Source organism: Sceloporus occidentalis, unplaced genomic scaffold, assembly GCF_023333645.1.
Source record: "Sceloporus occidentalis isolate IW3139 unplaced genomic scaffold, rSceOcc1.0.p SCAF_3, whole genome shotgun sequence".
Classification (NCBI taxonomy): domain Eukaryota; kingdom Metazoa; phylum Chordata; class Lepidosauria; order Squamata; family Phrynosomatidae; genus Sceloporus; species Sceloporus occidentalis.
This window is the reverse complement of record NW_028316983.1, coordinates 137,239,918-137,312,006: the sequence shown is the minus strand read 5'-3', so window position 1 is coordinate 137,312,006 and position 72,089 is coordinate 137,239,918. Positions and strand designations below refer to the sequence as shown.

The following is a 72,089-nucleotide window of genomic DNA, read 5'->3' as shown; positions in this document are numbered from 1 at the left end:
CCTGACCTGCTCCCCTCTGTCACATATTCCTCTGTAATTGCTTTGGATGATGTTTACAACTCAGAAACCTGCTTACAACTGAGCCTTCCACCCTGTTTAGCCCTTGGGTGGAGTAATGAGTCCATCCCATCACTCAACACAATTGTATTCCAGCTGCTGCAAAGACTAATGCTACAGTTCCATACTTGCCTGGCTAGGGTCACCAGAGCTCTGTCTGGTAGCCTGACGCTCATTTGGTTCTCTAGTAGAAGGATTTTAATATTTCAGGTTGGGGACAACAACCAAAAGGAGGCTACATATTTCCCATTAGGTCCACTCCCACATTAAGCAAATCCCGGCTGAGCCAGTTTATTGCTTTTCTTGGCTGCTCCCATGTGTTGCTATGCAATCCTATTCCAGTAGGCCAACCCATGGTGACTGGAGTGGCCCCACCCCTTGTCTCTGACTCCTTTTGCATCACATAACGTAAATTTTGTCAACCTTGCATCTGTCACTCAGTGCTGACAGCCAAACGCTGCCAATGTTATTGAAACACGGTAGAATACTTACAACTGAAGATCAAATAGTTTTCTTTATAGCAAAGATGGAGCAAGCCTTAGTCAACCCATTGAGGGAAGTGAACTGATGATAACAACTATTTTTATCCACATCTCTCATTTGTATTCTTTTTTGTTTCTTGTGCGTAAGCCTCAGTAATGACTTTCTTATTACCTGCAGATAGGCAAACATTCCTCTTTGTCTGGGTTGCAGGTCTTTTGGTTTGTCAGTAGCAGGCCTCTTAGCTTGCTGATCCCCACTCATTAACGTGGTAGCTTATCCTTCTTCAAATGTCTCTGCACTCTGTCACCGACACTTATTTGTTCTCCAGCCATCAAAGTGTATTAAAATTAACCGCAGTCATCACATGCGAAGACAATCACCATACTTAGACACAGAGATAGTTATACACCCTCAGCAGGAAACTTGCAATCAAATTCAAACGAAAGGTCACATTTGCAATAAGTAAAGGAGAATGTGGGTAATTGGTTATGGAATTGGCTAATACCTTGAAAGGCAATCTGATGGGCTTGAAACCTTTGAGATCAGGTAATTAAAATGAAATTCTGTTATAGCCTTCAAAAGTAAAGGAAGAGCACTGTATGCATATATAAAACACTACTCTTAAAGGCAGAGCTATTATTTTAACTCTCCAGATGACACAACTAAACAACAAAGGCACAGGTTTTTACAAGTAAGGAAGAATTTGGAAGCAGAAAGCACTTTGCTTCAGTTAATTAAGGGCTACTTTTAAAGTGGGATTTTAAAAAATTAAATCCATTTTGCTTGCAAAGGTCAGAACTGAGATCTCTGAGATAAGACGATGGGTCAGTTACAAGGATCTTTCAATTTTACACACACACACACACACACACACACACACACACACACGTAGACACTTGAGGAATCAAATATGCAAACTTGACCAGGAACCTTGAGTAACCAATGGCTAGACATTTCAACTTCAATGACACCATAGTCATCACAGGCTTTCTGATTTGTCTGTGTTTGAAACTGAAGTGCCATTTTCTTTCAAGTAGTTTGGTGTAAAGGAGCATTTCTGAATCCACAGACTTCAGATTTTGGCACTGCATGTTCTCTGCCTTGAGTATAATATAAAACACCAGTGTTGGCATGGAGTGTTTTAAAATCTTGGATACAGCTTACTTTTGTTTTCAGCCAAATCAAAGAAGGCAGAGTCCAAAATAGTTTGCTAATTCATTTAAGTTCTGTTTCACTCTAATAACACATAAACACTCATGGTGTTAGTCAGGGCTGGCTCGTCCATATAGGTGAGCTAGGCAGCTGCCTAGGGTGGCAAAATTTAGGGGTGGCAGAGAGAGAGGGGGGGGGCTATAAATAGGCTTCTGGCACAGCCTCTGTCGTTTGGGAGGGAAGGGGCCAGGAGGGCCTCGCGCTGCCTGTCCATTGTCCAGCCACATGACTCAGAGAAAAAGAGGAGACCCAGTGCCCTGCCAGGTCTTATGGGAGCCTACAGTTGGAAGGGGCCTCGGGGTGGGTGGGGGGACCCTGGTGATGAAGGCAGGATTTGAGAGAGGAGGTACCCTCTTAAGGTTCCTCTGAGTTTCTAGTTGCCTTCCCCTTCCACTTCCTTTTATTTCATTCCTTCCCATCCCATCCTTCCCTTCCCTTTCATTCATTTCCCTTTCATTCCCTCCTCCTTCCCTTTCCCTTTCCCTTTCTCCTTCCCTTTACTGGGCTGCCCAGAAGGTGCTTCTTTGTCCTGTGTTGCCTGTAGGGCACAACCCTGTGTATGAAGAGCAATAGAAACTCTGCTAGGTTTATATGTTCCTAATAATAATTACATTAAATGGCACAACACATACTGCTGTTACTTCACACAGTTCCTGAACTGTGAGTTCTTCATTACCTGTTGCAGGACACTCATGTTTTTAACCAAACACGTTAGCTTTTGAATTAGCATGGAGCAGGCTATTTCACTAGATAGTAAGTATGCCATGCTGCAGCCCTGAGCCTCGCCAAGTGGCTGTTAGTGTGTGAAAGGAGATGAGGCAAGGACAGTCCTGTTTCCATCCCTTCATGGTTAGAAAGTGTGGGAGCGGGTAGCATCTGCCTTTGGGTCTCACCTGCACCCTCCAGTTGAGCTTTTCTCAACCTTTTTTTTTTTAATCCTGCAGGAACCCTTAAAATAATTTCCAGGTCTCAGGTAACCCTTGCATAAAAATATATATCTAGTGGTTTAAAATGTGTGTGTTTGTATTTCACCAGTCAACATCTCTCATGGAACCCCCAGTGGCCTCTTTCAAAACCTTGAGGTTCTAAGGAACCCTGGTTGAGAAACACTGCTCTAGGCACGAAAGCAAGAAAAGCACCATTAGGGTTTTAAGCCTTATTGCTCAATTTCTGGTAAATTTTTTTAGGGGTAATAACCACCTGTTGATATATTGGGTTTTTTTTTTATGATTTTGCATTAAAAACACTATTTTCCTGCGTTTCTGTGTTTTTTTTATTGAAATTCCATTCCAAATGTCACAGCAAAAAAGGTCTTTAACATGTAAAAACCTAATTAGCTTTTTGAATAATTCTCAATACTATGAAGAGAGATTGGAACCTAAGTTTGATGTCACGTTTAGCTTTAACAAACGAAACAGTGGAAATCAAGGGGTGAAAATAATTATGAGGGGCGACAGAGGTGCCAAAATATTTCTCGCCTAGGGTGGCCAAATACCTAGAGCTGGCCCTGGTGTTAGTGATTAACTCCATCCTTCTAGGATCCAGAACAAACTTGTCAGAAGTGCATTTTGATTTTTTTAAAGCCCCCCCCCCACACACACCTATCAATTATCAATCTATTGATTGATCTAGTGCAGAGGTCCCCAAACTGTGCTCTTTAAGGGATTTTGGACTCCAGCTCCCAGAAACCCAGATTATGGGCCAACATGGCTGAGGCTTCTGGGAGCTGAAGTCCAAAATATCTTAAAGGGCACAGTTTGCGGACCACTGATCTAGTGTAGGTTTCAAACAAAAAGAACCATGAATGGCTATTCACTTCTCATTGGGAAGTGCTTGTGTGCAAGTTGCTTTGTATAGCTCCCAACTGTTTTAATGGAACTAGCATATGATAACTTCTTCACAGACCATGACCATTACTGGTAACAATGAATTGCTGCAGCATTGTTAACAATTTTTTTTTTAAAAAAAGCAAACAAGCACACAACTTCTTATCTCTTTCCAAACTATTTTGACAGTCCATTAGTGGCAATTCATCAGCAAAAGAATCTATGAAAACAGTTGATTTTCTGTGACTCTGAAAGCCAGTGTAGTGTAGTAGTTTGAGCGTTGGATTATGACTTCGGAGACCAGGTTTTGAATCCCTGCTCAGTCATGTAAACCACTGGGTGGCCTTGGGCAAGTCACACTCTCTTGGTCCCAGAGGAAAGCAAAGGCAACATCTCTTCCTTAATCTGAGGATCTCAAGGTGGCTTACATTAATATCAACCTAAAGCAATAAAGAATTACAAAAGTTTAAAAGAGTAAAAGTGTACTACATAGTTTTTCAATAGAAAAGCCAAAAGTTTAAAAACGGTTAACACAATCTCCAAGGATACATCTATAAGACATCCAGCTTGGATAAAATCAATTTGGCCAGAAGGCTTTATTAAAAAGCCAGGTTTTAATTTGGTGCCAAAACGATTCTAACATTAGCAGCAATAGGGCTCCAGGACAAGGAAATTCCACAACTGGGGTGCCACCACAGAAAAGGTCCTCACATGGGGCCCAAGAGGTCTTAGGGCTGGAGTGTGGTTTTGGCACAGCTTCCGGCCTCTTAGGATGCATGCAGCATTTAAACAGCATACCTCCAAAGTGACCCGAAGCAGCTTTATTTTGGCCTGTCTGTTTGGGTCCTCAGAAGCAAAGAGACTTAAAGTATATAGGATGGGATGTAGGGTCCAAAGAATTGAACTACTAGGTCCAATAACTTCCTCTTGTTTTATGGCAAACTGCTTTTGAAATGGAGGGCTTCCAAAATACTTTGTAGTCTGGCAAGGGGATCTGTTCTACCAAGTGGGGGGTGGAGGGAGTTACAAAAGCAGAAGCTGCTTTTCCACTCTTGATGCAAGTATGATAGGTTTCTTCTGAAGCAGTTCTGATATGCAAGCAGTCACATGGTGCAAGTGGCCATGGTTCTGCTGTTCTCCTCCTTCTCCTTGATATTCCCAAGCAGTCTGTTTTTCTTTCTTTTGGTTCAGTTTCTTCTTTTTTCTTTTAAACTTAATGGATTGTCATGATCACACAATTGCATTAAATACAATAAATAAATAAAAATAAATAAAGATTGAAAGTCTTGCTGGGAAGAGCATAGGGCAGGGGCACGGGGCTACAGAGTATGGTGTGCAGAAGATGAAGGCTGGGACAGAAGCAGCACTATAGTGATTTGGAAGATCTGTACAATAATGACTGCCCCCAACCTGGTATGTTTGTGTTTCCTAGACTAACATGATTATGGTGCTTTATGAGCCTGGTGTGATAAATTCCCAATATGCTAGATGTATCCTGAATCTTCTCTTTGGATCTCAGCCTTCATTTGGAAAGTTTGCTCTTTTCAGGTAGTCCACCCTCTGTTTGATGGTCTTTTTGTCTTGTGGATTAATGAGTCTTGTGGGTTAATGAGATGAAAATCTGAAATGAGTTAGCATCTTGAATATCACCGGTTATTTGGTTTCCTTAATCATAACATAAAGCCTGTTTTGGTTTCATTACTGCTTCTCTATGCCCTTAATTTCACATTTTTGTTGCGTGTTCTGTAAGAAGGTATTTTCAATCTAAAATCTTGCCTTTGCAGAATTATATCATATGCCCTGAGGCAGCTGTGGAAGGAATTGCTGGAAATGTAAGAGTCGACAACACCAAGTAAAATGCATAACACTTTCCTTCCATATTAAAAAGTACATTTTATCATAATACCTAATTATTCTTATTTCTTTACTGCATACTATTACTTGCACTGGACCATAAAACGTCCTCTAATAACACTAATTTGTCTTCCATTATAGATTGCTCTATTAACTTTAACAAATCGGTTCTCCACAGGCACTGATTGATAGGTACATTGTTCCCAGCCTCGTTTTCTTCCTTATAAACAATTATCCACATACAACATTGTGTGTCTCTTTTTTTGTCTTACATTGGTGAAGCAGAGTTCTTTGCGTAATTCCTAAAAATTTACACTGACATAGATGCTTAGAAATGCTTCAGGGACATCATGTTCTTTGACAATGTGCTGCTGCAGCTGTTAGAATGCCCTTAAGCACTCCTGTGATAGACCAGAGTGATTTTGGGTGAAGCTGAGAGTCTCAGCAGAATCCAATGGTTTGCCTGGACTGTACCACTTTAGGCTGCAGAGGAGTGCTACTGGGGACTTATTTCTTTGATCCACCACGAAATATGAACACCACCTGTGCAAAGAAAGCTAGCAGTCAGGAAGAAGGGCTCTTCCCTTCATGAGCTGTTTTCTAAGTTTGCATCTAATGATAGGCAGAAAGTGGCAGATTCTAGATAGTATGAAGTGGCAAAAGGGCAGTCACCCATTGTTCCCCTCTAGGAACAAAATAGAGAGAAAAAAGGATATATGAGAGCAAGTGGGGTTATACATATTAGGGTTTTAGTTCACTTTAGCACAGATATTAAGGGTCAAGATGGCCCACAGAAGACATTTTACTACCTGAGCAAGCCATACCCCAACTGACCCAGTTTAAAGTACTATAAGCCTGTAATTTAATACCTCAAAATCCCACAAGGACCTTTCCTCACCTTGAGTACAATGAATACAACCATGGCAAATTGTCAATTTGATGCCTGCAGTGGCTGCCTCCCCTTGCCTCATGGTAGGGCTAGTCCTCTTAAGATTTTAATGGCAAGTGTTGCTCTTAGACAGAGGACTGTCACTGTCACAGATGAAAGGGTATTTTTCACCTATTCTGTTTTCTGCTTCTTAACATTTTCTGTAAAGAAAAAAAAAAGGTGATGCAGTGACAAAACATGGGAAGATTATAATGGAAATGACATAGGCCTTGTCTGCATGGGCCAAAAGGCCTGTATAAATAGAGAAGTATAAATGTGAGTGTTTCATGTTGACTTGTTGCTCAGCTTCCTTTGTGAATGTATTATCTTGTTGACCCCTGCTGCACAACTGAAATAAACTTGTGGTATTCTCTACCTCAGTGTGGTAACTGGCTCTCTTGAACCGGGCAAGTGGACCACCAGTTTGGGCTGTAACATCTACCCCTCCACACTCTGTTTTGGTGTCATTCTATTCGGATGACACACAACCCAAACCCCAGTTCTGCTTCAGGCAATCTGGACTATATCTTACATGTCTTGCACCAGAGCTGGAGCAGAACAAAATTACAATCGAGTTTTTTAAAAAACCCTTACCTGTTACCTCAGGAAGATCCAGAGTCCTCTGTCCCTGCCTTGCAGTAAGTGTTTGCATGGCTTTAGGCTGACCAATGCCTCTATGGCCACCATTCTGAGGTCAGAAAGGCACCAGCATGTGACCATCACTGGGCACCTTATTCCGATCTCAAAAGTGAGTGACCTGCAGCAGAGGTGGATGCAATGGGTGTCCTTGCAGACAAACACCATGACATGGGAATGTAAGAGAGGAAAATGTGGCAGCTGTGTGTCAGGATACTCTGGGCTGGCCCCTAAGTATCTTGGCCAGTGCAGACATGGTTTGGATCCTTGGTAAAATTCTGAGACCAAGGCAGGGTAATTACAGGATAAAAGCCATGTCTGAAAGTATCCAGAATCATCCAAAAAGAGATAGTAGAGTTGGAGGATGAAATAGTGACACTCTTCCTGAGAAGAGAGTCCCTGGGAGGGAGCTAGATCTACAAGGAGGAGACGGTGGCTGCTGGTGACTTCTGTGTCAACAACAGTGCGAATCTGCTCTGGTTTTTAACTTTAAAGGAGCTATCCAAGGTACTGCACCTATTTTAGGGTTAGGACTTCAGTACCTTGGAAAGCTGCTTTAAAATGCAGAATAAAATCCAGGGTGGATCCATTGCCTGACTGACATGGGAGCATTCAGCTGCCACTGGAGAACTGATGGAATTTCAGCATTTGGGAGATCATAATCTGAAATGCACCTTTGTTAGACGTGAAGCGGCTGAATAAAAGCAATCAAGGTTCACAGAAAGGAAAAGGAGCAACTGGGAGAAACTGACCACCCATGTGTTATGAATGGACCTGAACCCATTTGCTGAGAAAAAGATTTCTTTTTGTATTCATTTTCTAGGCTCAGGTCTGAGCGGTTAAATTACTCACTTAAATGCCAAAACCCAGAGATTACTGAACGTTTTTTGTTTGTTTTTTTACACTCCACAAGCAATTTGTGATTCTAAGCAGAAGCCTCTTTGAACGAAAGAGGCTTTCACATCTATAATTAAAAGAGAAGCGGGTTTGTCAAAAAGACCTATTTTCCGTGGATATAAACATCTTACATTATTTTCTGGACACACGCATTCTCCCTGTTAGAAAAACTGTGTGGCTTATGAAGTTGTTGTTTTTGCTGTGATTTTGAACACAATGGAAGGGTGAGGAAAAGGTCAGCAATAACTCTGCTGTTGCATTTACACTGGGAAGGGGGGGGGGGAACCCCAGCATCTTATTGATCAATAATAAAATGGAAAAAGCACAACTATTAGCTTTTAACTTGATCTTCTCTGACCTTTCCCCTGCCATGTTGGTTTTCTTCTTAAATGTTATGTCTGTTGTTTCAAAGGTTTGTTCCATTTAGTCTTTTATTTCATTAACACATGATCTTCTCTACCAGATCTAATGTTCAAACAAGAAATTCACTTTTATCCCCTTGTTGAACCATTGTCTGGCTCACACCCTACACACTATAAGCTTGATAACAACTGTTACAAATCATAAATGTTATGAATGAATCACTGTGCTTAAGATGACATGGAGAAGGAGGGAGTGCTTGCTGCATGGTGTTTAGGGACAAAAGAGTGTACATGTGAAGTACAAACCTCTGGGTTTCAAGCTCCTGTTTGTTAGAAAGCATAAGCAGTTTTCACAATAAATGCTCACAAACACAATACATATGTTATCTTTCCCCCTTTCAATCTGAAACTTGCTTGCTCCCCCCTCTTGAAATTTTATTTGCTCTTGACATTGACATGGTACTTCTGTAGAATAAGGCAGAATTGGGATTGCTCTTAACTGCCATCAAGTCAGGTTTGATGTACAGAGACTGTGGGTGCCTCTGCACTACAGAAATCATGCAATTTGACCCTACTTTAACCACCATGGATCCATCCTACAGAATCTCGAGATTTGTAGCATTGTGAGGCACCAGCACTCTTTGGGAAGACTTTATAAATCTACAAAGCCCAGGATTCTATAGGATGGAGTTACAGCACTTAAAGTGGTGTCCCATTGCATTACATCTACAGCCTAGATGCACCTCAAATGATCAAGAGACCTCCAAGACACCCTGGCTGGAATCCAGTATTACATTTCCAGATTCATACCCTGGAGATAATGACCCTGTAATGGAGTCACATTCACAAAGACTATGTATTCATGATTGTGGTACTGTTGCCACAATAGTAAATGTCCCCCAAACCTACTTTAACAGCCACAAGGTGCTGCAAGTCATGGAGCTCTGTTCTCCTGTCACTGGGGTAATGCAGACTGAAGTTTCCATCCCTCCTACCAGCCATCCTCAGCCCAAGGAGGAACTGCCACAGGGATCCTGCTTCAGATTGTTGCATTGGAGATTGATCACAGGAGAGGGATGGAAATATCAGTCTTCTGCACTCCATTCAATAGAGAACAGACCTCTGTTGCTCAGAGTGGCTGGTGGCCATTAAGGTAGGATTGAGCAGGGTGGGCCAGGAGACATTCTGACATGGGATCTCAGCTCCTGTTATTAACATCCTGACTCACATCCTGCAAAGTCAGGGCCATGGCTTTCTTGATTTTAGTCTATCCACCTAGAATATAGGGCCCGAACAGACAGGCCAAAATGAAGCGGCTTCGAGTCAGTTTGGAAGTATGCTGTTTAAATGATGCATGCGTCCTAAGAGGCCAGAAGCCATGCCAAAGCCATGCTCCAGTCCTAAGGACTGGAGCACAGCTTTGGTGCAGCTTTTAGCCTCTTAAGATGTGTGTGTCATTTAAATAGCATACTTCTAAAGTGACCTGAAGCAGCTATATTTTGGCCAGTCTGTTCGGGCCCATAGTCTTCCTCTTTTCCTATTGCCTTCTACCTTACCAAACATTATTGTCTTTTCTAAGGATTCATGCCTTCTCATGATATGTTCCAAATACAATATGCTCAGTTTAGTCATCTTGCCTCCTGGGGAGAGTTCAGGCTTCATTTGCTCTGGAACCCATTTATTTCTCTTTTTAGCAGTTCTATCCATCGAAAGAACCCTTCTCCAGCATATTTCAAATGAGTTGATTTTTTTGCTATCAGTTTTCTTCACTGTCTAGCTTACACAACAATACAAAGAAATGAGAAATACAATGACAAGGACAATCCTAGCTTTAGTATTCAATGAAATATTTTTATACTTCAAGGTTTTGTTTAGTTCCTTCATAGCTGCCCTTCCAAGTCCTAGACTTTTTCTCATTTCTTGACTGCAGTATCCCTTCTAATTAATGAATGAACCATGGTATGGAAAATTTTGATTATTTCAATATCTTCATTACACACTTTAAAATGATGTAAATCATTTGTACTCATTTTTTTCTTCATGTTAAACATGCACTTTCTTTTTTGACTTTATTCAGTAATCATTCCAAATCTTTACTATTTTCTGGTAGTAGTTTGGTGCTATCTGCATAACTATGATTGTTGATATTTCTTCCACCAATTTTCTTACCTCCTTCCTCCAGGTCTAATCCTGTTTTATATATGATATATTCTGCAGTTAAACAGATAGGGTAATAAAATACAGCTTTGTCTGACCCTGTTGTCAATTGGAAAGTTTTCTGTTTCTCCATTTCTGTCTAATAGTAGCCTATTTTCCGGAGTACAGGTTACACATCAGAATGATCAAATGTTATGTCACACTCATTTTTAAAAGAGTGATGCACAGTTTTTGTGATCTATACAGTCAAATGCTTTGCTATAGTCTACAAATTCTTTGGTGTGTTACATATGTTTGCCATATGATCCCTAGTACTTCTTCCTTTCCTGAATCCAGTTTAGACATCTCACATTTTCCATTCCATATATGATAAGTCTTTGTTGTAGAATTTTGAGCATCACTTTCCTTGCATGGGAAATAAATCCAAAAATATTGGGATCATTGCAATTCCTGGTGTCCTCTTTCTCAGGGACTGGAATGTATGCTGATAGTTTCCAGTCTGTGATCCATTGCTTTATTTTCCAAATGTGTTGACAGATTTTAGTTAGAATTAGGGTAGATTCTGTCTTAGTAGCATAGTGCAGCTCTATTGGTATGCAGTTTTTGTTGTCACTATCTATTTCTCTGCGTTGATTATTTTATTAGATCTCCTTGTATCTGTGCACAAATTGTTGAACATTTGCATTCAGGGTTCTGATTATTTATGTCAACTTTCATATTTTGCTTCTTTTCTGTCTTTAACTGCTTGAAGAGTTTCATCTACTATTCACAGAGGTTTATCTTTCTTTTTGTTACAGATATTGTTTTTCTGCTTTCTTCTTCAACAATGCCCTTGGCTTTAGTGACTCCTGGTCAATTAGGCTTAATAGTGTGAATCTGTTTTTCACTTTGTCTTTAAATTATTCAGTGATGTTCTTCAGGTTGTATTTTGGCATGATGGTTGGTTTTGTGTTCTTCGTTACCTTTACTGTAACTTTTTCTATTAGTAGTTCATGATCTGTTTCTTTACTGCCCACCAAACAACAGATAGGATTGGAGCCAGACATACCTCTGTCAATATGCCATTCCCAACAAGAGATGCTACAGTTGAAATAATTGTATCTCAGGTATTCACCTGGCCTATCAGTTGGACCTGAAAGAGGACCACTGAAGTAGAACAAATTTTCTGGAGGCTCATCAATATTTCTCCAGCTCATAAAGCTTAGATGTACTCTTAAGGGAGCTTCCTTAGTCTTACATTCTTACTAGGTGTGTAAATAAAACCCATGCAATCTTCATTTACCAGGGGTGGTGTTCAAAACCACCATTGGTACCTTCTTTAACCCTTTGCTCTTAATGGAATTAGAACTTTTACAAAAGCCCTTGGTTTTTGAACAATCAATTGGCCTGGAAATTTCTGAGTTTGAAAAAGTCAGGGACACCCCAAGGGCCTGCAGTGTGCAAATATGACCTTTAGAGCAATTCATGACCTGTGTGTTAAAAATGGGCAAATCGCCACTGAATTTGTATCAGTGGAGAACTGGATGGTGGGTGGGGAATGCTGAAACATTTCTCTGCTTGCCTATTTCCACTCACAACCCTCTCTTGCTCTATCTAGCTCTTTTTCCTTAGGTGTAGCTCCAAAGAAGGTAGGAGGTTACCCTGAGAGAAATGCTGCTAACAGGAGGCCTTTTGTGAGAGAAATGTGGATTTGAGAAGTATTTCTTGCCATTCCCTTCTCTTTCACACAATCCCCTTCTCATTTCACATGAATGGAAGGACTTCATAAAGAAATAATTAATTCTATACCTTTACATATGAACAAAAACTGTTATGAGACCAAATTTTGAAGAGATAGGCATCCTTATGAAAACGAGCCACCTCTGTGAGTTTACAACTAAGTAACCCAGCCAGACCTAAGCATTTTTATGACTAGATGAGTTGTGAATGCTTGTAATTTGTTCCCATTTAAATTAGTGGCCCTGAGCTTTGGCAAGATTCTGACCAGAATTTATTTGGGGACTAACAGATTTATATCTGCAGGAAACAGAATGGATCAGTTCCATAATGTCTGTATTCAGCAAGGAGCTCCCATGACATTACTATATAGGAGAGCAAGCCAAGTGACTATTGTGCATCGGAGAACAATGCACAATAGGAGCCACTGTGCTTTGGCATTTTTGTTGCACATTGGGACACTCTTACTGGTGTCCTATTATGCATCTTACAATATGCTAGCATGGTTTTTTAGCACCTCTGCTACATAGGCAAGTATATGTAAAGTTAGGTAACATAGGTTGTGGCAGAGAATTCTGGCCTCTATTTTTACAGGGTGAATCTATCTTATCTAAAATGCATGGGTCTGGAAGTGTTTTGGATATCAGATTTTTCAGATTTTGGAATATTTGCACATCCATAATGAGATAGCTTGGAGATGGAACCCAAACCTAAACATGAAATTCATTTATGTTTCATATACACCTTGTACACACAGCCTGAAGATAAATTTATAAACAATATTTTTAATAATTTTGTGCATGAAACATATTTTGTGTACACTGAACCATCAGAAAGCAAAGTTATCACTATCTCAGTCACCCTGTGGACAATTTTGGATTTTGAAGTATTTCAGATTTTGGAATTCCTGATAAGGGAGTGAACTCAACCTGTATTTATTTGTTTATGTATCTATTGCATAAATGTTTAAGTGGCTAGCTGGGCATCATTGTATCTGGAAGTATAATATTCAGTAATGGATGTGTGCTATCAATATTTTAAAAACCTGACATTAATAACTTTGCATTCTTTTATGTATTAAAATACATGTCTGTCTATAATTAAATTATCCTTTATAAATGCACACTCTGGGCCACTAATATATTTGTAGAGCATTACCAATTGACTACTGGTTTTGCTGAATGGTTCCAGTTTTTCTTTGTTTGTATTTTCAGACTGGGAGACGTGGCCAAGGTTTCATGATGTCTTGAATATCAAGCCATAAAAAATCTCTTTACCAATCGTAAATGCATAAATGCAATCATGCATACCTTTCTGAGTTATGAGGCGGCTGCACAGTTGGCAGGCTGGCTTGATGCTTTCTTGACAGGTTAGGTTAAAGGATTAAGTCTAGCCTGTCTTCACTTTGCCCTGGTTCTGACACACTCTAAAAAAAGTTCCTGGCTGGCCGCATGCTTAGCGTGACCTCTACATCTCCTCAGAGTGACAACACTTTCCTTGTTGCTCTCCAAAGGTCAAAGCAGATAACTTGTTGAGCCTCCAAGATACTTCCTTATCAGTGCCTTTTTCTTCCTGGAATTACACATTGAAATAAATGCATAAAGCCCTGGAAGCAAGGAAAGGGGAAGCATAGTCTAGCCAAAGTTAAGCACTTTTAAGCACTACCAATTGCAGTGAAGGAAAAGGAAGCAGGTGCTGCTGCTGAACTCTCCCAAGGATGCATGATAGCTACTGATTCCCTGATAAAAGGTTGAGATGTTTTCTGCCAAAGCCACCACTGCTCTTTGCTCTACGGCAGAAAATGATTGATTGATACCCTACCTTTCTCCCAATATGGGAAACAAAATGGCTTACAATAGAAGTCAGTGGTCTCCAAACGTTTTTCGGCTAATGTCCCCTTTTGTCTTGGGTTACAACCTTAGTGCCTCCCCAATGCATATTTCTTGATATTAAGTCTACAGTTCTACTGCAAATTCAAAACAACCAGTGATCTCAATTGCTCCTCCTTTTGCACCCAGTTACCCTGAGAGCAGCAACTGAGCAGCTGGCTGAAGCTGAACAGCAACTGAAAAACCTTTCATCCTCTGTAGGATGGATGGGGAACGGAATGGGGACTTCTGGTGGCATCGTCAGCATTCTGGCGTGTGGTAAAATGAGTCCTTTCCCTGTTCCGTTCCCTTACCACCCCCTTTCATTCCACGCCAGGCCCATTCCCCAGGGCCCATACGATGAAGTCCACAGTGTGAGTGAGCTCGCACAGACCAGTGAAGAGCAGGAGATGTCACCACACAAAATTATTGTTGAGGACCCTGACAAGAGGTTTCGTGCAATCTCTTATCCCCATAATGGCCCCAAAGGCTGCTGGTTTCCCTTGTCTTTCTTGTGCACCAATACTTTGACTGAGGGCCCCCCTACTGCCTCCTTTCCCTCTCGCTGCCCCCCTGGAGCTTTCCACCATCCTCTGGGGGCGCTGTGCAACCTCCTTTGGGAATCACTAATATAAGCTGAAACAAAATAACTATAACAACGTTTTATTTATTTATTTTTATGTATACCTTTACGCATGAATCAAAAGTAATTCACACTATACAGTGGGCCCTTTGTATCCGTGGGAGTTTGGTTCCAGGACCCCTCCATGGATATCAAAATCCATGAAAGCTCAGGTCCCATTTAAATACAATGGCACAGTAAAATGGTATCCCTTATATAAAATGACAAAATCAAGGTTTGCTTTTTGAAATTTATATATTTTTTGGATATTTTCAAGCCATGGATGCTTGAATCCATGGATAAAGAATCTGTGGAAGGCTGACGGTAAGTGAAAACAAAATAGCTAAAACATTTATTTATTTATTTATTTATTTATTTATTTATTTATTATGTTCAATATGTATGCCACCTTTCCCCTGCCAAGGGAACCAAGGCAGTTTATAAAAGTTAAAATAGACGTTTAGCAAAATGAATACTGTTAAAAAATTTTTTTAAAAAATTAAACATCAGTTCTATTAAAAATACATACAATAGACCCTTGAAATTCATGGGTTTTGGTTCCATGACTCCCCTAGATACCAAAATCTGTGGATTCTAAAGTCCCGCTCTATACAATGGTGTACACCTACAGAATCCTGGGATCTGTAATTTGGTTGAGGTATTCAGCCTGGTTTGTCAGAGAGCTCAGGCACCTCACCCACTATAAATCCCAGGATTCTGTAGGACAGAGTCATGACATTTAACCTAGCATCAAACTGCTTTAATTCTACATCCTCTGTGGTCATTTCCCACTTAGATTTATAATCTTGCCTAGCAGAGTGCTGGTTGGATTGGGGGGTGGGGAGACTCTCACTTGGCTTCATCCACTTGGTTAACATTGAGCCCTTTTGTGTGGCCAGTGTATCAGAAAGAATCCTCTTCCATGTGACTCTAGATGGTGTGTGGGTGAAGGGAACCAGCCCAACACAGACCATTTAATTTTATGCAGTGTGGTCTTAACTCTGAAGCACAGAAGAGACATGTCTGAGAGTGAGCCTAGCAACAACCGCCCACTTCTTTTTCTCCCTCATGTGATCAGTTTTTGCCTTTCCCATTGCCTGGGTATTGTTATGAAGCAATTTCTAGGCAGGGATACCATACATGAAAGTTCTTCTCTGCAAGAAATGTAGGTTCCTTGGCAGCTGTTGAAAGTCTGGGTGGAGATGAAGCCTGGAGGCGGTGACAGAGTGAAGTTCCACCTTCCAACTCTTAAGATGGGAAATTCTGATCAGTATGACTAAACATAGTTCTTACTCATCACACATTAGTCAAGAGAGGTCATGTGCAATGTTTTCAAAATGAAGAATTCTTCATAACAATGTGAAGACCGAATTAGATGTGACTCAAGCTGGAAAATTTTTTGCTTTACACGAAGGTTGTTTTTGTACCCAGTTTGAGAACCAGAACTGGCAAACCCATCTCGGAATATTCCTTGTCCAAGAAAACCCTATGAAATTCATGAGGATGCCATAAGTTGAAATGTGGCTTGAAGGCACGTCCACATACATAAACACACCCATTTTTAGGCTGCAAGTTATTGCTCCCTCCATTAACAGGAGGAACCATGATCTTTTAAAAATTATGTGCATGTAAATGTGCATGATTAAAAATGCATGTAGTTGAAAAAGATGGGCACAAGCATGGTTTTGTCAATAGGAAAATGAATTTAGAATGAATACGTTCAGGCAAAATGAGAAAAGGCGTACATCAGGAAGACTGCACACCAAAATACAGTTGAGTTTCTGTGCAGGAAGAAAAGAAGTCTTACAACCTGAGATGGATGTGATGAGGATGCTGATGGGAATCTGCAAAAGGGAATGAAAATGAAACTGACAAATATTCATATCCCAAAAGTGACAAGAATTTCATGGATACAATTAATATGCACAGGGAAAGATACTGGATTACATATGCATCTATGACAAGTCAATACATATATATTTGTGCCCCCCACACACCTATTTGTACCCTAATAAAGACCCTCAAGAAGACTGTTCAAATACCAAAATTGCAGACAACAACAGAACTGAAACAGTAGCCCTTCCAAGAAAGCACAGTCAAAACATTATATGTCCATTTAAAACAACATAGACAGATTACAAATGGATATATATATATATTTGGCAGCCCTCTTCTTATATTATTCTACCCATGTACTGAGTGAGATCTTTAGAACAGACACTTCTCCAATAACCATGCTGGCTGGGGATCATGGGGTCTAACACAACCGGAAGCAGCTAAATTGGAAAAGAAGTAAGATGATGCTGTCCATAAGTGGCCCATGTACTCTTGGACAGTGCTTGGAATAGCAACCATGCCAGCTGAGGTAATTCTGGGAGTGGAAATTCAAAAGAGCTTTCCCATCATTACTGGAGCAGAAAGGCTGGTGGATTTGGGTATAGCATAGAGCTGCCTTTGAGCTGCAGCGGCTGCTTGCTTCTGAAATCAGTAGACTGAGACAAAAGTATTCTAGGGACCAGGATTCTTCCTGTTGTCCTAAGTGTGAGCTGCCCCAGATTCAGTCTTTGCTCTTGCTCTGAAAGACAGTGGTCAAAACGTTTGGCTGCCACTGCCTTAACTAATTCCTCCATAAAAGGCAGCAGTGGCTGGTGACTTTATTGTTTGTGTGATGAATTCACTCTGGGTTTTAGATTAAATTTTAAAGCAACTAACCAAGGTGATTAACATATTTGGAGGATCTAGTTCAGCATTTTGTCTTGCCCCTTTAAATTTGGATCCAAACCCAAGCCAAATTCTCTGTCCCACTGGCATAGAACCCACCACTGTGTAGTGGCAGCTAGTTCCAGCATTGAACCAGGGCTCACATGAAGGCACTTGGGCTATTGGTTAGGAGAGACAATGATGCCACTTTTATTCAAGCTTCTCCATTTTAAACTCAGCTGCATTTTCACATTATCTTTTTGATGGGGTGGCAACAGAGATAGATTTTCTGAGCAACATGATATTTTTACAAGCTTTCACAGTTGTTATGCAAGGCTTCTGGGGGTAACTTGCTCCTGGATGGACAATCAAGATCCATTTGCTTTACACAAGTTCTACTCCTAGTGGAGATGGAAGCTGCTAGAACAGGTTTCTTGCCAGTATTTTTGGACTCTCCATGGGAATGTTGTCATAATGAATCTCTGCACTTCAGCCAGTACAACCCTCATAAGCTTCTCCTGCAACTACACTCTCAAAATGGACACGCCAACTAGACCATGTTATACAGTTTCCAAGGGAGAATTAATCTAATCGGGGAAATGAAAAATGCTCCTGAAAAGTATTCATGAATGGTCAAAAAGACAGTTTTGGGGAAAGGAAAACTCTCATTTTACCTTTTTAATTCAGGGGGGATTGTCTAGGGAGAAGAGTGAAAGCTAATCAAAAGATCACTGTGACAAATTGGGAAACAGCTAAGAAGACTAGAAACCAGCTATCACTGTGCCAATGCAAATGGAAAAGTTAGATAGTTTTTATAATTACACACTGATGTGATTCTGATCTCATCTCTTTCCTCTCCAATGGAAAATCTTACCCAAAGTTTGATTAATTACTTTTTAAAGAATGGAAAATTAATTAATGTTACCAATCATTTTATGAGTATAAATGTGGGGCCTGGTCAAACAGGTCTGATTTTGTTGTTGGATTAAATGCAACGCCAATACAACGTGTTGCTTATGTAAAGCTTTTGATTCTGTGCCACAAATTGCTAATCTTTAAAATTAGCACTTGAGAATATTAGTATATTGGAATTTGTTTCATCCATTGTCTGTAACAATTGGAAAATATAAAATAAGATAGGAATAATCCCCTATGAAACATCATGTTTTAATATGCAGCCCAGTCCAGCAGGCAGTTAACTCATGTAATCCACATTGAAATAAATAGGATTACCCATGTCCATATGATTTTTCCATTAATTTCAATGTGACAAGCAGCAGATAGACACAAGGTTTCTTTTTAGCTCACTACCAACATGTTTTAATAACATGTTTTGTGTTTCCTGTATTTGAATCTGGTCCGAATGACCCCTTTTTTAGATAAGAAAAGTAGGGTAGAAATGCCTTAATTAATTAATATATTTAGCATTAGGACAGCAGAGGCAAATTCTGTTATAATTCTTGTAGGGAAGATGGTACTCTGATCTATGTTCCTTTAATGTAAAAATACTTCATGCTCAGTTCTTTTTTTTTTTAAAAAAAATCATAGTTGGCAAACATTTAGAAGGGATTGCATATGTATGCGCAGGCTCAGAAATGTAGAAGCAGTTGCAATGTATGGGATGGTTGGGAGTTGTGTGGTTCATCTGCTAAGCTTAATAAGGAAGGCACTTATAAGATCACTAATGAGTGGGTCTAAAATAACATACTTGCAACAGTGGCAAATGGAAACATACTGTTAAAACGGGGATGAGAATATTGATATTATTGGACTGCAGCTCCTAGCATTCCTCACCATTGCTGTGCTGTCTAGGAGTGCTGGAAATTACACTCCAGCAACATCTCAAGGACTTCATAATTCCCATCTTTCATTAAAATAAGACAAAAAATGGTACTGTATATACTCATGTCCAAAAATTTAAGGCCAAAAATTTAAGTCAAAAAATTGACCCCAAAGAATGGACTCGGCTTATACATGGGTCAGTATAAGTACTGTACTTTAACTCTTATTTTTTTCAAAAAGGAACCAACTTATTTTTTAAAGGAACATTTTTTTTAAAGGCGCTCTGGAGCTCTCTGGTTGTGAATTCTAAATTTCCCTCCCTACACTTCAGATCCCAGGATATTACAGGACAGAACCATGACTGTCATTGCGCCTACTGGTAAACCTCACCTTGACACTCTGAGGTGGGCTTTCTCACTGTGGAGAAATGTGATAGTTTACAGTCTCCTCCTAAGTAGCAGGAATAATTTTATGACACTGGATGGTCACCTTGCGGCCCTCTAGAGAGTTTTGCTGGACTGAAACGTCCTAGCCAGCACAGCCCATTCTGAGAAATGACAGGAGGTGTAATCCAACATCTAAAAGTCCACACGTTGTTGCCTTTAATGCATCAGGTGATGATGTGGTGCATAGGAAGTATCAGGAAACTTCTTTCTAGCATGTTGCTATTTTTCTGGTAAGTAATGATATCATTCAATTCAGTGACACAGAACTGATACTGTCATGTCACCTAGTTCCCCAGGAGCTCTGCAAGCAGCTCTGTGATGGTCCAAGCTAGAAATTGTCTCTTTATGAATACTTGACATTGGTGCTCATTTATTCTTCTGAAGCTTCCACTAATGGCTCAGTGGTTCAGTGCCACTACTGCATCCAGTTCTGCAGCCACAAGGTTGTAAGTTTGAGTCCAGGGCTGCAGGGTTGACTCGACCTTGTATCATTCTGTAGGTTACTAAAATGAGTACCCAGCTTGTTGGGTCATTTAGCTTACACATTGTAAACTGCCTAGAGACTACTGAGTTCTGTATGAAGAGGTATAGAAATGTAAATGCTATTGCTATTGCTTCCCACTGTCTACCTTTCATTCAAACTATTTCAAAATGTTTCCATGAGCAAACAATACGGCAATATTGCGTGGCCTTGAAGTAGCACATTTTGGATCAGACTAAATTCAGGAGAATGCATGCATTTTAATGGATTTAAATGTGACATGAAATCAGAGTATGGCTGCATCCTTTAATATATATAGACAGGCACATACATTTACAAAGCTAGCTTAAATCTTCTGCTCATCATCATCTAGAGCACTCTAATATGACATGTGGCAAAGGATCTTTTAAGGTGATCATAAGGAGGCAAACCAAACTGTAAGAAATCCATTAATTTTTGACCATGAGGTCTACATTCATCAGAGACAGAACTAAATAGTGTACTGAATAAGATTCCAACTAATATAGCAAAACCTGGAAATGTTGCTTTTTGGAATGCAGCTTTCAGAAGTCAGTAGCCTACTGAATGGAGATTCTAGTTATAGTGAAAATGTAACTTTTCCAAGATCTGTGAAAAAGGATTGGGCTCTAGGTAAGTGTTCCAAGACAAATTACACTCTTGACTTTCACCAGCAGATGGTTCTTCTTCAATAAGAGCTAAAGTACAGCACTTACATTGACTAATGGATAAGTCAAGTCATTTTTTTGGGTCTATTCTTAACTAAAATTTCTAGACTTATACATGAGTATATACAGTATATGTTGTTTCATTTTTAAAGCATATTGTGATATAAAAGTACTTTTATTAGTGAACAGTTATTTATTGTGGTAGGCTGGAAAACAAAGCCCTGGAGAGGAGTCTTGGGTTAGCGTTCTGATTGAAATGGGTAAGGAAGGGACATGGAGATAGACTGTGTGAATGAGAACTGTCCACTGGATCTTAAGCAAGGACAAATGTGCACACAATTGTTATTCAGAAAACGACTATTAGAATCTTCCAGTAATCATGATCAATAATATGTAAATATCAGAGAAGAATAAAAAAAACAGAGAGAGAGGCTAAACACAAATCATCTGGATCTCTGCTGGTCTTCCATCTTTGTGTGGCAACTTTCTTTTTAAGAAAAGCCATTGGTTGTTAGTGACTTTTAGTTATGTGGAGTATGATGTACATATTGTATACATGTGTGTGTGTAGACACACACACACACACACACACACACTTTAATTTTTCCCCAGACATTACTGAAAAAGAGGTCCCAAAAGATATGGAGCAAGATAGTGTTCTTCCCTGTTCTGGCAATTGGGTTTTACTTCAACAGAGGAGATAGGACATCTTCTTTCAGGACACCTGAGGGCTGCAGGCTATCATAGTGAATGCAAGACAGGCCACATAACAACTACACACAGTTCTGTCTTCTCCCTGACTTTCAGTATTTGCTTTCCCAGGCAGCTGCCTCCCTTTAACCAAAGGTGGCCTATGCCCAAGTGCTGGGCACTCTGTGTGCCTCATAACCGTTAGTGAAGACTTGAAAACACTGTTCAGCAACATGGGACTCCTGAACCTGGACTGGGATATCCAAAAATACACAACATTATATCCATTTGAGTCATATTTCTCCAAATAGTTTTTTTTTTAAATATAAAGCTGTTAGTTTGAAAGTTTAAGTTATTTGTTACATTTTTCCTGAATATATTAATGCACATTTTACACACTGTGTTTAGTGGGTTGTATTACTGTATTTCCCTCCACTCACAGAAATTATACAAATTGGCTCAGTTTGCCTAATTTATACAGGTTATAAAATCTCACTTTTCTTGACGCATCATTTGGATGGCTTGGATGAAGAACCATAATTTTCTGTTAGGTCAGAGTACACATAGCTCTGGGCATAGCTTCTCAAAAGGCGTGTTCCCCATGGACCTGTCATTAAACATTCTTGATGCTTCATTTCTGCCTCTTTCTGTTTTCTGTCATCAAGCTCCCCCCCCCCCCCCCGAATGTTGATACTAGTGGGAAACGTGATATACTTTGCATAGCCTTCAACATTTCACAGATGAAAACAGGAATACATGAGGTCAGGCAACATCAGAGTATGGTTGAGGGGCAAAACAGACTCGCACTAAGAGCCAGCTTCCTAGCGGTGTAGAGGTGTGGCCGCATGTGTAGTGTGCAGCATTTACACACACTGCACTGCAGAAATGCTGAAAAGTTGCTGCCACTGCTGCCACAGCAAAGCCAGCCTTTCCCTGGCTGAAAAAGGAGCGGCTTTCTTCTGCTTCTTTCTGAGCCGGTAAAATGCCAGATCGGGGTTGCAGCATGTGGCATGGCCCCAACCTGGCATGGCCCCAACCTGCACAAGCACTCCTTTGGGGCCATCTGTTTTGCCCCTGCAGCTGCATCTGCACTGAAGAAATAATGCAGTTTGACATTGCTTTTACAGCCATGGCTTAATGCTATGGGATTCTAAGATTTGTAGTTTGTTTTGGCACCAGAGTGATCTGACAGAGGCGGCTTTATAACTCATAAAACTACAAATCCCAGAATTTCATAGCATTGATCCATGGCAGTTAAAGAGGTGTCAGGCTGCCTTATTTCTGAATTGCACATGCAGCCAAAGCTGCTCTGCAAGCTTCTGAGCAGTTTGGGAGTGGGCAGGGCAGGTTTATCTCCAAATGAGGATGCCTTATCCCTGCCATCCCCTGCCCATGTTGTTGTAGCTGCCATGACTCCTTTTCCTCTGCTGCCTACAATTAACAGTGCAGCAAGTAAGATCTTGGCTGACATGACTCTCTGGCTTCAGCACAATGAACAAGCAAACAATATCTTGTGAGTCGAACTCATTGTTTTATTGCTTCAGAGCTAATAAAGTGCTTAGTGGATGTTTATCATGCATTATCTGCCTTAGTTATTGCCAGCGTGTTGGTGCTAACTGTTTATGACCAGTGTTAATAATACAACTGTCATTCTTTTCCATTCAGTTTAGTTCTAATCCCAGCCACACAACGCTGTGCACATGTACCTGAGCCAAATATCATACATCAGCAATTGAGGAAGAAAATTGCAATCCACAAAGACCTGGGCTAAAATAAAACTGTTAACCTTAAGGGTGCCACAACAGTCTGCTTTTATACTATCAAATCTTTAATACGCCACTTAAAACTAGTTAGAGATTGCATCACTCACTCATGAGAATTGTTATGATTCATTCATACATTTTTTCCCTTCCGTTCAATGATTCTTTTATAAACTTGTATGATTATCACAATTGTATTGTCTCATATGTTTACAAAAAGTGTTGCTTTATTGTCTTAAGCAGAGCTTGGGAAAGATTCTTTTTGGACTACAGCTCACAGGATCCATGGGAATCATGCTGGTGAAAGGATTCTGGGAGTCGTTGTACATTCTCAAAGTCTCATCACAAGTTCCACCAATAACATTTCCCCCTCTTTTTCCTTTTTCTTTTTGGCTTTCCTTGTCCATATTTGATCCTCCTCTTCTTTCCTGGCAGCCAGTGTGGGAAGTTCAAGGCCCTTTCACACTTCACAGTTATAGCACTATGATTCCACCTTAACTATCGTGGCTGCATCCTAAGGAATCCCAGGGTTTGCCATGTGGTGAGCCATGACAGGAGATCTCTGGTGTAGTGGTGTGAGTGTTGGTCTACAACTCTGGAGACCAGGGTTCAAATCCCTGCTTGACCTACTAGGTCGGCTTGGGCAAGTCACACTATCTCAGCCTCACAACAAAGGCAAAAGCAAACTCCCTCTGAACAAATTTTTGTCAAGGAACCCCTGTGACAGGCTTGGCTTAGGGTCCCCATAAACTGAAAATGACTTAAAGGCGCACAAATTTGAAGAGTCATAGGACTGAACAATGGCATTTAAAGTGGAATTGTAGTGTTATAACTGAGCAGTGAGAAAGGGCCCTAGGATTAAAGTCTTGCAATGTAATAATAATAATAATAATAATAATAATAATAATAGCTTTCAAATTTCCCTGAAAGAGATTAATAAATGAGAAATATACTTATAAATTCTGCTTTGAGATAGATTTTATGGACTAAGCAAGTATTGGATGCCCTAAAATGTGCTAGTTCTTTATTTAAATATGAAAGGTTTCAGTAGCCAAAGAAGAAAAGGAAAAGCACATTACTGTATTACTGAGGGTTTTTACAGCAAGATGATTTTATTACTTTTGAAATCTCTACCATTAATGTCAGTATTTCAAAAAGGAAACATATTGTAGAGACACAGCCCCTGGTTCTGCTTCAGAGAAATTAATTGGCAAAACTCCAATTGATTTCCGCTGGAGACCTTACTGACCCCTGAAGGGAAATCAATAATTATTTGGCAATTTAAGGAAATTAAATAAAGTGGTATATCACTGAGAGAAAGGAAACATTCCAAGCAACCGAGACTCTCTGCTACTAATCCATGTGCAGCAGATTTACTGGCTGAATCAAATTTCTATGGATTGTTAATATTTCCTGGGTATTGCCTAGTTGAAGGCTACACTCTTGTTAATTACCTGGAAGTAAATCCTGTAGCACTAAGTGGGACTAACACCTGAGTAGATACTCAAGCCTACACACTAAGTAGAACAGGTATCAGGAAGGAGCTAGTTTACTTTTGGGGTTGTTTTGGGTAATGGTACGATGGCATGTTAAAATTAGTTTGACCTTACAGATCAAAAACATAGTTCTAAGAATAAGGTGCTTCTTGAGGTCAAAGTAAGTGTCAGAAGCATGTTTAAATGCTCATGTGCGTAGCAATGTCTAAGGCAGGGTGCACCGTTTCAGCATCATCTCAGTGAAGATGATGCTGAAACGGTTCCTGTGCTGAGTGACACTGTTCGAACCTTCTTTCATTTGCATTTAGAAAACTAAGAAGAAAAGGAATCTGGAAGTGTTTGTTTTCTTGTATTGGGCACTTTTCTTACAGGGGAGAGAAGTGAACCCTCTGGACACAGCTACTTGCATTCTGAAATGGTAGAATCCATGTACAGTCTTTTCACCATTTTAGCTGCTTTGTGCAGGCCTAAACTACACACTTTTGTAGCAGACTTCTTATTCCCCACTTAATAGTAGTAGCAGTAGCAGCAGTACATATACTATGGATGGGTAGATTGTTCTGGAAGCAGTTCCAAACTGACATCATGGTCGAAATAAAATCACCATAGATAGTATCATAACAGCACAATTACAGAAAACAACACTATGTGGAACAAATTATGCAGTGGTACCTCAATGATTCCTTGATTTTTTGGACAGAATCTGAAACACTAGTGGTCGAAACCTCCTGGTAGGCTGTGAACTGAGATAATGCATATGTGGTACTATGGATAGATAGATTATAGGTGGGTGGATTATAGATTAATCTATGTGATCTATAATCTAATTAACTAGCTACATGCTGAAATGATGCTGCTGTGAATGAAGGAATGAAGCACTTGGAAATATGTATCAGAGAGAGGAAGAGAGGAGATTCAATTGACTTTGCCTTTTACAGACCAGAGCATTTTATATAAAAAAAAGTTGTAATTCTCTATAGAATTTTCTCCTAGAAACACTGTTATAAAAACAAAAAGTGACTAATTATACATCACACTACACTCCAATAGTTACACAATTTGCACAGTCTTAATCATGCTACTTATAGCCTGCCTAAATCCTTTGGCTTTCTTCTAAATTTTTGGAATGTTCTGTTGGAATTGTATTAATTGGATGTGCTCATTCTGACATGTATTTATGCGATAGCGAAAATGATGTATGTGTAAGAGAGAGGGAGAAAGGGGGGCAGATACACAGACAGACACACAGACAGACAGAAATTTCTGTTCTGCCATTGAACGCAGCAATCATCAGATAACAATTCCAAGTAAAAAATAGGATTAAAAACCTAAAATGCATCGGCGAAAACAAAAAACCAAGTTAAAAAAAAGACAACCATTGAATTCTTACTGTTATTCATGAGGAATCACTGCAGCCTCCAGTCCTATGCCCATCACAAATGTGGTTCAGCAGGTTGCCTACATCTCTTAGTGTAGGGTCACATACTGAGTGAGTCAGTGTAGGATGGATATAGCTCTGGACATTTGAGCAGTTTATATACCTGTTATTGCTCAATTTCAGGTGGCAAAACATTGTTAAAAAAAACAAAGCAGCAGCAGCAGCAGCAGCCTTATAGAATGGAAAAGTTTTCAAATCCTTCCAGCTTGGTGAATTTTTGCTAGGAAGAGAATTGTATATTTATTGTGGCCCCAGCGAGAAGGTTGTGTCATTGGTACCTACTCTCATGGCCCTTGCTAACAATGGGCTGAAACACATGGCCTCCGATGCTGATTTTAAATTCATACATAGTCGGGCTGGAATTGTGCAGATACTCATATGGTTTTGGACTGCAGCTGTCATGAATCCTGGCTAGCACAGCCAAAGAAGGGATGCTTGAAACCACAGTCTAACAATATCTGGAATCCTCCATGATTCCCATTCCTGGTACAGGGCTAGCGAAAATTAATATGAAAATATAATTACGTGAATATGAAAGTTCTAGGAAATGGGAATGTTAAAGATATGTTCTGGTTGCAGTCCAAAGTTTCTTGTATGACAGCCAACCAGGAATGATAGCAGTGAACCAGGATTACTCATATCTAACAGGCCAAGTAGAGAAATGTTGAAGCGGCCAGTTAGGATTGGGGCTGGTGTTCCCCTGTGCCCCCTATGAGCTCCAGTCTAGGATGCAGTGCTCAACACTGCGATATAACCCATCATATTAGATCAAGTTGCTTGAGGCAAGACAAGGGAGCAGAATATTTACGGCACCTGACAGAAAAAGGATTGCTACTCATCTTTTCTCCAGGGCATGAAAACACTTATAAATAAGCCTTAGTCCATACGAACTGATTTGGTGTAGTAGTTTGAACGTTGGACTGTCATCAAAGTTCAGTTTGTTGCTCGGTTATGGAAACCCATTGCGTGAGTCCCACATTCTCAGCCCCAGAAAACCCCATCATAGATTTACCTTAGGGTCACCATACTTTGGAAATGACTTGAAGACACACAATAACAACACTTTTTGATGGGCAAGTCAATTTGAGAATGTATTCGCTAGTATGGTGGTTTACTAGTGGGTAGACTGGGAAGAGACCTGGTTTGGCTCAAATCCTTGATCTGCCCTGAAATTCACTGGGTAGCTTTGGACCATTTACTGGTCTACTTGAAGCCTGCTTCCCAGAGTTGTTGTGAAAGTAAGGGAGGGTATCCCTGTATTTGTTGCCTTGTTGCATTTAGCAGAATGCAAACAGACAAATGAATAAATTAAATATGTATGCAGATGTTTTATTGAAATCAATAGGATTTCAGACAGTTCTTTTTAGAATCTAGATATAAATATAAAACGAAATGGCTGACATCACGCTTGGATTTGTCTGAGGAATTATTTTGAAGAGCCCCAGAAGGGCTATGCATGTGTGTGTATACTTTTTGACTTCACTGCTTTGCTTCTAAATATATCTCTTGGAATGAAAGATTGCTTCTAACACATGCTTGACATGTCAACACTTTCTCCTATCTACATGGAGAAGGCAATGGCTTTCCAGTCCTGCCAGAGGATTACAAACCTACAGAGTTGCCTTGTACCAAGTCAGATCAATGGTCCATGCAGCCCTGGGGTAGGGAAAGTTTTTCCAACTTGAAGGCCACATTGCCTAAAGGGAAATCTGTCAGGGCTGCAGGGTGGCAGCGGGCAGAGCCAGAAGCCAAAGTGGGCATGGCCAACCCAACCCCAGACAGTGTTGTAGTGGACACTGTGGGCAGACAAGAGGAAGACAACGATGAAAAGTAACTATTTGTCAGTGCACAGAAAGAAAACAATGAAACTATTTTCTTCTGCTGTTGTTCCTCTGACCTCTCCTCCTCCAGCAATCCATGCAACCTAAAGAGATACTCCTGAGCTGGCTTTCATTGCCCCTTTTCCTGAGAAGCAGGCCATCAGGGGCATGGCCTCCACATGATGTCTGAGAAGGTCTGACTGCAGCCCATGAGTCATATTTCCTTGTAAACCTTGCACAATATTGTTGCCAGAATTCCATCATTTCCTTTCTACTTACAGCCACTTTGTAAACTCTTGTGAAGCAAACACATGTATACGTGTAAATGTACATGTACATATACACACAGAATTTTGGAGGAAGGAATTATGTGAAGTTGAGCTGTGAGTAAAGCTGATTCAAGACAGTGCTTTGGCCTGTTGTTGTTGTTATTATGTGCTGTCAAGTAGTTTTTGACTTACGGTGATCCTAAGTCAACCCTATTATGGGGTTTTCTTGGCAACTTTCTCCAGAGGGGGTTTGCCATTGTCATCCTCTGAGGCTGAGAAAGTGTGACTTATGCAAGGTCACCCAGTGGGTTTACATGGCCAAGCTGGGATTCAGAGCATGGTCTCCAGAGTCATCGTTCAACACTGAAACCACTACACCACATTGGCTCTCATGCTGCTTTGACCTACCAATTGGTTAACGCAGATCAGACATTCAGGTGACATCAGTGTCTACTTCTTTAAGGAGTAGAGCAGAGGGAAACCAAAGAATTTCCCTGAATATAGTCCAAAAACTGGAAATTGACATTTGTGGAGTACTAATATGGCCCCTGCAAAGTCATGGAAGGAGGTATCCTGTTATGGTTTTTTTCATGGGCATCATCACTGGAACATCTTTGGACCTGGTGTACTGTATAGACTATGCCCCAATGTTCATTACTGTAAAAAAATGAGAGAGAGGATTAAAGCTTATCAAGTAGGAAATTGTAGGGAATGTTAACTGGTTTGTTTGGTACTCTGTGGTGTATTTAGTTTTCTCCCCCTGTCACTGTCTCATAATTTAGGGAACAGGATGTCACCTAAATGAAAGTGAGTGACAGCTGATTCATATCCAGTTAATGGAAGTACTGTTCTGCGTACTTTTGAGACTCATAGCCCTATATTGAGAGAAAGGTGGAATATAAGAAAATAAAATTTAAATAAATAAACAAACAAACAAACAAATAAATAAATAAAGGGGTTTTTGTGGGTTTTTCGGGCTATGTATCCATGGTCTAGAAGAGTTTAGAACATGGCCACATAGCCCAAAAAACCCACAAAAAACCCCTATGGATGCCGGCTATGAAAGCCTTTGACTTCACAATAATATTAGCCACAAGTGTTTCTTTTTCTTAAAGGAAAGATTTTTTAGCCTTACTGCAACTCAGTTCTCCCCACAACATTAACCACCCCACCCCATCAGGCAGCCCAAGTGTGGATGATGGAACTTGTAGTGTAACAAATTTAGAGAATGAGAGAGGCTGGATTGGACCATGAATTCCTTGGGGAGGTGGTTGAATCTATCATCTGCTGTTGACTGTTACATGACCTTCCATGCATAAATGGACTGTACTACTTAGCAGCAGATGCTGGGATCAAACCACCTATCTCTTGCTTGTGATCGTCCAGAATTACACAGTTATATTACTGATGTTTTAAAAGAAATCAACAGGAGGGTTCAACAGTCCTTGGTTTGACACAGGAAGGCAGTTCTTTTGTTCCTGTTTGGAGCAACAAACTATAGCAAACCAAGACTCGATCATTTAGCCCTCTTGCAATTCTTCATGAGTATGTCAGCCTTCAAGTCACCTGTCGACTTATGGCACTCCCTTGAATTGTGTAGGGTTTTCTTAGTCAAGGAACACTCTGAGGTGGTTCCTCATGGCCTTCCTTTTAAATGTAACCAGTTGTTGTTGTTTGCATTCAAGTTGTTTTCAGCGGCAGACTTATCAGCAAGTTTGTTCAGAGGTTTGCCATGACCTCCCTCTGAGGCTGAGAAAGTGTGACTTGCTCAAAGTCATTCAGTACATTTCCATCGCACAGCCGGGATTCAGTCTCTGGTCTCCAGAGTCATAGACCAAGACTCAAACCACTATGTCATGCTGGTTCTCAAATATTCTTTGGTAGTCTCCCATCAAAGAACTAACCAGGGCTAACCTTTATTAGGTCTCAAGATCAGATGGGATTATCTGAGGCCTAACAAGCCAAATGAGTAACAATAGAAACTGTAATTTTTGGATTATCTGGGTTATCCACCACATGATAGCCACAGTCTAGTGCACAGTTATGTATATACTTCCCATTACTTTAATAAGATTTAAGCATATAACCTCATGTGGGATTGGGATTGTTTACTTGGAGGACATCTAATTTAATCTTTCTCAGGCTGATATCCTCCAGATGGGCTGGGTTTCCACTGCTATCATCCTCAGCCAACACAGCCATTGGAAGTCACAGGGTTTTGTGGTTTGCTGCTCTTGAGTGGACCTCAACCCACAGCGACCCTGTTGATGGGACATCTCTAAGCCCCCTGCCCTATGCTGCTCTGCTTAGGTCCTATAAATTCAGGCCCTTGACCTCCATAGTTGAGTCCATCCATCTAGTGAGCCAACTTCCACTTTCTACTTCCCTCCACCTTGCCTTGCATTATTGTCTTTTCTAAGTTATAGAAACATAGAAGCATAGAATCGTAGAGTTGGCGGAGACCACAAGGGCCATCCAGTCCAACCCCATTCTGCCATGCAGGAACTCTCAGTCAAAGCATTCCTGAACAGCTCTTACTGTCGAACAGCTCTTACTGTCAGGATGCTCCTTCTAATGTTGATCTGGAATCTCTTTTCCTATAGCTTGCATCCATTGTTTTGGGTATTGTTCTTTGGAGCAGCAGTAAACAAGCTAGCTCCCTCCTCAATATGACATCCCTTCAAATATTTAAACAGGGCTATCATATCATGTCTTAACCTTCTCTTCTCCAGGCTAAACATCCCCAGATCCTTAAGTCGTTCCTCATAGGACATGGTTTCCAGACCCTTCACCATTTTAGTCACCCTCCTTTGGACACGCTCCAGTTTCTCAATGTCCTTTTTAAATTGTGGTTCCTAGAACTGGACACAATATTCCAGGTGGGGAATACTGACCAAAGCAGAGTACAGTGGTACTATTACTTCCCTTGATTTAGACACTATACTTCTATTGATGCGGCCTAAAATTGCATTGGCCTTTTAGCTGCCTCATCACACTGTTGACTCATGTTCAACTTGTCATTCCTTCTCACGAAGTGGCCAAAGTACAACAGCCTCAGTTTCGTCTTAGCTTCCCGGGAGAGTTCAGGCCTGATCTGTGCAAGGACCCATTTGTTTGTCTTTTTGGCTGTCCCTGGTACACTTAGGTCCTCTGGGAAGAATCTACTGCAGCTTCCCAGAAAGGCTGCAGCTTCCCAGAGGACCTTTTCATTGGCCGCTCCGAAACTGTGGAATGACCTGCCAGAGGAGATCCCTCAGATTACCAGCCTTGATGCCTTCCAGTAGGCAGTCAAGACGGCTCTCTTCCCTGACTGACCTCCCATAAAAATAGACACCCGTCTGCCTATAGCTATCTCCGTCATCTGCCTCTTTTTTTAACTGTTTCAATAATCAGTTTTAACTTCGTCCTGTAACTGAGTGTGCTTTTGAATTTGTGGTTAAACGTGGTTATTCTTATGTTGGGGGAGGGTTGGGGGACTATGAGACTTATGATTTATTGTATTGTATTTTATGGGTTGCTTTTCTTTCTATCTATCCAACTTCCTATTGATCTTAGGATATAGTTCCCTATTTATCTGACTCTCAAACAAGCATTTGACTTTCCCTGTGTAGCTTTTGATCATTTAGTTCCTCCTCTTTCCACGATGAGCTAGCTAGGTAGTGATTATTATTATTATTATTATTATTATTATTATTATTATATTATATTATATTCCGCTTTTTCACAGAGGAATCCAAGCGGATTACAACAGTCGAAGAATAAAACATTGCACAGTTAAAAATTACATTGGGGTCAATTAATAAAAGGAGCGAATGATGGCAGACAGGGATCAGGAAGGAAGAGAAATGCTCCATGTTTTCTTTAAACTAGAGTTCATTAAAAACTTCTCAATATGCAAGAGAGCCTTTTCTCCATCCTCCTTCAGGCTTTGTTTTAGTTAGCTTCTGGCTAGTTATATGAGCCAGTTAGAATCGTTACTACTATTCCTTTCCTCCCCTGTGATGATACAGATAGGAACAGATCTGCTTGTATAAAGAGGCTTGTAACACACTTTTCCTCTTTGTGTGTGTGTGTGTGTATATATATATATATATATATATATATGGGGGGGGGGGTTGTTGTTTAGAATAGAAGAGTGCAGCCCCAGCCTTGCAATTTTGCATGCATGCTTGGAAAGGAAGCAGGTGACACAAATTGCGCCCACAATCCCAGGAGACCATCATTTGAAATCTTAATTGGCTGCCTTTTAAATATCATTTAAGGTCTCGTTTCCCCTGTCTCTCTGCTTAAGAAGGCGTTGTGTCAAAGTCTATTGCTTTGCTGGACGGCTTCTTAAGTTGCTGGGTGTGTGTGTGTTAAAGGAAAAACCTCAGACGAGGAGGAAGGAGGGAGGGAGGGAGGGAGAGGGGGAAGAAAAGAGAAAGAAATAGACCCATCAGCCCAGGTTTGCGAGGTCGATAAAGCTTTTAGATTCGAGGATGTTTTTTAGGGAGCCCATTTCCTGCGGCTAAGAGCTGTTAATGGAGCTTAAGGAATTATCTTATGACTCCTACCGGGAGAGACCTCTCTCTCTTTCTGTGTGTGTGTGTTTTCTTTCTTTCTCTCCCTCCCCCTTTCTCCTCTGCTCCTGTCGAGGCTGAAGCAGCAGCAGCCGCCGCGGCTGTCAAGCTCCTCTTAATGAAAAGTAACGCGCCGCTGATTACAGTTTTATTTGGGCCCGATGTAAAAAGGCCGCGGTTAATTTTCCCCTCGCCTCCCTCCTCCCTGGGCTGGGATTTGCCACGGCCCAATGGCTCCCACAGGCTCCCCTGCCTTGGCCAGAGAGAGAGAGAGAGAGAGAGAGATCAGATGGATTGATAGATTAGATTATCTATCTATCTATCTATCTATCTATCTATCTATCTATCTATCTATCTATTTATCTATCCACCCATGCATCAATCTATCCATCCATCTATCTGATATATGGATATCTAGATAGATAGATGGATAGGTGGATGGATAGATGGATGAACAGATGGATGGATAAATGGATGGATGGATGGATGGATGGATTGATAGAAGGATGGATGGATGGATGGATGGATGGATGGATAGATGTATACATGGACAGATAGTCTAGCTATTTATTTATCCATATATCTATCCATCTTTCCATCCATCTACCCATCCATCCATCTGTTTAGCCATCCATCCATCCATCCATCTCTCTCTCTCTCCATCTACTCATCCATCTATCTGATCTATGTATATCTAGATGCATAGATAGATAATCTATCTATCTATCTATCTATCTATCTATCTATCTATCTATCTATCTATCTATCCATCCACCCACCCTTCCATCCATCTATCTGATATATAGAAATCTAGATAGATGGATGGATGGATGGATAAATAGATGCATAGATAGATAGATAGATAGATAGATAGATAGTCAAGGCAGTCTGCCCCCCCCCCCGCCTCCGATGCTCCTTCCACATTGCCACTCAAGGCGCCCCCAGGTAGATTCCAAGAGCAGCGCAGGGGAGTAGGAATGGGGAGGGAAGGTATTGATCCAGGCCTGCAGGGGGTTGATGTCTCTCTCCAAGCCTGGTGTTGAGCTTTGCTGGAGCGACGCAGTAGCTCTCTCTCTCTCTCCACCTGCTTCGTTTCAACAGCCGTGGGGGGGGGGGGGGGCGGAAGACCCTCAAGAGTCATCTAGATGACCCCCACCCCAAGTGTCATCTAGTCATTCCCCCACCCAACCGCCCATGCAAGGACTCACAGCATCCACACACCTTTCAAGGCAGGTTGCGATCTCGATTTGGTCTGAAACGCTTTTGCGCATTTGTCCCGTTTATTTTATGCGGTCAGAGAGAGTGATATTAAAACAGCTTGGGAAAAAACAACAACAGAAACTCCCCTTCCCTCCCTCCCTCCCTCCTTCCCAGGGATTCGCCTCTACCTTGTTGCAGAGGGCTTTTTACTCTGTTGTAAATCCCTCTAGCCTTGAACCCTATGTTAGTCTTGACTGAAGTAAATCCATTATATCCTCTGCCTTTATCTATCGATCGAACTTGACGTTCAACAGCTGGTTTGGGGGGGGGGTGCAATCTATACGGCAGAAATGTTGCAGTTTGACAAGGGCTGTAGCTCATGAATCCTGGGATTTGTAGTTTGACAAGGTCTTTACAAGGCTTCGCTGCCAAAGCATGCCAAGGTACCGTTCCCATAATTCTGTAAAATGGAGCCATGATGGCAGTTAAAGTGGTGTCAAACGGCATTATTTCTACAGTGTAGATGCACCCTTTGTTCATTACAAGGAAACATTAAACCCAGGAACAAAGGGCTAAATGCCATTGCTACTAGTCCCACCTAGATCCATTGAATGAATAGGAAGATGGTGAATCGACACATAATCTACTCCAGCTGGAATTAAGGACTAGATTTAGTTTAGCGCAATTAGCGAACTGGATGAGAACGAGATCGTTTCGAGGGATTTTGCCCCAAGATGAGTGCAAATGATTCAAGATCTCCAGATCTTTACACTGGACAAGATGGACGGGAAAGAGGGAGAAGAACGACGTTTAAGCCAGGGTTTCCATATCACTTTGGCTGGCGAATTCGTATAAGTGTAAATTGCTGCTTCTCCGTCATGCGCCAAATGGAGAAGGCCGAAACGGAGGCCATGTCCGGGAAAAGGAGGACGTGTCAGGTCACCCTGCACCTTGGAAGTTTTGAAACTCTTTTCAGGCTCAGCTCGGCTACCAACTCCAAGTGAGCTTGGAAAAATATGGCTTGGGGGCAATACTAAATGGCCACGTTTCAGAGACTCAAAGGAGGAAAATCATTCTCAAGTTTCGACAGGGCGAGTCAGAGTTGCCCTGAGAGGACCCAATTTCTATGTGAATAATCAAAGCCGCAAAAGTCGGACTCGGAGGAGGGTGGAGCGTCAATGTAAATCCGTGCTGTTTAGTCCTGCTCAAAATGGAGGACGGTTTGAAATTCCTCCTCCTGGAACAGAAGGTGGAAATGTAGGAGGCGTCCTGGGAAAAGGAGAGCTTCAATTTCCTCACTGAGGGAGAGCTTATCCCCCTCAAACCTCCTTCCCTCCCAAAACAGTCTCCCTCATTTTGGCGCCTAGACGTCGGTCTATCCATCCATCCATCCTTAGGTCGGGCTTTGTCTGGCCTTCCCAGCCGGCCTTCCCTCTCTCTCCCTCCCAGACGGCATTAAAATTCCTCTTCGTCCAGCCTCTGGCTGCAAAGCCATCTCCCCAGAGACGCCACCATTCGCTATTACTGTCAAGTACCCTGGACTCCCCTCTCTCTCTTTTTCTTTTTGTGTGTGTGTGCCCTTTTTATCTGTTCCTCACTAATTCGAGTGCTTTTGCCCTTTTCAGCTTTAAAGACGTGGCATTGCTGGGGGGAAAAAGTCCTCCCCCTCAAGTCCTCCCCACACCTTTCCCTCCAAACTCTCTCTCTATCCCTCCTTTTCCCCACAGCAGAGCCTTCCTGAGTGTGTCTTTCTCTTTCTGTGTGTATTCCTTCCTTCCTTCCCTCTCTCTTTTTTCCTTCCTCTTGTCAAAATGAAAATTTCACTTCAAATTATCCTGGCTGAGGGAACGGTGTGGGGCTTTCCCCTCCCTTCCCCTCCTCCGCCTCATTTTCTCTCCTTCTCTCCTTCTCGCTTCTCCCTTCCTTTTTCCCCAGGCCGGGTCTCCCCCCCCCTTCTTGTCTCAGCCTTTTGACAGCCCCCATCAACGGAGAGGAGGTTCACTCATTTCGATAATATCATCCAAGAGAACGAAAGTCAATATAATGACAGAGGAGGAGGGGGAGAAGGGGAAGAAGAAGAAGAAAAGGAGGAGGAGGAGGGAAAATGGGGCTGGGAAGGAAAGCAAAGGAGGGAGGGCTGCAGTCCAATTATAGCCGCTTCTGGGCAAGAGGAGTCGGGGGGGGGGGGGAAGAAAGGCTTCTCGGTGGGTCTTTACTCTTTTCCACACCTTACAGCCGAGGGTCTCTTTTGGTCCCTTCTCCAGAGAGAAGCAGCAAAAGGCCCGCCGGAAATGGCTGAACTCTAAATATCCAAACTCGCTCTCCCGCGCTTTTCTTTCTTTGAGGCGCCATTAAAAGACCCTCAAGGGGCTTCAGAACATAACACCCTCAAAGCCTAAAACCCTGGGATTTCCCTCTCTCCACACACACACACACACACACACACACTTGTGTTGCAGGAGTTGTGGGGTCTTGAGGGCTATTTGTCGGCATCTTGGCGCCTCGTTCCAAGCCTTTCTTTATGGCGAGGTCCCTGAGAGAAAAGTTAATTTGAGGAGGGGTCTTCTGAGTTTCACACAGGGAGACCTAAGAAGGAGGACAAGGAGCAGCGAAATAAGGGACATCCTGGAAAAATTGAGGGCATATATATACACACACACACACACACACATATGCCGCTTATTAGTGCACTTAAGCACTCCCTATACGGTTAACAATTTGGCAGGGCCAAAAAATACTCAATATAAATATGAAGGCATGCTTCTTTCGTCCTGCTACAAATGGAGGACGTTTTGGAATTCCTCCTGGGCAGAATGGACATGTCCTGGAAAAGGAGGACCTGTGGTCCCTTTGGTTTCTCACTAAGGCGGAAAAGACCAACAAGAAAGGCGAGCCTCGGTGCTCTGCCGGACCATGCCTCCTCAGAAGCATCGCAAAGGGCTTCCTCCTTGGTCCTTCCAGAGGAGAGGAGCCCTTTCACACTATATACCTATCGCGCTATGATTCCACTTTTAATTGCGATGGAATCCTGTCAAGAAACCCTCATGATGAGTTCGTCTTAGGACCGCCATAAGTCGGGAACGACTTGAAGGCACATAGCAGCGACACCTTGGGCTCCGTTCTGAGCACGACCAAGAAGCATGGATTTATATTTATATGAAGTGTTTTTAGCTTTTATTTTTATTCATTGCCAAGGTGCCAGGGATCGGAACCCTAGTTGTGTCCATTGGATACCACTGTTTCTTTCGAGTCAGGGATGTAACTGTGGGGTGGGGGAGGGGGCAAATTAAGGCATTGTCCCCCAATAAAATTATGCTCCCCCTTGTGACATTTTCCCTTCACGCCCCAATTTTCTAGCCTTTTACAAAGTGAGATCCTGAAAATCGTTCACACCCAGATTTCTGATATTCTTCACATTTTTGCGTTTTCTAAATGCTCATCTGAAGTTACTGCAGGACTTTATCTGATGGGAAAAACTGGAAAGTTAAACTGGTCACGATGGGAAAAACTGGAAAGTTAAACTGGTCACGATGGGAAAAACTGGAAAGTTAAACTGGTCACGATGCAAGGGTCATCCAGGGCATTGGGGGCAATTTCTCAATTGCTTTTCAGACCACGCTGTGCGCAAACCGGTTAGAATCCAAACATAAAGTGCAAGCTTAGAAATTTGGGGATTGAAATTGAGGACTTTGAACTGTTTTGTCCCAGTGGAATCCACCAAGGCTTGATGCCAAATAAATTTTAATTAGTCTTTTAATTAGTTTTGCTTCATACAACCTAACTGGGCAGTTCTTGTCGTGTGCCTTCATGTCATTTCCGACTTATGACAACCCTAACGCTACCTCCATCGTGGGGTGTTCTTGGCAAGATTGGTCCAGAAGGGGTTTGTTTGGCCTTGCCTGACTTTGAGACTGAGATGGTGCGACTTGTCCAAGGTGGGTTTCCATGGCTGAGTGGGAATTTGAACCCTGATCCCAAGTCGTAGAATCATAGAGTCAAAGAGTTGGAAGAGACCCCAAGGGCCATCCAGTCCATCCCCATTCTGCCATGCAGGAACTCACAATCAAAGCATCCCTGACAGATGGCCATGCAGCCTCTGTTTAAAGACTTCCAAGGAAGTCTTATCTAGGCGTGACATATTGAGAGTTGGGAGAAACCTATTCATAGCCCAAAGCTCAACCCACTCCACCATGCGGGCTCTCTGTAATCTTCTTTAAATGGCACCTCTCCCATCTTCAAATTCAAAAGTAGATTGGAAAGAGAAACAGCAGAACTGGAACTCATCCAGAAACTACAATCCCTCAGCAATGCATTGAACAAAGGCAATGGTTTTTTGACACAGTGCACGCACTTCAACACTATCTGACCCCATCCTCACGGGGTGCCCTACATTCATCTACTCCTCTCATCACAGGCTAGTCCCATTGCAAAACTGGATCTGCCACTTCATCTCCATGCACCGAGAACAGTTTCCTATGCCTTTGTGCACTAGCGACCATCCTTAAAACTGCGACTTCATTTCCCTACACAAAGGACTTGTAATTTTCACCGACATCCTCACATACCGAGGGCAGATATATGTCTGTACCTTCGGCTTCCACTCCATCAAATGCATCTGAGGAAATAGACTGAAGCCTAGGAAAGCTCCTGCTGCCAACTTCTTTCTTTCAGTGAGTCTCAAAGGGGCTGCAAGATCTCTCTATATACATTTGGACATTAAAGGTGCTAAATTAGATCTCACTACCTACTAATTCTACAGACTAACATGGCTATATCTTTGAATCCCAACCCTTAGATGTGCAGTTCTTAGGTCCTGTCCCCCCCCCCCCCAAATGGCTAATTTCCCGGGTCTTCTGGCGGAGGGAAAGTGGGGGGGGGGCAAAGTTCCCCTCTCTTCTTCCCCCCTCTCCCTTCCCTCGGCTGTTTTTCTCTTCTCTCTCTCATATGTCAGAACGGTAACGCATCCCTCCTGAAGTGCTGAAATATTCATAGAGAACCCACCGCGTCGCTCTCCCGGCGAAAGCTTCCAGTTAAAACGGGAGTTTAAAACGTCAAATGTTCCATGTGAATCAATTGCTTTCGCACACATCAAAGAGGGGATGGGGGTTAAAGAGCCCTGGGGGGGGAGGTGCTTCACATCCGAACAACTCCATTTCCAAAGGCGCCCCGCATTCTCCCTTCTTCTTTCCACACTCTTTCATTCTCCCTTCCCTTTATTGGAATAAAGCACCAGTTGCATCCCCCCCCCCATCATTTAATCTTGGCGATCTTGAATGCAGGGTTTATGTCGGTACTTCTGGCTTCGGTGGGGTTTCCCTCCAAGCAAAGCTTCCCTGGATTGCATCCTCACACAACACGTGTCTGTTGGGGCAGTAATAAACCCCAATGGGGTTTTCCTCTCGCAGGAAGGTCTGTAGGATTGCAGCCCTGGTCGCTTGGTCTGCAGACGGAGGACTGGGTGACAAATGTCATTTTTTCCTGGTTGTCTTTCGGTGGCTTTCTCTTCTCTCAAGATCTGCTGCCATTGAACCACTGAGAAGGGGTTCTTTCTTTCTGAGCACGTGTGGATGCTCCCCAGGGTCACCATCCCCCGTGTCTCCACACCCCAAATGGCTCGTTTTGTAAACAAACTGGCGCAGAGACTGCGCTCCTACTAGAGGAATTACGACGGTCTTTTAAAACAAGCCTCTCTGGACGTGGAAGGAACCTTTTCTCTCTTCATCATCAGCTGTCTTCCCTTGATTCTCTACCTCCTCAAATAAATCTACCAAAAATATAAAATGGGGCCATTTGCTTAAAAAGGACCCTCACTTGGATAGAGCCTAGTTTCAAAGTGAAAACAGAGGAAGGTAAAAAGGCAATGAAGTTTTCTTAAGCGGCAGAAGAAAACGATCAGGCGTTTAGACCAGGTTTTCATGGTTGGCGTCTCCATCAAGTCTTGGATCTCAGATTTCCTTTAAGGATAAATTCTTTGTTGAGAGTTGTGCTTTTTACTCTTGCTCCCGTTCGATCTAGACAGGCACTTTTACTCTGAACAGCGTTCAAAAGATGGGACCCAAATGTTATGATTGTGTGTCTTCCAGCCGACTCTGGCTTCGGGTGTCCCTTTCCCTTGGCCTGACTTCTTCCAAGGGAGGTTTGCCTTTGCCTTCCCTCTGAGGCTGAGAGAGTGTGACTTGCCCAACGTCACTCAGTGTGTTTCATGGCAGAGCGGGGATTCAAACCTGGGTCTCAAACCACTCTGACTTTATGCGCAAACCTATCCTGTATTTCATACAATCATAGAGTTGGAAGAGACCACAAGGACCATCCAGTCCAACCCCATTCTGCCATGCACGAACTCTCAATTAAAGCATCCCCAACAGATGGCCATCTAGCCTCTGCTTAAAGACCTCCAAGGAAGGAGACTCCACTACACTCCAATTATATCTTCCACTGTCGAACAGCCCTTACTGTCAGGAAGCTCCTCCTAATGTTGAGGTGGAATCTCTTTTTCTTCAGTTTGCATCCATTGTTCCGGGTCCTGTTCTCTGGAGCAGCAGAAAACAAGCTTGCTCCCTCCTCAATATGACATCCCTTCCAACATTTAAACAAAGTATATGTATAGATATACCACCAATCCTACACCTACCTAGGAGTGAGATCCTCTACCTCGGAGTAGACCTAGAAAGGATCTCTCCCTTTGCGACTTTTAAGAAACTCTCATCCCAGCATGTATTATTGACTCTTGTGTATTTTAGTGGGGCTTTTTCGAACTGGACATTGTTCTGCCTATATATTTAGCAGCCTATATATTTAGGAGGAGTCATGTGCCAAGGGCCCAGGTAATTTTAAACCCACTTCTGCAAGAGATCCATTTGTCGGCCTATGAACCTGCTCACCCCAATTCATTTCTCTCTCCCCCCCCGCCCCGCCTCCCTCGATTTCTGTGACATCTGAAGAGATTTGGGGACAGGTCTTCCGTCGCCATTGCGAACAGACCACAACTCGGAGGGCACCTCTGCGAGACAAACCATTTATTTGGAGTGAGCATACCTGTTCGACATAGCTTATCGTTAAGTTCAAGTTCGGTGCCTGTGTGCGTGCGCGCAATGGTGCCAAGTCCGTGGAAGGAGTGCTCCCCGCTTGTTTTTGTGGGTGGGATGGGAACGAGAAGAAATGAGAGGGAAGGGGAATCAAAGTCCCAGGAGGAAAGTCTTTCTTTCGTTTTTTTGTTCTGGATGACTAAGGTTGGCATGCCACACAGTTAAAGGGGAAAAGAAAAAAGAATAGGGGGGGGGGGGACGGAAGAGACAAACCCCTCCCTCCTCCTCCGTTTGTTGCCGGGACCTGGATTCGAATCTCGCGCCTTGTAAACTTGCTCAAAGTAAACGCGGGAGGAGGACACCTCTGTCACTAGCGGAACGTGCGAGGGGCTTAAAATCACCGTGAAGACGTCGATCCTTTGAGGTCGCAGCCCAGTGAAGAACCATCTTCCAGACAAAGGAAGTCTCTCTCTCTTTCTCTCTGTCCTTAAACCAGCAAAGAGAAGTCGAGGGGGAGGCACGTTCCTTTTGCCCAGCGGGAAAACAACCCCTTTCCTTGGCCCTCCAACCTCCCTCCAAGTTTGTGTTGGTCCCCCATCCCTTTCTTCCCCCCGTCCTTGGTCGTTAGGAGCAGAACATCTTGCTGCCTGCTTTGGGGAAGGCCAGGAAGTCTTTGCCGGAGTCCTGGGGCCCGGCCAGGCCGGCCAGCTGCCCCTTGAGCACGGCGGAGCGCCCCAGAGCCCCCGTCTCCAAGAGGGAGGACCCCTTGGTGGTGGCGGCGGCCCAAGACACGGCGGTGTTGCTCAAGGCTTGGTTCAAAGTACTGTGCCGAAAGAGCGGGTCGTGGAAGACGCCGTCCACCCAGTTCCTGAGGTTGGCCACGGGGGACTCCTTCGGGGGGACCGAGGAGGAGGAGGAGGAGGAGGAGGAAGGGGGCGCCGGGCCCGATCCCCCCGAGGCCGAGGCCGAGGCCGCCCCTTGAGCGGCATGCCTCTTGAGCATGCAGGAGGGGAACTCCGCCTGGCTGAGGTTGAGCGAGGTGGCCGTATGCGCCAGGGACCAGATCCGCGGCTTGCTGCTGCTGCTGCTGCTGCTGCTGTTGCCCTCCAGGAGCGGGTGCTGGGCCTCGCAGCTCCTCTCGCAGCTCTCGGCGGGGTCCTTGAGGCAGCCCTTGGCCCCTTCCACCAGCGAGGCCTCCTTGCAAGGCTCACCCGTCCCGAAGGAAGGCGCCTTCAGCTCGCCCTCGGAGCCCTCCGACTCCAGCGGGTCGTAGTCGTCCAGGTCGCTCAGGCCCAGCTCCTTGTCCTCCTTGCCGGACGGCTCTGCGGGAGAGAGAGAGAGAGAGAGAGGAGCAAAGCCGTCAAGGGACGCCAAGGACTGAGACCCCCCTCCCAAGGCATGGGGATCTAGTCGCACCTTTGGACCCACTGAAAGAGAGAAGCTGGGGGCAGGGACTTCCCTAGACTCGAACCAAGTTTTTGGTGTGGAGACCCCAGAGACGAACCTCTATAAGCCGGCTGTGCCCGAGAATGCCCATTCACATTCAAAACTTGGTGGGTTTGGAGAGAGATTATGTTGGTCTATGTCTGGGTTCTCCCCTCCAAACGTGCACCTGAAGAAGTAGGCTCAAGTCTAGGAAAGCTCACCTTAAGTTCACCAGCTTTCTCTTTCCGCTAGTCTCACAGGTGCTACAAGATCCCCTGCATACATCTGCACATGCCTTTGAGAAAGTGAGCTCACGTCTAGGGAAGCGCACCTTCACCAGCTGTCTCTCTCCTCCCCAAGCTCTTGCTGTCCACTTCTTTCTTTCAGTGAGTCTCAAAGGTGCTACAAGATCTCTCCATGTACCGATTCTACCGACTAACACAACTATATCTTTGAATTCTCCCATTTCTCTCTTTCCATTAGTCTCACAGGTGCTACAAGATCCCCCTGCACACGCCTCTGAGAAAGTAAGCTCATGTCTAGGAAAGCTCATGCTGCCAACTCCTCTCTTTCAGTTAGTCTCACAGATGCTGCAAGATCCCTTTGCATACAAGGGCTTACTTCTTTGATAAAATAAAAGCCATCCACACAATGCGTTTATCTCCGAATAAGTTAGGCGGGCAGGCTGTCGGGATGAGGAATGCCTCCCCGCTCTGATGTCGGTGGACTCCAACTCCCATCATCCTTTGCTATGGGCTATGCTGATGGGAGCCCCTCTGCTTTAGGCTCGGGGCAGAATTCCCAAGTGGGACATCAGTCATTTGACAGCTGCCTCTCTCCCTCAAGCTCAAGATTTCCCACGCGGCGTGATAGATAGGTGCCCAAACTGCAATGGCAGATACGTGTTTATTGTTGTGTGCCTTATGGAGACCCTTTGTTTTGTTCAGAGGTATTTGCCTTCTTTTGGGGCTGTGAGAGTGTGACTTGCAAAAGGTCACCAGTGGGTTTCCCTGGCTGAGTAGGAGGAATTCCAACCCTGGTCTTCAGAATCATCCTCTGAAATGAATACCTTTTCTTAATAGGGTTATAAGGCGAGGCATGGATCTGGACGACTCAGGGCTTATTACATTATTTTGGAGGGACACGTGCCGTTTTATTTTCCCCTTTCAATTTAACTTTGCCTCTCAAGTTACTCTTCCTGGGCCGCAACTCGGGGATTCTGTGATCTGTAGTCCAAAAAGAGACCCTGCTCTGCGTAAAAGAGAGACACACAGAGAAGACAACTTCCCCGTTGAATCTACCCGCATAAACTACTTGGGTTTAGACACCCACAAACTGGGACTAGGCTTTCAGCTCCAACGGGTAGAAAGTTGGGAGATACCTTCCAGCTTCTCGTTCTTGAGGCTGCCTCCTTGTCCCTCTCCCTCGTCGTCCTCTTCCTCGTAGGGCCGCTTTTCGTCGGCGCACTTATTCCTGGGGGGCCAGGTCATCTTGTTCTCCTTCTTGAGCCTCCTGCGGGCGTTGGCGAACCAGGTGGAGACCTGGGTGAGGGTCATCTTGGTGATGATGGCCAGCATGATCTTCTCGCCTTTGGTCGGGTAGGGGTTCTTGCGGTGCTCCTGGAGCCAGGCCTTCAAAGTGCTGGTGGTCTCCCGGGTGGCGTTTTTCCTCCGGGTTCCCCCATCCATGGTGCCGTATCTAAGGGTCGCAAGAGTTGGCCATCAAAGATAGGAACTTGAGAAGGCATCGCTATTAAATCCAGGGCTTGGAAAAGTTGCCTTCTCTGGACGACAGCTTCCAGAATCCTGAGGGACTTAGGAAGCTATGCCCCGCAAGTAACTTTTCCAGTGACTGACGGAACCGGAGGGAAACATCTCCTGATTTGGTCTGATTCCTCTACGTTTTCAATCCCACAATCCAAATACAGAAGAAACCCTGGTCACCAAACGGTATACCCCACCTCTCAAAAATAATCTCAGTAGCACAACGCGTTGGATCATCCGCACTGCAGTAATAACTCAGTTTGGTTCCGCTTCAATTGCCATGGCTCAGTGTTGTGGAATTCGAGGATTTGTAGTTTTGTGGGACATTTGGCCTTCTCTGTCAGAGAGCCCCGGGGCAAGAACAAACTACACATCTCAGGATCCCATACCTTGGAACTATGCCAGTTGAAGCGACATGAAATGGCATTAACTCTGCAGTGCGGATGGAGCCACAGTCTCCTGGGAAGCAGCAGTTGAACGGAAAACGGTAGCGATCCAGCTTCGTTGGGGCAGAAATCCTATGCACACTTACACTAAATTGTGGATCGGGCCCAAAACACACCGCAGGAATAATCCAGTTTGAGGCCGGTTTTGCTGTCCTGGCTCAGTGCTAGGGAATACAGGGAACTGTAGCTTCGTGAGACATTTAGCCTTCTCTGTCAGAGAGCTCTGGGGCCACAATGTCCAGGATCCCCTATCACTGAACCAGGGCAGTTAAAGCAGTCCCAGACTGGATTATTTCCGCAGTGTGTTTAGTTCCCAACTCGGGAAAAAGTCAGCCTATTCTTAACGTCGGGTGTGAATTGAAAACCATCACTCTTGTTGGGTCGTGAAAAAAGGTCGTTAAAAAGGATGCTGTGATGCTCACAGTGAGCCATGGCAGGTAAACTGGTGTCGAACCAGATTATTTTCTGCCGTGTGGATGCAGGGGGATTCAAGAGCATCCCTTTGCACGATGTTCAGTGAAGCTTACTGTCACAGTCTGTGCGTCGGATTGCAGCAGGTTCGCCCAAGGAAAAGAAAACGCTCCCTTTTATAAGGTGGGGATGCTAGGGGAGAAAATAAATAAAATCCACCCCCTTTATTGCCTCTCCTTCACAGAATACACCCGCCTAACCCCAGGGTGTGCAATCCCTTAATAAATGTATATATATATATATATATATTTCTTTTATTAATGGTAAATTTCCCACCAGCCCTTGGCCTCTTTCCTTCTAGAGTTTGCTGGTATTTTTTCTTTCCCTTTTCTTAAACGCAGAAGACATTGGGCTATACCTGAATATTTAATGCACATCATCCAAGAAAAGGTCAACAGCACCCACCGGGCTTAAAAGGTTGAAATAGTGTAAGAGGGATTCTTGGCTTGTGTTCCTTTCTTTTTAAAAAACACAACCACCACCTCCTCCTCCATAGAGTTATTACTGTTTTTACAGGCTTGATGGGGATGAGGAGGCTCTCGTAATCCGCCTTTGTAAAAGAGGCCCAAACCAGGCATCTAAGGAGGCTTGAGCAAGTTGGATCTACTTCATCTACGCCTATGTTTGCGTGATAATACCGAGGTAGATAGCCAGTTTGGGTGCTGGACTACGACTCTGGAGACCAGGGTTCGGTTCCCAGCTCGGCCATGAAACCCACTGGGTGGCCTTGGGCAAGTCACACTCTCTCAGCCACAGGGGGAGGCAATGGCCAACCTCCTCTGAACAAATCTTGTCAAGAAAACCCCATAAGGCCTTAGGATCCGCATAAGTCAGAACCGACTTCAAGGCACGCACCAAAACAGAGCCAGAGCCACTCTTGCGACTTGCTGCTGTCTCCCGACGTTCAACACTGTACTAAACCAGGGACTGCCTTGTATTTCACTTAGGTGGGCAATCGGTCACTGTGGCGCATGCGCAGGAAGGGGGCTGTATTCCGTGGAAAGCACAGGCCTGCAATGAAGCGGGACCCGCTGGGACAGTCATTGCAAAGAATGGAAGTGATGAGACATCAATCACTGTAGCACTGCGATTAGACAGGGCATGCGCAGGGGAACGTCAAGTGGATCATGCCTGTTGTTGTTGTTGTTGTTGTTGGGTGCCTTCAAGTCATTTCCTACTTATGGCGACCTTAAGGCCACCCTATCATGGGATTATCTTGGCAACTTTCTTCAGAAGGGGTTTGCCATTGCTATCCTCTGAGGCTGAGAGAGTGCGACTTGCCCAAAGTCGGTTTAATAGTAATGAAATTTATTCGGTCTTTGACCAGTATAAAAGTGGGTTTTCCTAGCCCAGCCGGGATCTGAACCCAAGTCTTCCAGTGTCCTAATCCAATGCTCATCCGCCCCATTGGCCTTCATGTCTACTATGATCCTAAGAGCTGTTGTCCCAGTGCAGTTTTCTCCCTAAACAGATTGGGAGTGTTGATCCGTGGGACCGATCTCCATTATAATCATTGAGGCTAATTTCGAAAGCCTTTTAGCCAAGGGACAGGCAGGTCTCCCAGATGACCAGCGCAATCCTGGCAGAGTTTGGGAAAGTAACTTGGGGAATGGTCATGCTGACTTTTTTGGGGTGTGGGGGGTGGATTTTGGGAGGTGCCATTGCAAAAAGGTCTATTGGTCGCATGTATACATAGCCAGAAGTAGTAAGCACTTGCTAAGCCTGCTTGGGTTGAAAGAGAGGGATGGACGGATAAAAGGCTGGAAGAAAGTCCTGCATTTCCTGCCACGACGATAGAAGGTGTAAACAAGCCTCGTATCAGCAAATACATGGTTCATTGCATGGCGACATCGGCACTTCTGGAGCGAGAGAGAGAAAACTGGGCTCCCCTCATCTCTGTTCAAAAGCCCAGGCAGTTCTGGAATTGATTTCCCTGAAAAGAGGGTTGCTTTTGGGCTGCTTACTCAGAAGTAAACCCCACCGAAATCAACGAGGGAGGGAGCACAGAATTACACCTTTAGGCTGCAATCCTACTTGCACTTTGCTGTTGCTATTTGCAATCATAGCCGACTGATGGCGACCCCATGAATGAGAGACCTCCAACTGCCCCTCCTTTAGTGAAGTCAACCCCATCCTTTAATGAAATTTCCCTCTTTTCCTATTGTCTTCTGCTTCTTTATTCTCTTTTTCCCTGATTCACATCGTCTCACTGTATGTCCAAAGTAGGACAGCCTCAGTCTAGTCATTTTAGCATCTTAATCCCAAGGCAATCCATGGGTTTAACTTCCGAATAAATTTCTGCCCTTAACTTCTGTAACACTACCCTGCCCATACATGATCTTGTCTGATTTTGTTATAAGCAGGGCAGGTGTTGGTTCATGGTTGGATAGGAGACCACTAGGCAATACCACGGATTTCAAGGTAGGGCTAAAAAAGACTGAGCCCTGGCTGTGAAACCCTAGAGATCAATGGCCTGACAGAGGAAGTAATAGTCCCACTGTATTCTGCTCTGGTCGGGCCCCACCTGGAATACTGTGTCCAGTTCTGGGCCCCACAATTTCAGAAGGACACTGAGAAACTGGAGCCATGTGTTGAAAGGAGGGCAACTAAAATGGTGAAGGGCCTGGAAACAATGAAGCCCTATGAGGAGAGACTTAGGGAGCTGGGGATGTTTAGCCTGGAGAAGAGAAGGTTAGGAGGTGATATGATAGCCCTGTTTAAATACTTGAAGGGATGTCATATTGAAGAGGGAGCTACCTTGTTTTCTGCTGCTCAAGAGAACAAGACCTGGAACAATGGATGCAAAAGAGATTCCAGGTCAACATTAGGAGGAACTTCTTGACAGTAAGAACTGTTTGACAGTGGAGTGTAGTGGAGTCTCCTTCCTTGGAGGTCTTTAAGCAGAGGCTGGATGGCCATCTGTCGGGGATGCTTTGATTGAGAGTTCCTGCATGGCAGAATGGGGTTGGACTGGATACGATTCTATGATTCTAGGACAGAGGAGACAGCACTGGGCTGGGAGAACAAAAAGTGATTTCTATGTCCCGATTTTAGACAGTGCAAGTGAAATCACCAAAAAGTCCTATAGACAGACTACATCAATTGATTACCCAATGACAAGATTTCAACATATTTCAAGCTCTCAGGACCCCTCCATCTACTTTATCTCAGTAATCCCGTGGGGCTGGTCAGCATCATTAGCTCCATATTGGAGATGAGGTTCTTTGGAAGCCTTGGGCCTTCTCAAAGGGAAAGGCAGGGTAGGATTTGAACCAGTCTTTCCGCATCCTACTATCCTTTGCCATTGCATCAGTTTACCACTTTGTTGTGTGCCTTCAAGTCATTCCTGACTCATGGCACGCCAAGGGTCTCTTGCTCAGATTTGTTCAGAGGGAGTTTGCCTTTGCCTTCTTCTGAGGCTGAGAGAGCGTGACTTGCCCAAGGTCACCCAATGAGTGTCCATGGCCGAGCGGGGGATTTGAACCCTGGTCTCCAGGGTCATAAAGTGCATCTATGTTATAATGCACCACTTTAAGTGCTGTGGCTCCATCCTACGGAATCCTGAGATTTGTAATTTGACAAGGTCTTTAACAAGACAATAAGTCTGTAACCACACAAAACTACAGACCCCAGGATCATGTAGGATGGAGCCATGGAAGTTAAAGCTCCGCGCTGGGCCCCACAACAAACTACAGTTCCCAGAAATCCATAGCATTGAGCCAAGGGCAGTTAAAGTGGTGTCAAACCGGATTATTTCCTCAGTGTGGAAGCAGCCTAAGAGAAACCCAAATACACACAGACAGAAGAGTCAGGAATAAAAATCTTCCCCACTAGGAGCTGAAACACCCGCCACTTTCTCTCTTACCACCTCTCCTTAGTCTGACATTACAACTAATTGCTGTTTGCATCTTACCTGTCATATTGATACTGACTGAGCGTGTGATCGTAGGGGTAGTAAGCAGCAGCCGCCTGAGTAATTCCCGCATGCGCAGATCCACTCCCATCCTTGGCATCAAAGCTGTTCTGGAACATTAAAGCCAAAACAGAGGACCACTTATCAGCCCATTCTTCCCTCACCAGCAGTGAATCAAAGGATTGAATCAAAGGGCACCTGGTTTGCTCATTTGTCCCTTTTTCCTAGGAAGAAACTGTTGGGCAACTCCTAAGGATTGAGACTTTACTCAGGAAATAACACACACACAAACACACGCACAATATCAAAGTTAAGAGATTAGTTTACATTTGCAAGCATCAGAAAAACCATGCTCCCATCTCATGCTGCTTCTCTGAGAACTGGAAGTGACTCAGGTAGGTTGCAATGAATGAAAAGTTTACTAATGGCTGGACGCTACCTAGGCCACTTACATCCTAACTAGCTAAGGAACAGATCAGGAAAAAGAGGAAACCTTTATGCTTACTATCTTTCTATGTGGGAGAGAGGAATCTTTTTGTGTGCGAGCAACTTCCTAAGAGGAAGTGATCTGGTTTGTGTATTGGGTTACAAAGGTATTTATTGGCCTGTAATTCAGTGCTAGTATTGAGTGAATAGGGATTTTTAAATAAGGAAAGATAACAGGGTTTTTACATGCAGGGAACTCTATGGCCTGTTACAGACTGCCAAAATAAAGCTGCTTCAGGTCTCTTTCGAGGTATGCTATTTAAATGATGCATGGGTCCTAAGAGTCCGGAGGTCGTGCCAAAGCCATACTCCATTCCTAAGCACTGGAGTGCAGCTTTGATGCAGCTTCTGGATTCTTAGGGCCCATGCATCATTTAAATAGCATACCTCCAAAGAGACCCGAAGCAGCTTTATTTTGGCAGTCTGTAACAGGCCTATGCTCTCTAAAATCCCACTTACCCTAAATAGCACAGAGGGAGGAAAGAAAGGATGCTGATTTTTCCCCCCAGCAGAAACACGTGGAAGACAGAAGTAATGAAATCCCATTACTTTCATGGAGAGAGGTTAGCAACCTGCTTGGGCATCCTCTGTTAAGCTAATTGAATTAAATGGGAGCTAAAGCACCATTGAGTCCCAGCTCTGATGAAAGGGAAAGGGGCTTAATTAATTAATTAAGTGTTATTATCACTGAAAAGAAAACCCTCTGGTCTCATCATCTAGAGAGCATTGGGTCCCCTGATCCAATATTTTTCACTTCTTCAGACAGCTTTGCTCAGCTCCACTCTAATAATTCCTCTCTTAATTCTCACAACTACTCCCCTGTTCCCTGCTGCTACTGTTCATTCCCTCCCAATAAAGACAAGATTTATTGGATACATTGGTCTTTACAGAGGTCACAAGGGAAAATTGCTAGGCACAAGAAAGGGTAAAATATAGCATTGGCACTGTGGCAAAATGGTGGCACATGGATGTGATGTGCTGACCTTGGAAGCACTATGTAAAAACTGGGGGTGGGTAGGTGGGTTGTCTTATACTTAAAGAAGATCATCGTAAAACTACTTGACTGAAAAACTGAAATTACCACGCATGGGTTTTCATGTGTGACAAAGTGAAAGAACTTTCTCTGTGCTGGATTCATCAACATGGCTTCGAAGATTTCATATTAAACTTGAAGCAAACCCCATATCTTGGCAAACCAATGCTATAGTCTACAAAGCTGTGCAACCAATATGAAGGAATTAAGACCTGGGACTTTTCAGTTAGAGAGACAATGATGGCACCATTCCCCCCAGTCTTTCACTGGTATGATCTATCCTCTCCCCTGTTCCTTCAAAGCTTAGCTGTGATCCTGACTCATAGCTGGTGAGAGTAGCAATGGACTTTCTCAGCAACAGTACAGAATTGTGAGGCATGCCTCTTGCAATGCAAAGTGCATTGTCTGAGCTGTCTGATTCTCATTGAAGGTATGGCTCTTGAGGCCTCTCCTCATAATTGCCTGCCTCATTATTCTAGGAGTGTGTGACTTGTCCTATTCCAGGTAGTGATAGGCTACAGTTTCCATCATCCTTTGTGCTACTTAGAGGGGATGGGAGGTGTAGCCACAAAACTAACTAGGCCTCCCCTGCACCAACTTCACTTCAGTGGGCCGCAGAGAAGGAATCTAGTGGCACCTTTAAGACCAACCTATTTATTTCCAGAAAAGCTTGTGAAGAAATCAGAAATTCAGGGCCCAAACAGACAGGCCAAAATAAAGCTGCTTCGGGTCACTTTAGAGGTATGCTGTTTTAATGATGCATGCATCCTAAGGGACCAGAAACCACACCAAAGCCATGCTCAAGTCCTAAGGATTAGAGTGCAGCTTTGGCACAGCTTCTGGCCTCTTAAGATGCCTGTGTCATTTAAACAGCATACCTCCAAAGTGACCCGAAGCAGCTTTATTTTGGCCTGTCTGTTCAGGGCCCTTTGTCTTAAAGAGGTTACTAGACTTCCCCCACCATGTCCTTATTTATACAGCCACATTGGTCTGTGTTGTCAGTCACTTATTTGCATAGAAATGCCCATGATCAGCTGTTTAGCCATTTCAACATGAACACCATATACTTTCATTCAGTCCATATTCATATTAACTTTTCCTGTAACCATGGGACCCAATAACATTAAAAACCAGATAACCACAACAGTCGTGAGCTGCAGACATAAACATAGTTTCTCAACAGTTAAGGCTGCCTGAGCTCAATGAGGCTTTATCCCAAACAAGTGCTTTTAGGTCAAAGACTTACTCAGGGGTGGAATTTAGGAAACAACTGAGGCTGGTGGTGACTCTCAACTTGCTTAACTTGGAACTGGGTCACAGGACACAATTATTTTCAGGTTTATACCATTTCAGCTGTCATGGCCACAGCCTATGGAATCCTAGGCTTTGTAGTTTGGTGAGATAGCTAAATCCCCTACCAAACTACAGATCCCAGGATCACTGGTGGTTTAAGTGGAATCACACAGTTATAACAGTACTGCATATAAAAAGGAGGGGGGGGGGGGAAGAAAGAAAAGTGGCATTACCTTTAAGACTACCTGGCTTCCCCCCCCCCCCCCCCCAGCTTTCATAGCTATCAACCCACTTCTTCAGATGCAATACTGAGTGCATCTGACGAAACAAACTGAGAAACAACTCAATTTAATTATATCCACACATTCCATACATTCCAATCCATTTGCAGAGGCATGAATGGCTTCTTGGTGCACTACTTATATTAATACAGGAATCCCGCTACTGCACATACTGTATAACAAAAGGAATTTTCTCAGAGAGAGTTTTGAACCCCAGGGTTTATTGCTTTCACATATCAACATTAACTGACCATTGTAAAGGCCTGAAAGACTTGTATTGCCTCATCCAACCCTTTGAAAATTTAGGGCAAGGGGGGATAGTTTGCATCTTTGTGGATCCTATTACATTCTATCCCACTCCCACAGATTATATATATATATGCTGTATACCTGAGGCCTTAATACCACCGAGTAATGTATCTGAAGAAGTGGGTTTATATCCACAAAAGCTCATGCTAAAATAAAAACCGGTTAGATCCAAAACACACTGCAGAAATAATCCAATTTGATTGGTTTAACTGTCCTGGCTCAGTGCTAGGGAAACCTGGGAATTGTAGTTTATTGTGGCACCAGAGCTCTCTACAGTTCCCAGAATTCCCTAGCATTGAGCCAGAGCAGTTAAAGTGGTCTCAAACTGGATTATTTCTGCAGTGTGTTTTGGACTCAAGTCTCAGGTCTAATTTGCACTTCAGAAATAATGCAGTTTGACACCATTTTAACTGCCATGGCAGTTAAAATCCTGGGGACTGTAGATTTGTGGGACAATTAGCCTTTTATATCAGAGAGCTCTGGTGCCACTACAAATCCCAGGAGTCCAAAGGATGGAGCCAGGACAGTTAAAGTGGTGTCAAACTGCATCATTTCTGCAGTGCAAGGTCAGACCTTAAAAGTACTGCCAAGTTCCTTCCCCCCCTCACTCCCTTTTTCCTTGCAAAGGGATCTTGTAGCACATTTGAGACTAGATTTCTGCACTACATTCTTATAGTGCTGCTATTCCACTTTAACTGCTTTGGTTGCCTCTAATTGCATTCTGGGATTTGCATTTTGGGGAAAAGCATTAAGAATCCTTGCAGGGGACAAAGGCAGGAGGAAGGATGTTGGAGGGTGGAAAGAAGGAAGGGACAGAGAGAGGGAGAGTGAGTGGATCCTTCCTCCATCCTCCTCCCTCCCCTAATGATCGCCCTCATTGCTAAAACTGAGCTTGCCACCTCATCTCCATATCCTGAAGGTTTTGAATTTCAGTTGGCATTCTCACACACAGCTGGCTTATCTAAGTTTGTCTCTGGACAATCCACTTCATCCCATGCATCTGAGGATGTAGGTTCAAGTCTTGGAAAACTCATGCTACCAACTCCGGTTTGACACCACTTTAACTGCCATGGCTCAGTGCTACGGAATTATGAGAACTGTCGTTTGTTGTGGCACCAGAGCTTTGCTATACAGCTCCCAAGCACTGAGCCAGGGCAGTTAAAGTGGCTTCCAACGGGGATGATTTCTGCAGTGTGGATGCGGTCTAAGTCTCAAAGGTGGCAGCTGACCTATTTGCATATTGATTTTCCAGGCTAACAGGGACAGGTCTTGGAATTCTCCCTTCCTCCTTAGTATAACATACAGACACACCACTAGAAACAATGTTACTCACTTTCTTTCTTTTCCCTCTTCCTTCCTACCCTCCCTTCCCTCTCTGTTCATTCTTTCCTATCCTCCCTCTCTCTCTCTTTCTTTCTTTCTTTCTTTCTTTCTTTCTTTCTTCCTTTCCTTCTTCCCTTCCTTCCTTCCCTTCATTTCTACCCTCCTTCCCTTTCGTCTCTGTTCATTCTTTCCTTTTCTCCCTCCCTCCCTCCTTTTTTCTTTCTTTCCTTCCTTCTCACCCCAGCCCATCTTCCTTCTTTCCTTCCTTCCTTCGCCCTCCAGCCCCTCTTCCTTCTCCCCTCCCCTCCCCTCCTCTCCCTCCCCCTCCCCCTTCTCCCACCAACCCCTCTTCCTTCCTTCCTTCCTTCCTTCCTTCCTTCCTTCCTTCCTTCCTTCCTTCCGTAAAGCAATGGCCTCATCATAGCGGCGGCGTTAGTGCCGTGGGGCTGGCTGCTGGGGGGTGGTGGTGCTTACCAGAGAGTAGAAGGCGGAGGCCTCGGTGCCGTAGGCGACGTAGTTTCCGTAGCCTTGGCTGTTGGCGTAGGGCCCCCCGTAGACCCCGAGGGCGGCTGCGGAGTTGAGCTCGTGGCGGGCGGTGGCCAGGAGCCGGCTCTCGTAGACCGGGCAGTAGACCGGGGTCTGGGCCGAGGCCGCCGCCGCTGCTGCCGCTGCTGCTCCGGAGTCCGAGAGCGCCCGGCCGCTGGTCTCGCAGCACGTGGTCAAGGAGTTGGTGGTCATCAGGAACTGCAAAGGAAGGAAGGAAGGAAGGAAGGAAAGAGGAAAGGAGGATCAATCAAATAAACCAGCGCCACCGAAAGAAACAGTTTGATCGCGATTTGTCTGCTGATTTGCACACCTCTTCTCTCTCTCTCTCTCAGTCTCTCTCTGTGCGTGTTGGGTGCCTTCAAGTCGTTTCTGACTCCTGGCGACCCTCTCTTAAAGGCTTGATTGGTTCAGAAGAAGTTTGCCATCGCCATCCTCTGAGGCTGAGAGCGTGTGACTTGCCCAAGGTCACCCAGGGGGTTTCATGGCCGGAGCAGTTGCCACCCTCTTTGAGCCCTTAGAGGAACCCGCACACGCCACCAAGGTGTCCCAGGAGGCAGGTGGGAGTCCAACACTCGGCCAGGTTTGAGGAAAGATGGAGATAAGAAGAGCCTAGTGGTTTCGGGGTGGGACAAGGACTCTGGAGACCAGGGACTGGATCCTTGCGAAGCCACGGAAACCCACCGTGACCTTGGGCAAGTCACATGCTCTCAGCCTCAGGGGAAGGCAAGGAGAAAGCACCCCTGAACCAATCTTGCCAAGAAAACCCCATCATAGATCTTAAAGAAGTGCCTTGTGTTCAACCCAGTCACTTAACTGCTTTGTGGATCGGGCTGGAATGTAAAGCGTAGTTGAGGAGAAAGAGGGGGAGGGCACCTACTTTCAGCTCAGGCTTCAAAGAGACTGAAGAGAGGAAAAGGGAGTAATATTTGTCAGTGTTTAAGACAATCCTTCCGTTTGCATTAGACATAAGTATGGTCGTTTTAGGTCTAGAGCACATTTATGTCGAAATAAAGACTAATGTTTGGGATTTTACTTCCCGATCCTTAACCAGAGGGATTGAACAGTCACTGCAAGGAGTGCCACTTCCAACAGCCGCTTAACTTGGAAAGAAGTGCCTTTGATGCCACTGGGATCTACTCCCAGGGCAGCCCTATTTGCAGGGATCGTGGCCCCATTTGCAGGAATGGCCTCCCTCTTGCCTAGATCTGGGGTGGTTGGAGTCCAGGGCCCCACCATTGGGAGAGAAGGGGGGTGGATCGGTCCCGGCAGCCTGTCTTCTTACCTGGGGGGCTGATGAATAGGGGTATCCGAACTGGGGGTAGGACATGGCTTCCAGGAAGGATCCAGAGAGGCGTCGAGTCCGGGAACAGCCTCGCTCGCTCTTCCGCTCCCAAAGGCCCGCTCACTCCGGCGTCCTAGGGGCTGGGGGGGGGGGGGAACCAAGCACAGAAACACCTTGGATTCAGCCTAAAAATCACCCTCTCTCTTATTCCCCCCCTTTTTGGTAACCCCCAGCCCCACCCTGCAGTCACCAGACCCCAAAAGGGCCCACGATCTTTCCAGATGCGGCTGGGTTTCAGAGAGTAATCTAATCTAAATCTAATCTAATTCTAATCTATCTATCTATCGATATATGAATATGAGTGGATTCCCACAAACAAAGCCGGGAGCGCCAGAAATATATATGTGTATGTATGTGTATATGTGTATATACATATACAGATGCGCGCGCGCGCACACACACACACACATGTATCTATTTATGTAAAGCCAGGGTGATTTAAGCGTTGGACTACGACTCTGGAGACCAAGGTTCAAATTCCTGACCGGCCACGGAAACCCATTAGGTAACTTTGAGCAAGTCACACTCTCTCAGCCTCGGAGGATGGCAATAGCAAACCCCTATCTGGAAAAAGAAAACCTCATGAGGGTCGTCAGAAGTCGGAAACAGTTTGAAGCCAAACAACAACAACAACAAGCACACACACACACACACACACACACACACGTCTCCTGCCCCCGCCCCCAGCGGGTGGATGGGAGTGAAATTACTCATACTTCAAACGCTCTTGTCAAATCAAAGACCATCCCATCCCCTCGAGGAAACTCTGGCTCGTATCTTTGCGTGTGGATGCGTGGACACGTGTCCGGGCGGGTTTTCTTTACCCCTTTGGACATTTCAACCACGACAAAGGTTTCCTTCGAGGAGGCTGAAGTTTCTTTGCTCGGATCCGGGAGGTTTCCGACACAGCCCCAAAGAAAGCGGCACAGACACAGAAGCGCCGGCGTCCAGACACAAAAAGCGAGATTGGAGCGGTTCAGACTCCCATGCCAGATCAGAAGCACCAAAGGGCGGGGGGAGGGTCAGCACTTTTAATTAGAAATTAATTAATGAGTAGCTGCTTGCTCCTCTTCCCCGCCTCCCAAAAGTAGCCATCAGTCCGACTTACAAAAGAGACTAAAGGGACGCCCGTCGGGCCAAGCCATTCCATCAAAGGAGCTCCTCGGAGGCTGAGATGTAGAAAGGGGACCCTCGAGGTCCGCAGGCGTGCCTTTCCCCGGCCAAAGCGGAGGTCCCATCATCCCCACATCGCCGCCACCAAAACTCCGGCGGAGAAAGGCTGCGGCGCAGGCAATGGCAAAGCCCCTTGAGTGCCATCCTCTTTGCTGGTTCCGCAGTCTGGAGGCGGGGGCGCTGGAAAAACCGCTTTATTCAACGACACCCTCCTTTCTTTCCTTTTCCTTTTTCAGATTTCTCTTCATCGCTTCGGGGCTAAGAAAGCAAGGCGAGGAAAGAAGCACACTTTCGCAATCGCCTCTGTCATAACACTGCAGGAAGCACAAAATGGATCCTGCCACTGGGTAGCTCTGATAGATACTCCTTGATACCCGACTACTGCCTTGCAGGAGTTTGAAAGCACTCCCTGCACAATGTCCACTTGGGCAATGTCCACTTGTGAATCCCAACCAGAGGAGACCCATCGAAATCAAGGGAACTTCCCATTGAGGCTGGGGAAACTAAGATTTTAGACAGACCACTAGCTCAGGATTGGCTTTGCAGCTGTTCTTGTAATAGGTCCAGTACACACCGCAGAAATAATCCAGTTCGAGACCGCTTTTACTGTCCTGGCTCAGTGCTAGGGAATCCTGGGGACTGTAGTTCTTTGTGGCACTAGAGTTCTCTCTGACAGAGAAGGCTAAATGTCCCACAAAACTACAGCTTTTAAGACTTAATCTCTCTCTCTCTCTCTCTTGTTGTCATACGCCTTATATGTAATGGGGTTTTCTTGGCAAGATTCATTCAGAGGAGGTTTGCCATTGCCTTTCCATGAGGCTGAGAGAGTGTGACTTGCTCAAAGTCACCCAGTGGGTTTCATGGCCGAGCTGGAGATCAAACTCTGGACTCCAGAGTTGTGGCCCAACACTCAAACCACTACCCCACACTGGTTCTCATATTCATAGCCATGCAGGGTAGGTTAATATTACCACGCCTACCTTGCAGGAGCAGTGCTGAGGGTGAGAGAAGGGCTGCTTTGTTGCTTCTTGTTGTTGTTGTTGTTGTGTGCCTTCAAGTCTTCTTTGGACTTATGGCAACCTCTATGATAGGATTTTCTTGTCAAGTTTCTTCAGAGGGGTTTGCTATTGCCATCCTCTGAGGCTGAGAGAGTGCGACTTGCCCAAGGTCACCCAGTTGAGTTTCCATGGGATTCAACCCCTGGTCTCCCAGTGTCCTAGTTCAATGCTCAAGTCACTGCACCACACTGGGCCTTAGCTGAAAACATCATAGCAACATGAAAGGACTTCCTGGTTCTTAGTTTAAATTCTTTTCACCCAGGGCTGCCACGAATTGACCTGATCTCATCTGATTTGGAAAGCTAAGTGCACTTGGGCCTAGTGGGTACTTGGATGGGAGACCAATGGGCAAGAGCCAGGATCTCCAGACTGAGCTAGGCAGGAATCTTACCTGAAATGCTAAGGAGCTATGGACAGACAGCACAGACTTTTAGGGAGACTGATGCCTTGACTCAGTGTAAGGCAGCTTGCTGTAGACATAGGACACTATGAATACCACTGATCACCCCAAAAACCCAGGAGTGAGTTGGCTTGTAGTATAAAGAGGCCAGACAGCTCCATCCTCTCTTTGCAACAAATGAGGTTGCTTCTTCTCTAGACAGCTCTGCTTGAATAAGGGCAGGAGGCAAAGCTGGACCTAGTTTAGCTTTTCATTGTATGGACCTCTATATTATCTCCTGCTTCCAGTCCAAGTCACACATTCATAACTGCTGTTATTAAAACTTCACATGAGTTGGTTTGAAATAGCCAGCAACCCCAGCCTTACAAAAAAAGAGATGCATAAGAAAAAAAAAATCACTAGCAAAAGCCAGACATACCAATAAGAGCCAACTAAGATGTCAAGGAAGTGAGTAAATTCTAGTTCTCCAGAGTTATCAGACTGGATGGTATATAAAGCTTGTTTTGGGGGGCATGTGTGTGTGCTAAAAATTATCTAATTATCGACTAATATTCATCTTGTTATTGTAATTGTTGGAAGAATGAAAGAGGAAGAACCCCACTCCTTCTTCATCCTTAAGAGACCTGTTTATGTGCACCGAGTGGGGACTAAGTTGTATCTACTCTTATTCAACTTGAATACAAAGACCAGAATCCACACAAGCTCTTTTCTTGGATGTTCACCAGACTTCAGGGATGCTTAAAGGCTAAGTCTAATTTGCTAGTCCCAACGAAAGGAGACACAGTGAATCAAGGGGTACATGGTATATGTCACATTTTGAACAAATCTGCCTGGTTTTAATGGGTCTGCTCTAACTATGATTACTAATTGAATTTAGTCTTACATTTTTAGCAATCTGGGAGTAATGCTTGCAACGCTTGGTTCCATATTTTGGTGGCTAGCTCAAGTCATTATTAGAGGACTAATCCCCATTTCAGTGAGGCTGATAGCAAAATGTCTATGGCTTGCTACTGTGGGTGGAGTATATATTTTGGACAGCCTGGAAGATTCAAAATCCCATCTCAGAGCCTTTAATACAGGGATGGCAATTTTATGGTCCTCCAGATCTTTCTGGACTACAATTCCTGGGAGAATGCCGAAAATTGCATTCAACATCTGGAGGCATTAAAAGCTGGAGCGCAGGTCCTTACAATCATACAGTTGGAAGAGACTATCTATTCCATCCCCTTGGGCCCTTAAAATCTCTTGTGGCCTCAACTACTGTGTATTTGTCCATGGCATTTTTATGTATCATCTCTCAGCCCACCAGGGTCCTGGGGCAAGACAGAACAGATACAGACATTTAAAACATCAAACACATAGATAGAAACTCTTAAAGCAAGCACTCCTCAAACAGAATCCAAGCCAGTGTTTAATCATGCAGTCTTGGTGGGAAGGGATGAAATGAAGTTTGACTGTTGCAATAAAAAGGACTGTTGTGCGTCTGCAGTGTCGTCTTGGTGTTGTGTAAAGTGGGATTAACAGAGCCTTGGTAGATAATTTAAAAGAAAGAGAACAAAAATGGAAAGGGGAAAAAAAAAGCATACACTATCTTGGTAGACTCTCACTACATACAGGATCATCTGGCAACTTAATGATGGCCCTGTGAATTTCAGAGGGTTTGCTTAGGCAAGGAAGCCTCAGAGAAGGTTTTGCCAGTTCCTGACTTTGAAATATAGCCCACAGCACTTGGTATTCATTGGTACTCTCCCGTCCAAGTATTTAACCAGAGCTGGCCCTGCTTAGCTTCCAAGATCAGCCAGGATCTGGTGCCTTTAGGGTACTAAGGCTGGCAGGACTGCCATGAAAACTGCACCTAGAGAGCAAATGGATTGTCAGGAGAGTTTTCATGGAACATCTTGTTCACAATGGTTCATTCCCTGGAGGGTCCACTAAGCACACAATCAATGTAGGCCCCTGGGGAAAGGGATAGTAGTTGAAGATAGGTGTAGGAGTGTATGTAAACATATTATCTCCCCTAGCTATGGGATAGGCCAGAACATATATGTGAATCATGCAACTCCCTCAGATGCTACTGGTCTGCTAATCCTAGCAGCACTAGCCAGCGGTGCCCATAGCAAGGAGAGCTGGGAGTTGCAGTCCAAGAATATCTGCAGCATGATATGATCCCCACTAGTAATATAAATGCATCATTAACTATGTTTACTTTGAATTTACCTATAGCCTCTTGGTTTAATCCTAATCTTTTACATAGCCTGCTGCAGTCCTGTACTCAGCTATGTGTGAATAACACACACACACACACACCCAATGGGGCTTACTTCCTATTAGATCTGTATACAACAACAATGTTTAAACTTTCCTTTATGAAGTAACTCTTTGTTGTTTCCCTTCCAGTAGTTTCCGACTTAAGGCCACCCCAAGACGAACTACTACAGTTTTTTTTTCTTGGCAATCGTCCTTCAGAGGAGGGTTTGTTTTTGCCTCCCTCTGAGGCTGAGACAGTGTGACTTGCCCAGGGAGATTCCTTGTAAACTGAGCAGGGATTTGATCCCTTGTCTCCAGAGTCCTAGTCCAGCGCTCAAACTACTACACCTCCCGGCTTTTTTCGGAAGTTGAACAGTAGACAACCATTTTCCACTCAAAAGCAACTGATCACAGAAGGGTGAGAAATTAAGATGGTTAACCCTGAAATGACACATGTTTAATGATCCCAAACATTTTTCCTAGCGAAGTGCGTGCCCTAAATGGGACTTTTATAATAATCTTTTGCAGCTTAAGCAATAAAAGTAGGCAGTTGTTTAGAAATACTAACTCTGCCAGCGAGTACCTTCCTGCCCCATCGCTTCCAGTCAGTTTATCTAGCCCTTTCCTGGCAAAGCCCAGTGGTTATTGTAGTGTCTTTGCAAAACCTTCACCTCTGTGTACAGTAGCTAGAGCCAGTGATCTGAGTACATTCTCTGAAGATGCCAGCCACAGATGCTGGCGAAACGTCAGGAATAAACTCTTTTAGAACATGGCCACACAACCCGAAAAAACCACAAAAAAAGAGTGTTGGCCTAGAACTGCAGGACACTGTGGGCAAGTCACACTCTCTCAGCCTCAGAGGGAGCCAATGGCCGGCCCAGTTTAGCAAGAAAGGGTCAAGCTTCGCTTTCTGGTGGCCCTGAGTCAGAAGTGGCTTGGAGGCACCCTGTAAAAATATGTAAGGTGGGGTGGGGGGTGTTAGAGGAGAGAACCCAGTCTCTCAAAATAATAATAATAATAATAATAATAATAATTTATAGCCATTTTGAGAGACTGGGTTCTCTCCTCTAACACCCTCTCACCCCACCTTACATATTTTTATAGGGCACCTTCAAGTCACATCCGACTCATAATAATAATAATAATAATAATAATAATAATTAAAGGTGCAACGGGCCATTTCGGAGCGGATTTGCCTTTGCCTTCCTCTGAGGTGGAGAAAGTGTGCCTTGCCAATGGCTGAGGGGGATTGGAACCTGGCTCTCCAGAGTCCTAGTGCAGCCAGGCTGGCAGGAGAATCCTAGAATTGGAAGAGACCCCAAGGGCCATCCAGTCCAACCCCCTTCTGCCATGCAGGAACTCTCAATCAAAGCATCCCCATTGACAGATGGCCATGCAGCCTCTGTTTGCAAGTGCGTTGTGTGTGAGTGTGTGAGTGTGTTTATGTCAGGGGCCGAGGGAGGGGGAGGAAAGGAGTGGAGACTTGCTCGGATTGCTGCTTGGGTTCAGACATGTGCATAGCCCCCGGGTCACCCTCTAATTAATGATGATGTTCCCTCCTGCTCCTGATTCTTCTTCTTCTTCTTTTCCTCCTTCTTTTTCTCCCCAGCTGGAAGACTTGGTGCCTCCCAGGGACGAAGCTGCCGGCTCTGACAGCTCGATTGAGGGTGATGGATGACTATCTGGAGACCGCAGCACACCTCGCATCATCAGCGCGGCGGCGTAATTGCCATAATTTACCGAGGCAAAGAGAGGAGGATCGCGGAGAAGGCAAGCCAAGGAGCCCCTTCCGAAGGCCAAGGGGCCCGATCCACCACCAGGGAAAAGGAAAAAGGTCTCCTCAGAGTTACCAAAGGCAAGAAACGCCACTCAACCCTGGTGGCTTCCAAAGAGCAGCCCGATCCTGTGCCTTGAAACCGAAAGCCTTGCTGGAGCCTTGCAAAGAGCAATAGAAAGGGGGGGGGCACCTAAAGATGGCACCCCCTCTTTAGGTGCCCCCCCCTTCTATTGCTCTTTTCCCCCTTTTCCCTCGAGCAAGGCGTTTAGTTCCAAGGCGCAAGATCGGGCTGCTCTTTGGAAGTTGGTTAATACTGTACTCTAACCCCGCGATTGCGTTTCCTTTAAAATAATAATAATAATAATAATAATAATAATAATATACAGGTCCACTAGACAGGCTGATATGGATTTTTTGGTGTCATCCCTGCGATCCTAAGCCCTACTCAACTCAATGGGGACTGCCTTTGGAGTAGGGCTGCTTCGGCTGACCCGCCTGCCGCCTTTAGAGCAGGACAAAAGCGCTGGGAACGTATAGGTCCCAAACACACTGTGGAAACAACCCACTTTGAGGCCGCTTTAACCGCCATGGCTCAAGGCTAAAAGTCTTTTTGTGAGACATTTAGCCTTCTCTGTCGGAGAGCTCTGGGGCCACAATAAATTACAATTCCCAGGATTCTCTAGCATTGAGCCAGGGCGGTTCAAGCGGCCTCAAAGTGGGTTATTTCTGCAGTGTGTTTGGGACCTTACTTTCAGGAATCTAATGCCACCGCGACCTACAAGTACATCAGGTGTGCATGAGGAAGTGTGTGTGTGTGTGTGTGGCCCCTACAGTGGTGAAATGTAGGGGAAGCGAAATTTAGGTGGGGAAGGTAATACTATATTTCCAATATTTTGATATTGTTCCTGTATGCATATAAAAGGGAGACACGTGCAGAGTTCTTGGGTGTGTGTATGGGGGAGAAGGGGTCCATGTATGACCTAGATGCCAGTCTACCCTGCTCTTCTACTGGGGTATCAATCTGGTCTTATTGGGTTGAGGATGGGGTTCCTTCTTCCTCGGGATCCAGATTTGGGTCCCTCAACCTGGACCATCCCGCGACTTAAAGGCACTCTGCTCAATTCGGCTTCGGTGGAGGATCGCACAAGCCTTTGCTCTCCTCAAACGCCTTGGGTGAGGACTTAGGGGAGATTCCCCTCTCCTGAGCAGGCTGCGAAATTAATCTTTTTAATACCCCTGAGGATGAAAACTCTTTCCCCCTTTTTGTCCACCCAGTGGCCTATCATCCACGAAGGAAGGAACCAGGTTTCTTTACAAACCAGCGAGCCGGTGTTGATCTAAGCGGGCAATGCGACGACCCCTGAAGCAACAGGGAACTCAGGCTGCTCTCCTAGCTAGGATTACTTCCAAGGAGAACCTTGACAGGGTGACCAGGTGTCCTCGCCGCAAAGGAGGACAGAATGGAGGACACCCAAGAACAAGGGGGGGTCCGTTACTGCACAAAAGCGACAAACGCTCGTACACATGTAAATGCAAGCTTGAAAGTCATGCTCCAAATGGAGGGTATTTTTCTTCCTGGACAGAAGGTGAAAATGGAGGACATGTCGTGGAAAAGGAGGGCCTCTGGTCACCCTAGCCCTTGATCCAATTGGAAGTGGACACTATAAGTATAAAAATTAATCTAAGCGCCTCACTAAAGGAACTGCTCTGCCGTTACAATGCTCTTTGAAGTTACAATATTCAATGGCTCAGAGAGGAAGAGAAGGACCGCGGACCACTTGTGGCCAGAGACAGAGAGAAAGGGAAAAGTCCTCTTTTGAAACTTGCCAATAGCCCACTGACTGAAGCCACGCAGAACAAGGCCTCCCTGAGCAAAAGTTGTAAAGAAATCGATGCCCCTAGATTCCTTGCTTTAGTTTCTCTCCCCTCTCCTCCCCAAGGCTTGCCCCTAGACAGGGCAGGGGCTTTTACAAGGCCATAGGGTAGGTCTCAAGTTGGGGACAAGTCTCACTGAACTTAGCCGAGGAGCTGCCTTTGAAATGGCGTCCTGGCCCGTCTCTGGCTGCCTCCCCACTGCAGAAATAATCCGGTTTGACACTGCTTTAAGTGCCCTGACTCCATGCTATGACCCACAACAAACTATCCTTCCCAGAATTCCATAGCATGGAGCCAGGGCACTTAAAAGCGTTGTCAAACCGGTAGGGAGGCAGCCCCTTGAACCCCGGAATTTTCTCTCTTTTTGATTTTAGCTCTCTTCATTTTGTCCTAACTTCTCTACTTCCTCCAAGGTCTACAGGATCTCTTTGCAGTCAGACTTGTTGGTCTCCTTCTTCAAATGCATGGAGATGGCAAGTCTACGAAAGCTGACAACTCCTTTCTTTCCGTTAGTCTCAAAGGCACTACTGATATTCCGGATTAACCCACCGAGGTCGCAAAGTCCCATTCCTATGCTATCCTCCTAAACCTATTTCAAAAGAGTATTCCCCTCCATTTTAAAAAAAAAGGGGTTTGGGGGATCTTGGCGCCTTTCCATTGTCGAAGAAAGGATGTGTGTGTGTGTGTGTGTGTGTGTGTGTGTGTGTATATGGTGATTATGCATTTCCATTTCATCACCCTCTCTTCCAACTTCAACCATCAGCCCCCAAAGTTGAAAACCAAGATGGTCCCAAATCCAGGAAAAAAGAGGCAGCGTGCTTTTTAAACCGGTCAGACCTGGATCTCTGGCGTTGCGTAAAGAAACACAACAACAGGATAGACACAACAGCGCCCTACGCAAAAACCGTGCATCTCTTGCCTTTGCAGAAAGGTGCCCAGAACCGGGACCAAGACCGGGAATGCAGACCTGTCTGCTTATCTCTCTCACACAGATTCCTCCAAGACAAAATAAATGCATGCTATTGACACCAAAGAAGCCCTAAGAAACGCGATTGCCTCTCCAACAGTTTCCACCTCTGGAGGTTTCCCATCCAGTCTTTTCCGCAGAATCTGAACTCTCTACTTGGGGGTTCCTTTAGAGAAACGGAGAAAGGCGGGGACAGGTGTGGCTTTGCCTTCCCAGAACAAGGGAAAGGTCGGCATCGTTGTGTAGTAGCAGGCCCCAAAAAGCGAAATGCGAGCAAGACAATTCTAGAAAACTCTCGGATCTTGTTTCCTTATCAGCGACTTCGGAATCGCAACCTCCCATTCGCAACTCACCCGTCAAGAGGGAATCTTTAAAAAGAGTAAAAAACCAGACTTCTTCCTCTCACTTTTCCCATTGAGTTTGGCCACCCAAGTAAGAAGTTGCGATCCTGAGCATCATCAATCCCCAGAGAAATCCAAGGGACTTCCTCGGGAGTAAACAGCGCAGACAACCTGGAGGAAGCCTTCTTTCCGTATGCTGGGGCTTCTCCAGCCTCTCTGCCTCCAAACAGGGAATCCAAACCCCAAGATACACATTTCCTGCCCGAAGGAACCCGAGGCGGGTCTAAAACCATCAATTGCACAAACGGGTTTACATTTATGCCGTGTTGAAACTGCTACAGATTTCCTCCTCCCTCAAAACCCTGCCTGGAGCTTTGGGACAGTTTTAAAACGGTTCCCGTTGAGTAACCCTTCAGAGCCCCTCTGGGCCGATTTCCCCTGGTTAGAAAAAAATACAATAAAATACATTACAGATCGATTCGTTTCCCTGCATCTTCCGACTTTGGGAAGAATTAATCTTTCCGATTACAAAGTCACATTTACTTCCTTTTGGGGGTGTCAAGATGGAAAGGAGAGGGTCCTGAAATGCTGGCCGGCGGGTGTGTAAGTCTAACGTCTTTAAAAACTCAAACAAGGCTTCCTTAGAAATAACGCACACACAGACACACAAACACACCCCATCGGTTTTTACGGCCGAAGTATAGGAAGCGCAAGCCAAAAGCTACATGAAAGCGTACTTTGAAAGCCACCCCGAGCATGTGCAGAGTGCCATGCCGCGATCCCTGAATCAACGCCCGTCAACTCTCCTTCGAAGGAACCAAACTGGGATCCCCTTTCTAGGCAGCTTTGGGGTTATTTGATTGAAAGGGGGAAAACAAAAGAAAAACAAAACTAAAGATGGCACTGCCAAGCCTTGCAACCTTTCCAAGCGGAGTCCTAACTTTTCCAGGGACTTTAGTCCTCACCCGCCAGAGACTTTGCCCTTCCTCGGCCCACCAAAGTTTCTGCCCCCAGCGAGACGCCGAGGCCAATCTCTTGCCTTTTCCTCCACCTTCAGGAGGGACACCGGAGAAAGGGCCACTCCTCTGCTCCCGACGCTTTCCTCGCAGCCCCTTCTCCAGAGAGGCTCCGGTTAATGCCCCAGGGAAGGGGGTCTGGGCCCTGGCAGAGCCTCTCACCTCCAGACGGAGGCTGGGGGCTATGGGGAGACCCAGGAGGAGGAGGAGGAGGAGGACAAGAAGGACGAAGAGGAAGAGAATAAGGTGGAGAAGGAGGAGAAGGAGAATAAGGAGGAAGAGGAAGAGGAAGGAAGAATGAGGAGGAGGAAAGAGGAGAACAAGACGGAGGAAGAGGAAGATGGCGAAGGAGGAGAAGAAGATATACCAGAAGAAGGACAAGGAGGGGGAGGAAGGAGAAGGGAAAGGAAGAGAAGGAGGAGGAGGAGGATGGAGAAGAAGAGAAGGAGAAGGAAGGAGAAGAAAGGGAAGGGAAAGGAAGAGTAGAAAGGAGAAGGAGGAGAAGGAGGAGGAGGAGGAGGAAGGACGATGGTCAGCAAGGCAGCCTAGGAAGGAAGGAAGGAAGGAAGGAAGGAAGGAAGGAAGGAAGGAGAAAGTGGTGGTAGTGGTGGTGATGGGGGTCCGGGTGTGTCTGCCTTGCCTCTGCTTTACCTGGGCGTCCTCCTAGGAGCTGGGGGCCGTCGCCTGCTGGCCATGGCGGGGAAGGGTCCGGGCGGCCTGGGTGTCTGGGTGCCCACCTGGCACCGTCTGTCTCGGGCGAGGGGCGGCCAGGCGGAGAACCAGGAGGCGGCGGAGGCGGCGGCGCTGTCCGGGCGCGACTGGAGGCGCCATGGCGCAGCGGATCCCGAGCAGCAGCGGGCCTCCCTCCGACCGACGAAGCAGCAGCAGGAGGGCCGCCTCCGCTCCCGGCCCTGGCCCCCGGAGCCCCGTGACGTCGGAAGGAGGGAGGGAGGGAGGGAGGGAGGGAGAGAGAGAGACCCAGGCACCCCCTCCCCTTCCTCCGATGAACACCTTCCTCTTCCTCCGCCTCTTCCTCCTCCTTCCAAGCCAGATCCTCTCTTGAAGAGGCTCATGACCTCCCCTGAGCAAGTCACACTTTCTCAGCCTCCTCAGGGGAAGGCCAGGGCAAACACCCCCTCCCTGAACCAATCTGGCCAAGAAAACCCCAGGATAGGGTCGCCAAAAGGACTTGAAGGCACGCGACAACAACAAAGAGAGAGAGAGAGAGAGAGAGAGAGGGAAAGAGAGATCTTGCAGCCCCTTTGAGACTCACCGAAAGAAAGAAATGGGCAGAAATTTCGTAGACATCAGTTTACTTCCTGGGATGCATTTCGATCTGAGGAATGCATCTGAGAAAGTAGATTAAAGTCCACGAAAGCTGCCAATTTCTTGCTTCTAGTTAGTCTCAGCGGTGCTACAAGATCTCTCTGCGTACCAACCATGTGTATGTTTTGCACTGTTAATTCTCCTTCCTTGCACTAGAAAATAGGAGAGTCTCTTGATGCACACAAAACCAGAAAAGGACAAAGAAAAACATATTCGCAGTGGTTGGGTTGAGCAGAGCTCAGAAAAGTTCCTTTTTGATGCACTACACCCCCAACCCCCATCCAACATGGCCATCCAAGGTGAGGGATGCTTGGAGCTGTTGTCCAAGGAGTAACTTGACCAAATTTCTGAAGAGCTTCTAATTTGACAGGTGAGATAGGAGAGATTTAGGTCTTAATGTGAAGGCTGCTAAGCTGCCCCAGAGATCTCTCTCTCTCTGCAGTGATGCTGTCTTTTGTGCTCAGAGCACTGAAATCTGATAAACCGTGGTTTGGGCCAGTTGATCACATCCAAGAGAATCAAACAGGCATGGTTTTGCTTGGTCTGGACCACTTCAGGTTGTATGTAGGTGCAGTCATAGGTCTGAATTCCCCATCAAAGAAATAAATAAAAAGAAAGACCCAGAACTAGCATGCCAGGGAGGTAAATTCAAGGAAGATCTTTCTGAAGACTGCTTTCATTACATTTATGGGCCCAAACAGTCAGACCAAAATAAAGCTGCTTCAGGTCACTTTGGAGGTATGCTGTTTAAATGACACATGCATCTTAAGAGGCCAGAAGCTGTGCCAAAGCTGTGCTCCAGTCCTTAGGAGCATTTAAACAGCATACCTCCAAAGTGACTTGAAGCAGCTTCATTTTGGCCTGTATGTTTGGGCCCACCTTTGTCTCCACCTTTCCTCCAAGGAGTTTAAAGTGGCATGCGGTATTGCTTTCTTCTTCCCTAATATAACCTCACAACAGCCCTGTGAGGAAGTGACTCAGCCAAAGTCATCTAGTAAGTTTCACAAGAAGATGAGTGGGGGCTTCCATCTGGATTTCCTAGACCCAGCTGAACACTCGAACCACTGCACTGGCTCCCTTGCGAAAAGAGCACTGCAACCCAAGCAGCATTTAAAAAGAAAAGAAGAAGAACTATGCTTGAAATGGTAAAACCAGAGGAAGACCTTACCACATGCTCTGTGTTTAGGTAGGAAGCTGCTGGTCAGGTAATGGTCAACAAATTGATTATAGGGGCACCTTTAATGTCACAGTGAAACTTCACAGTCATAGTCACCAGTCATATCATTCAAGGTAAAGCCATCACTCTTGGTGAAGGAAGTTGTATGAAGGAATTTCGCAACCAGATGGATCCTGCACATATTTACGTGGAAGGGAGTCTAACTGTACATCTGAGTAAGCCTACTTGGATGGGAGACTGCCAGCAAATGCCAGGTGCTATAGGCTATATTGCAGAGGAAGGAACTGGAAAACCATTCTGAGTTTTCCTTGCCTAAACAAACCTTGTAAAATACAAGGGATTGCCATAAGTTGCCAGATGACTTGAAGGCACACACACACAAGCCTGATTATGAATGCAGCCTCTCTTCTGGAACTGGATGCTCACATCACTGCATTCTGCTACATGTGGCAATGTGCATGCTGATGCATGCTTTTATGTCAAATAATTATTAATTTGTTTTTAAGTTTAAGGACATCTAAGTCCTGAGTCTGTCAGATCATGAGAAAGCATGACTCACTAGAAAAGACAATGCTTGGTAAGGCAGAAGGCAGTAGGAAAAGAGGAAGACTGCATTCCAAATGCATAGACTCAGTCAAAGAAGCCAAGACCCTGAGTGTGCAAGACTTGAGCTGGACTGTTGATGACGGGGTGATTTGGAGGTCTCACATTCATGGGATTGCCATAAGTTGAAGACAACTTGATGACACTGACAACACAAGAAATGTCCTCAGGAAAGAAACTTATTTAGAATTAAGGGTCTGAACAGACAGGCCAAAATAAAGCTGCTTTGGGTCACTTTGGAGGTATGCTGTTTAAATGATGCATGCATCTTAAGAGGCCAGAAGCTGCACCAAAGTTGTGCTCCAATCTTTAGGACTGGAGCATGGCTTTGGAGCCTCTTAGGACACATGCATCATTTAAACAGCATACCTCCAAAGTGACCCGAAGCAACTTTATTTTGGCCTGTCTGTTTGGGCCCTCTGTTCTGGGGAGTGTCGCCCTCTTTCTTTTCCTTTTTAGTTCAGATGTTTAGTCTTTCTTGCTGTTTTTATGTTTCAAAGGGGACAAAAAATGAGGGCGAAAGCCCTACTTGGAGCAGTACCATTGAGGGTATTTTAGATTCTGTCCTATATGGACAGACCTGGTAGGGAGACACATATGTTCAGATACATATAGGATTGTCTGCTGTTGAAGGTCTACTATTGCAGGCCTATTAAGAATTGCAAGGTCTGCTAGAAAAATTAAATCAAGACAATTAGTTACATTTTGTACCTGGGCAAGTCATGTTCTCTCAGCCTTAGAGGATGGCAAAGCAAACCTCTGAACCAATCTTGCCAAGAAAAACCTGGTGATAAGGTTGCCAGAAGTTGGAAATGATTCGAAGGCACAAAACACCAGCAAACCATCCTTCTCCACACTTTATAGGAGGAAAAGTCTAAAATATGTGAATGGATAGGATATCAGCTTTCATGAAGAAAATAATTTGGACCAATATAGCACTTTAAAACATTCAAAGGGCTTCACGTATGATATACAGGGTGCGTTTTTTGTTGCACAACCACCCCGCCTTAGTCGCAGATTTTCACTGAGGGCATGTGTGTCCGGATGAGTAGCCTTGCATTTGCAATTTTCCCATCACTTCCTATATCTTTTAAAACTAATCACAGGAAATCTTCATGTGTTAGAGGCACAAGAACCACCCAGTTTCTTTTGACTAGTAGTACTGTCCACCGTGGAATCCCTGTGATCCTTATACTGCCGCCATCACCCCTTTAATGCCGGTCAGTTTTATTATTTGTAATAGCAATAGTGTGTACATTTCTATACTGCTTATCAGTAACTAGCACTCTCTAAGTGGTTTACAATATGTAAGCCAATTGCCTCCAACAAGCTGGATACTCAGTTTACTGATCTAGGAAGGTTGAGACAACCTTGGAGGTTGTGGGATTGAACCCATAACCTTGTGGCTGCAGTACTGCCATTTAACTCACTGCGCCACCAGGGCTCCCTGGTATGGAGCATTGCTTTAACAATAAAGAAACAGAACTGCTGTATTTAAAACCTTGATTTTTCTTTATCTTTATATATTGATTTCTACTGTTATATAAGAGAGCCAGTGTGGTGTAATTTAAGTATTGGACTAGGACCCTGTAGACCCGGGTTTGATTTCCCATTGGAAATGACTTGAAGGTGTACACAACAACAACTATTATATAAACATAAATAAATAAACCTAAGAAACCTAAGGGAAAAAATAATCTGAAGGAGATCTCTTGGCACTGACATTGACATCTGTCTGCAACAAAGTTGCGTTCTTATGTTGAATCAGATGGAAGAGTTTGATTGTGAAATCTGGAAATAAGATGCTGGAAATTCAAAATTAGAATCTAGGCACATCTGCTCAGAAGGCTGTCCTACTGAGTTCAGCGAGATTTGAAGTCAAAGGCTTTCATGGTTGGCATCCATAGTTTTTCGTGGGTTTTTTTGGGCTGTGTGGCCATGTTCTAGAAGAGTTTGTTCCTGACGTTTCGCCAGCATCTGTGGTTGGCATCTCAGTGAGATTTACTCTCAGACAAATGTATATAAATGGAAGTGGGGAACCTGTAGATGTCACTGGACTGCAGTTCTCACCAATCCTGACCAGCTTAACTAGTGTTGAAGGATGATGGGAGATGCAGACTAACAACATCTGGAACCCTACAGATTGCCTACTCCTTTTGTATGGGATGACAGACTGAAAACAACTACAGCTGCAACCTTCAGTTTAAAATTCAGACAATATACAAAGTTGCATTCAAATGAGCTCCAACTCTGAATTCATAATCTTTCTGCCTTTACTGTTAAGGGAGATGAATTTGGGCGTGGGGTTCATTTGTAAGGAAGATTTAAAAACAACAAGAGTCTTAAGGTATACATAATATGACTGGTGGAAAAGCAGGAGGTGGGAGAAAGGCCTAGGAAAAAACCTCTAGCTCTCAAGGAGCAGTGTGGTGCATATATAGCAAGGTTTCGGGGGCTTTTTTGTCCACTAGAATCAACCTTGTTGATTAAGTGAGGAAGTGGCCACATCTTTATTGCAACTACTGGAG

General features: G+C 44.5%; 1 protein-coding gene across 2 annotated transcripts; it reads right to left on the bottom strand.

Moving 5' to 3' along the window:
- Positions 1-40,969: 40,969 nt before the first annotated feature.
- On the bottom strand, positions 40,970-67,289 carry LOC149316858 (iroquois-class homeodomain protein IRX-4-like). Of its 2 annotated transcripts, none has more exons than XM_089518771.1 (6): positions 67,107-67,289; positions 55,542-55,681; positions 54,188-54,457; positions 48,989-49,098; positions 43,777-44,093; positions 40,970-42,292 (listed from the first exon to the last, which is right to left on the bottom strand). In XM_089518771.1, exons 2-6 carry the CDS (start codon positions 55,584-55,586, stop codon positions 41,595-41,597), a joined length of 1,440 nt encoding a protein of 479 aa, XP_089374897.1. In that variant the 5' UTR covers positions 55,587-55,681; positions 67,107-67,289; the 3' UTR covers positions 40,970-41,594. The 2 variants fall into 2 exon arrangements, with proteins under 2 accessions (XP_089374897.1, XP_089374898.1); XM_089518772.1 differs by lacking the exon at positions 67,107-67,289 and adding an exon at positions 56,710-56,795.
- Between the last annotated feature and the right edge of the window lie 4,800 nt (positions 67,290-72,089).

Coding starts and splice junctions, on each gene's coding strand:
- LOC149316858 (XM_089518771.1), bottom strand. CDS start 55,586: ATGTCCTACCCCCAGTTCGGATACCCCTATTCATCAGCCCCCCAG. Junction 44,094..48,988: donor AGTCAGTATCAATATGACAG/GTAAGATGCAAA, acceptor TGCGACCCTTAG/ATACGGCACCATGGATGGGG. Junction 42,293..43,776: donor CAAGAACGAGAAGCTGGAAG/GTATCTCCCAAC, acceptor TCTCTCCCGCAG/AGCCGTCCGGCAAGGAGGAC.